The following is a 72,089-nucleotide window of genomic DNA, read 5'->3' on the forward strand; positions in this document are numbered from 1 at the left end:
AGGCTTCTGCCAACGCCAGCAGGATCTAAGATCAGCAGCAGCTTGAGTGCTGAGTGAAAGAATTAAAATTGTCCTTAAGTTTTATTCCAGTAAACCATAATTATGTTTTGATTATTCATTTGTATGATTCTTGCACTACTGTATGATAAGAAGGATGATATAAGTTAAGCCAATCTGAGCATGGAGGTATATTTACAAATTCTATATTCAATTCTCATACCTTCATCACTTCAAAAAACAGCAATCTACTTCAACATTTTCTACCTCTCAGTAAACAGTTGCCCAAAAATTTGAAAGTTCACCAACTTTGAAACTTAAAGCCCCGGGTAGTCGGCTGAATGTGAGAAAGGTTTTGTGTGAATAGTATTTTCATTTGCTTATGGTTCAGGAAATTTCCTCTTGTCCACTATTTAATTTGTATGTCTTTATATACTGTAACTTAGAAGTATGAATGATTGCCAAGGGAACTGCATTGATTTTTATAATTTTTGACTGAAGAAGAGGGCAAACAGAAGGATTCTGGGTAATCCAAGATGGAGAAAAGGAAAAGGACTGTAAGAGCTGCTTCGTTTTTGAGGTATCCTCAGTGGTGGAGCTGATTTCCTCGAATTCTAGGAGCAGTAATTACTTCTTTTAAGCCGTTGCTTTGCTTTGTTTTGGAACTTCAATGTAAAAAAAATCAAAACAATGGCAGTTTAAAAAGGAGGAATAGAGACAAAGGCAGTGACGTGGGAAATGAATCAAATGAAGAAATAAATCTACATAGCTGTGTGACTCGGCAGTAACGTGCACAGCTAACTGCTTCTGCTGTTTGGTTTCAAGTATCTCTGAACACTGGAGTTTGTCTAAGAAAAATTAACAAGCAGCAAAATTCACAGCTGACTTTGGAGAAACATGTATGAGGGAACTCACAGCAAGGGATCAGCTAAGTGGCTAGTTTTTAAGTGTAACCTTACTGTTTTTCTTTGTAAATCTACAATAGTGAGTAGAGTGGGTTCATTTGAGATTATGTACATTTATAGATCTGTATCTTAAGGAAGCTTTAAACATATAAAACCACAGGTACTAATTTAACCTGGAGCAATGTTTTCAGAACAGTAAGGCTGTGCTATTTTCTGTGTCTGGACATTGTTAAGGTGCAAAGATAGCCTTAAGAAGAGTGATGATTAGGGAGAAAATTATGGCTGTACTGAGGGAGGATATTCCTGGAAATGTGTCCGGAGAAGTTATTTGGGTGGAACTGAGAAATAAGAAAGGGATGATCGCTTTATTGGGATTACACTATAGACCCCACCCCTTCCAATAGTCAGCAGAAAATTGAGAAACAAATTTGAAAGGAGATTTCAGTTTTCTGTAAGAATATCAGGGTGGTAATGGTAGGGGATATTAACTTTCCAAATATAGACTGGGACTGCAATAGTATTAAGGGCTTGGATGGAGAGGAATTTGTTAAGTACGTGCAAGAAAATCTTCCAATTCACTATGTATATCCCTACTAGAGAAGGTGCAAAACCTGACCTACTCTTGGAAATAAGAATATGGGTGATTAGGGAGAGTTACTATGTTACTGATGATGATGTCTGCTGGAAGTGTGTTTGGTTGCGAATCATATCAGATTACAGTCAGTTCCAGTTCCCTCCGGGGAAGGTAGGAGAGGGAGGCATGTCATCCTGTGGCATTCCACATCACAAACAAAAATGCTGGTTTGGAAAATGTAGGATGTGATGGACTCTGAGGGGAATGTAGTACTGACAGCCAGGTTTCTGGTACCAAGACTGGCTCTAATGTAATGAAGGGTACTCCTGGTTCTAGGTGATCGATTATGATAGGGGACTGTCTAGTCAGAGGCACAGACGGATATTTCTGTGTCCAACAGAGAGGCCATCATAATGGTGTGCTGCCTCTCCAGTGTCAGGATCAAGGATATCTTGGAGAGGATGCAGAATATTCTCATCGGGGAGAAGGGCCAAAAGGAGGTTGTCATACACATTGGAATTAATGAAATAGGAGGAGAAAAGGATGAGGTTCTGAGGACAGACTATAACTAGTTGGGCAAGAATTTTATGAAGAGGTCCTCAAGGATAGTAGTATCTGGTTTACCCCCAGTGCCATGAGTTAGCGAGGGTAGGAATACATGGATCAGTTAAATGAAAGCATGGCTGAGGAGCTGGTGCAGGGGAGAAGGATTCACATTTTTGTAGCATTGGGATCACTTCTGGGGTAGAAGTGATCTGCATAAGAAGGATGGATTGTACTTGAATTGGAATGTGACTATTATACTGGTGGGGAGATTCACTAGAGCTGCTCAGGAGGAGTTAAACCAGTGGTTGGGGGAAGGGAGTGTGCGGGTAAGAGAGCATGGAAAGAAATAAGTCTGAGACTGGTACAGTTGGGAAAAGGAGCAAGTCAAACAGTCAGAGCAGGCAGGAACAAAGCAGAGAACGAGGTAGGACTGATAAATTAAATTGTATTTATTTCAATACAACAGGCCTAACAGGTAAGGCAGATAAAGTCAGTGCATGGTTGGGAACCAGGGACTGGGACATCATAGCTGTTACAGAAACGTGGCTCAGGGATGGACAGGATTGACAGCTAAATGTTCCAGGTTGTAGATGCTATAGGAAGGATAGAAAGTTGGACGGGATGTGGCAGAATAGTGGGCAAGAGAGGAAAGGGAGTGGAATTTTTTTATTAGGGATAACAGTGTGGCTGTACTTAAGGAGGATATTCCTGGACATACATCCAAAGACGTTATTTGGGTGGAACTGAGAAATAAGAAAGGGACAGTTACCTTATTGGGATTGTACTGTAGACCCTCCAATTGTCAGCAGGAAATTGAAAAACAAATTTGTAAGGAGATCTCAGATTCTGTAACAATAGTAGGTGGTTATGGTAGGGGATTTTAACTTTCCAAATATAGAGTGAGAATATAATAGTGTTAAGGGCTCAAATGGAGAGGGATTTGTTAAGTATGTATCAGAAAATTTTCTGATTCAGTATGTGGATGTACCTACTAGAGGAGGTGTAAAACCTGACCTACTCTTGGGAAATAAGGCAGGGCAGGTGACTGAGATGTCAGTTGGGGAGCACTTTAAGGCTGCTGACCATAATTCTATTAGTTTTAAAATAGTGATGGAAAAGGATATATTGGATCTCGAAGTTAAAGTTTTAATTGAAGGATGGCCAATTATGAGAATATAAGGCAAGAACTTTCAAAAGTTGATTGGGGGCAGATGTTTGCAAGTAAAGGGACAGCTGTAAAATGGAAAACCTTCAAAAATGTGATAATGAGAGACCGGAGACCGAATGTTCCTGTTAGGGTGAAGGGCAAGGCTGGTCGGTGTACGGAATGCTGGATGACTCCATTGAGGTTTTGGTCAAGAATAAAAAGGAAGCAAATGGCAGGTATAAACAGCAAGAGATCGAGTGTACCCCAATAAGAGTATAAAGGCAGTATATTTAAGAGGGAAATAAGGAGGGCAAAAAGGAGACATGAGATAACTTTGCCAAGTAGGGTTAAGGAGAATCCACAGGGATTCTACAAGTATTTTAAGGACAAAAGGAAAGAATAGGGTCCCTTAAAGATCAGCTAGCCTACCAATGTATGGAATCGCAGGAGATGAGGGAGATACTAAATGAGTATTTTGTATCAGAGTTTACTGTGGAGAAGGATATAGAAGATATAGAACGTGGGGAAATAAGTAGCAATGTCCTGAAAAATATCCATATTATAGAGGATGAGGTTCTGGATGTTTTAAAATGTATAAAGATGGATAAATCCCCTGGACCGGATCACGTGCACCCTAGAACACTGTGGGAAGCTAGGGAAGTGATTGTCAGACCCCTTGCTGAGATATTTGTAACATTGATAGCCACAGATGAAGTGCCAGAAGACTGGAGGTTAGCTAAAATTGTGCCACTACTTAAAAAAGGTGGTAAGGAAAAGCCAGGGAACAATAGATCAGTGAGCCTGACATCAGTGGTGGACAAGTTGTTGGAGGGAATCCTGAGGGACAGGATTTACATGTATTTGGAAAGGCAAGGACTGATTAGGGATAATCAACATGGCTTTGCACATAGGAAATCATGTCTCACTAACTTGATTGAGTTTGTTGATGTAACAAAGAGAATTGATGAGAGCAGAGCAATGGATGTGATTAGTACGGACTTCAGCAAGACATTTGACAAAGTTCCTCATGGTAGACTGTTAGCAAGGTTAGACAACTAGCCTTTTGGATACTGAACTGGCTCAAAGGCAGAAGACAGGGGATGGTGATGAAAGGTTATTTTTCAAACTGGAGGCCTGTGACCAGTGTTATTCCACAAGGATTGGTGCGGGGTCCACTGCTTCTTGTCATTTATATAAGTGATTTGTATTTGAACATAACAGGTATGGTTACAGCCGCTGACACCAAAATTGGGGTGTAGTGGTTGGCAAATGAGTAGATTTCAATAAGAACTTGATCAGATGGGCCAGTGAGCTGAGGAGTGGCAGATGGAGCTTAATTTAGATAAATGTGAGGTACTGCATTTTGGAAAGGCAAATCAGAGTAGGACTTATACGTTTAATGGTAAGGTCTTAGGGAACAAGAGACCTTGGAGTGCAAGTTCATTGTTCCTTGAAAGTGAAGTCTCAGGTGGATAGAGTAGTGAAGAAGGTGGTTGGTATGCTTGCCTTTATTGGTCAGTGCATTGAATTTAGGAGTTGGGAGGAAGTGTTGTAGCTGTCCAGGACATTGATGTGACTGCCTTTGGAATACTATGAAGTGCAGTTTTGGTCTTTCTGGTATAGGAAGGAAGTTGAGAAACTTGAAAGGGCTCAGAAAAGATTTACAAGGATGTTGCCAGAGTTGGAGGGTTTGTGCAACAGCAAAAGGCTTAATAGGCTGGGGCTATTTTCTCTGGAGCATCAGAAACTGAGGGATGACCTATTTGAGGCCACAGCTCTCTGGGATAGAGAATTATAGAATTTCAGGCGCTGAATATCTTCTGGGAGAAGATATTCCTTCACATCTCAGTTTTGAATGCATGTCCCCTTCTTTCGCATCTCCCATTCCCTAGAAATTTTCAATGTTTCAATAAGACCATCCCACCCTTTTTCTAAACATTGATGAATAAAGGCTTAATCTGTGTAGCCGTTCTTCATAGGACAACCCTTTCATTTTCAGGAGTCAGCCAAATAAAACTCTTTTAAACTGACTCCAATGCCATGACATCTTTGCTTATTTACAAGGAACAAAACAATATGCAGTACTCCAGGTACGAAATTGGGTAGAGTACTTGTGGATTAGAAGGCAGGAAGTTAGTATTTAGTGTTTGTAAATGCTGGGGGGAAGGGGGTGTGCGGTGAAAGCATTGCATGGTCCCTTTAAAAATGATCTGCTTTTACTATGCTTAGACATTTAAAAAGGATGTCCATGAGCAGCTTGAAAGAGCACAGAGAACATCCAAATTAAAACATTTGTATCAAAAGGCCATACTGTTAGCAGGCCAAGCAGAAGCTTTACCAAAAAAAGTTTTGAATTTAGCCAATCAATTTAAACCAGGAACTTAGATACCAAAAGACAATTAAATTTAAGTCTGTTGGAGATAGCAAGAACTCCAGATTCTGGAGTCAGAGGTATTACAGTGTGGAGCTGAAGAAACAGCAGGCCAGCCAGCATCAGTGGAACAGGAAAATTGACACTTCAGGTCATTCAAAGTGAAAAAGGAGCGGACAGTCGGACACAGACGGGGGAGATAACTGCCGTCTGCCAGAGTTATCATCTCTTAGCTTTCAAGAAAGAATCAATGGCTCCCACAGTTTTCTCTAATTCTTAGACAAAACACCATCCAAAGAACTAAGGTACCTCAGGCACAACTAGTTAATATTCCAGACAGAAGCATCAACAGAGAAGGCATGGAGTATTCTGGAAGACACATAACCTGGCTGTAATTTTGACAGATTAAATTCTGTTTTTTTGTATTTAATATATGTGGGACTTATATTTATTGGAACAGCACATCATTAGAATCTCATTTTATTTGGGAATAGTTAGTAGTTAGATGGGGTATATTTGGTTTGTTAATATTAATTTGTTTATTCTTAGAGTTAGATAATAAATTGTTACTTGTTGATTGTAAAGTGAGTGTCGGGGTTTTATTTTATTTAACCACTAGAAGTTGCTGAAAGGCAGGTAACAATTTTTCACACTCTTTTTGCGGTTTAAAGGGCAAGGTGCTTCTCTCTGGGTGTTTTGGTTTTAATTCTCAGAAGGGTCAAACTTTGCTTTATAACAACTATTGTGAGAGGTCGATGAGTGACATAGTGGCTGAGTGGATAGCACTGCTGCCTCACAGCACCACAGTCCCTGTGTTCAATTCTAGCTTCAGGCAATGGCCTCTGTGGAGCTTGAATGTGTCTGTGTGGATTTCTTTTGGGTGCTGTAGGTATCCTCCCAGATTCTAAACATGTGCAGGTTAAATGGAATGGCCATGCTAAATTGCCCACAGTGTCCGGGGGTTTGTAGGCTAGGTGGATTCGCCACTGTAGCTGTAGGGTTGTTTAGATGGGATATGTCAGAATGCAATGCTCTTCAGAGGGTCAGTGTGGATTCAATGGCCTGAATGGCCTGTTTCCACACTGTAGAGATTCTATTATCACCTACTTTTCAACTCCAATCCAGGGCAGTAGAGTGATTGGGGGATAAATGGACAGCAATCAATTTGCACCATTAATTTACTCAAGCTGCATATGTTTGGTGAGGTCCTTGTATCTCAATATGCCTGCAATGTTTCAGTAGATTGTTTTGGCCAGTGAGGGAAGATGTGATGTACAATGGTAAGCATGACAGATCATGGGCCTTGATGATAGATGGGTGCAGCCACGGAGATAGAAGGAGTGTTAGAAAGAGAAGAGAGAGCAGCACTTATCCTGGCAAAGTGGAATCAGCTATTGATCATCTTGCGGTAGCGCTGACTGTTCCTCGGCACCATGGAGACTACACTGAATGGAGCTTTGCCTCTAGATAGACCACTGCAGTCTGATGCCTAGGCCTGGGAAACAATGCCCTCTGTGCCATCTCCTCCAACAGGAGCTGCCTGTTGGTGAAGTGTGGTGTCACCTTCCCATTCTCTGACACCTTCTGACTGAATGTTCATCACTGAGCAGGAGAGATACAGAATACCATTGCCCATCTGGGTGCACAGCAGCTTTTCAAATATTGCATAAAGGCCAGGCATGCTGGTCTTTTGGCGGAATGCTGAGTTTTCCTGTGCATGGTACGATGAGTCTAGAATTGGTTGAGAAGGGTGCCGTGGGGCAGGACAGGAAGGTAATGAGGTGAGTCTTATAAGATACATTGAGAGATCTCACTAGGGCTCACAACACAAAATCCTCCAAAAAATATATCAACACAACTGACACCTAGCCAACAAAATAAAAAATTCAGCCCTATGTGATTGATGTACAGCTTGTGAAGGTCAGCTGTATGACTGTTGCATATTAGGACTATTAGCAACAAGATGGCTGACTGGATTCCATCAAATTTGAGATAATTCTCCAAGACAATGCCAAGAGCAATCTCTGAATACATAACCACTTAAAGTCGAACAAATATTTATTTCATGCAAAAGATTTCTTTACATTGTAAATTATTGTAAATTCTTTTTCTCAAATTTACTGCTGCTGCCATCAATGCTGTCAGCATATTATTGCTCGATCTGACAGAAAATAAACCCACTAAGCATGTGGAATGGAGTTTGTGGTTGACTGTGAAGACAATTGCTCTGTCTTCCTGATATTTAGTTGTCTGAAATTCTTACCCAGGTGGTATCGGGGATGGGCAAACAGTGTTTGCGTATCAGAGATAGAGAAGTCAAGATTTTACAGTGACTTTCATAAGGCACTTGATAAAATATCTCACAACAGGCATTTGTAGAGAATAACAACATGCTTGAATAGTACATTCTCTTCTAGTTATGGAAAGCAATGCATAAAGTCCTTTTTGATTTGATTTTATTTAATTTATTGCGATCACGTGTACTGAAGTGCAGTGAAAAGCTTTGTTTGTGAGCAGTATGGGCAGATGATTGTAAGCAAGCACATATGGATCATAGGGTGCTTAGACAGAATGAGGAAGACAGGCTACACTACACAGGAGGTGTGCAAAGTAAGATCAACATTAACAAGATCAACATTATTTGAAGTTAGAGAATCCATTTGTCTGTCTAATAATGACAGGGAAGAAACTTCTTGAACCTGTTGGTATGTGTTCAAGCTTCTGTACCTTCTGCCTGATGGAAGAAGTTGTATGAGAGCATTACTGGGTTTGGAGGGGTTTTTGATAACGCTGGCAGTTTTTCTGTGGCGATGAGCCATATAAATGGTGTCGATGGGAGGTTGGCTTCCGTGATAGTCTAGGCAGTGCATTTTGTAGATTCTTACGGTCCTGGGCAGAGCAGTTATCATACCAGGCCATTATTTACCCAGTCAGTACGCTTTCCATGGTGCATCTCTCAAAGTTGGAGACAGTCCACCAATTCCAAGCTGTCCAGAGATACTCTTGCACTGCCTCTGGCCAGCATTTTGTGAAGGATCCTCCCCTTTCAGCTTCTGCTTGTAGGCTGGAAGAAGGAACACAGTGCTGTGATCTGATCTACCAAAGTGTGGACAAGCTTTGGAGTGGTAGGTGTCTTTGATGGTTGTGTAGCCATGGTCCAGGGTGTTGGGTCCTCTAGTGTGAAGAGATGTGTTGGTGGTATTTTGGCTGCACCATCTTGAGTCGCTGATTATGATGAATAAGGCCTCAGGGAATTTTGTCTCCAGTGTGTTTTGTGGTGGTGTAAATCTACTCTCAGGCATTCTTCACTTCCTCATGGGGCTGGGACATAGACTGCTGTCAGGATGGCGGAGGTGAACTCATGCGGCAGTTAGGAGGGATGGCATTTCACTGGAAGTGTTCTACATGGGGCAGCAGTGGCTTCCCAGGGTCACCATGTCTGAGCACCAGGAGGTATTGATCAGGAAGTATACCTCTCTGCCCTTTGCCTTACCTGAGGACACCATGCAGCCCGTGAGATGTATGGAAAACCCCTCAGCTTGCAAGGCACAGTCAGATTTGGCAGGAGTGAGCCAAGTCTCCAGGAAATAGAGCACACAACAGTCTCTCAGTTCCCTCTGGAAGGTAAGTCTTGATCTGAGTTCATCCATTTTGTTTTGGATAGATTGGATATTTGCCAGGATTTTGCTGGGGTGAGGGGGGAGACTTGAAACCGCATTGTTTCAGTTTCACTAGCAGGCTAGCCCATTTTCCCCATTTTCTGGGAGGTTTCTAGCATCTGGGTAGAGCTGAATATATTTCAATGACAAGGGAGAAGTCTGCAGAAATGGCTGAAAGCATTGGACGCGACAAAGGCTATGACCCCACAACATCCTAGGGGTATCACTGAAAAGCTGTGGTTCAGGACTAGCTGTGGCCCTAGACAAGTTGTTGTAGAATTGCAACAAAGCATTAACACCTACCCGATAAAATGGAAAATTGTCCAGGTTTGTCCTGTCTACAAAAAGCATGGCAATTCCAATCAGACCAATTATCCGCTCCCAACCCTCAACACCCCTCAGCCTAATCTCAATTGTAAGTCAGTGCTGAAGGGTGTTCTTCACAGTGTTGCCAAGTTCATTTACTCAGCAAAAAACTTGTTTGTTGAAACAGTTTGAGTTCTATAGGGCTACTTCACTCCTATCTGCAAATTCCTCTTCAAGTCTCAAACTATCCTAACTTGCAACTATGTCACCTAACCTTCATTTTACCCAGGTCGAAATTTTGGAACTCCTTTTCGAGCAGCACTCTTAATGTAAGTAAAGTACTTGAAACCATAACCGTTGAAAGGTTACAGAATAGAAAAAGTTGCCCTTGTATGCTGTATCCAATCCCTTCAGTACTTTGCATACCAAAATCATAATCATAAATCATACCTCAGGCTCTTCAGTTTTCAGGAAAACAACTCTAGCCCATCTAATGTTTCTACAATGCTGTAATTTTCACATCCTGGCAACATTCTTACGGTGCTATTACATTGTTTGGTACAATCTGTAGTTCACTAACTCATGAGAAAAGTAAAAGGAAGCAATAGTATTCGACATGAAAGAGTATAGATTCATCAGCCATTGTGAGGGGCCATCAGCAGAGGATTCCCTTTCCATGTTGGACCTGATATCGTGCGACTTCATGGGGTTGGGAGTCAATGTTGAGGACTCCCAAGGAAGCGCACTCCTGATTGTATATGACAAATCTGCCAGCTCTGTTTGGTCTGTCCTATAGGTTACTGGAAATATCCAGGGACAGTGATAGGGTTATTTGTATGACATGATGCTCTAAGTTTGCCTGTCATGATTGGATTGAGGTTGGCCAGGTGGATCCATTGAGTATGAGTTGGGGCTGTTAACCCAGGCCCAGCAGGAAGTGCTGGCTGACAGATTTAAACAGGAGTCTCAGGGATTGCCCTTACTGTAGGGATTGACTCTGAGCTGGCCAGTCAGTATCCATGTACTGTGCACGTGTGAATAAACGGTGACTTGATGGATGAGATACTGGCCTCAGTGGATTATTTCAGTGCTTCTGTCAGCTTGCCACATGACTAGTTTGTGACACAGCTCTCCCAATGTTGGCACAAGTCCCCAATAAGGAGAACTTTGCAGAGGTGATAGGGCCATGTCTGCCATTATGATTTTCGATGGCTTAGGCAATGCCAAGTTCCATTCTTGTTTTAACTCTTTATAGCAGGCTGCTCCAACTAAGAGCCTTGCAGGGCCATTTCAGAGGGCAAGAAAAATAAAATACATTGCCGTGGGTCTGGAGTTACAAATTAGTCGCACCAGGCAAGGATAGCAGTTTTCTTTCCCTAAAGCACGTTAGTGAACCGAATGGATTTTTACAACAGCTCTCATCATCAGGCTTTTAACCGAAATAAAATTACACCAGTTGCCATGGTGAGATTTGAACCCAACTCCCCAGCACAATGCACGGGCCTCCAATCACTTGTCTAGTGACAATACCACTATGCCACGTGAAAGTGTGCTTAGTTCTGGACACCACACTATTGGAGAGATGTGAATGCATTGGAAAGGGTGTAGAAAAGGCTTGTGAGAATTGGTCCAGGAATGAGACACTTTAGGTGTGGCTTAGAAGTTTTCAAATAGTGAGAGGCCTGATCAGAGCAGTGGGGTGGTAACTATACCTGTTTGTAAAAGAATCGAGAATCAGTGGGCATAGTTTTGAAATGTTTCGCAAAAGAAGCAGATGCAAGGTGAGAATTCTTTTTCTCTATATAGCTGGAAGTCCTGATATAGAATGCATGTCAGGAGGCACTAAGCAAAATTTTTCGGAGAGCTGCTGTAGTAACAATAAGCCAAACAGCCTCCTTTTGCACTGTAACAATTCTATGATCAGTATGTTGCTAAAAGGCTGCATTGCCCATGGAAACCAGACTCAACAGTTAATTCAGTGCTTTCAAGAGAAAAAGTAAAACAATTTTGAACAAGATGAGATAAAAATTGCTATGATATTAAATTTAAAACAGCCTCTGAGAAATGAAGTATTTCTGCATCAGACTGACATATGCTCTTTAAAATGTCAATTTTGAAGATAGAGAGTTTTGAAGTGTTCTCACTTTATAGTTGTTGCTCATTGTCCTTATGTCTACACTGATTCATTGTATGTCCTTCACTCATTCTTATCCACAATCATTGTGCTACACATTTTCGCTCTGTAGGATTACTCACCCACCTAACTATGGAAAAAATTGAGTATTTATAAAAAGAGTTAGCCAGTAAATATAGTCATCACAGTGTAGAGCTGGAGGAACACAGCAGGCCATGCAGCATCAGAGCAGCAGGAAAGTTGACATTTTGGGTCAGGACCCTTCTTCAGAAATGGAGGAGGGGGAAGGGAGCTGGGAAATCCATAGAGAGAGGAGGGGTGGGGCTGTTGAGGGAAGGTGGGAAGGTGAGAGGTAAATGTAGGTAGGGGGTAGTAGGGACTGGTAAATGGGAAGGATGGGGCGGTTACTGGGGAAGAAGATGGACCAGTTGTGTCAAGTCAAGGAGGAGGGGATTAGAGGGTGGTTTGGACGTGGGATGAGGCCCAGTGTGGGGTGGATTTTAAGACTGGTGAATTCTATGTTCAGGCTATTGGGCTGAAGGCTTCTGAGGTGGAATATGAAGCATTGCTCCTCCAGTTTGCATGTGGCATCACTGTGGCACTGGAGGAGGCCCAGGATGGACATGTCACCCAGGGAGTGGGAGGGGGTGTTGAAATGGTTAGTGATCGGAGGGTGTTGTCAATTATTGTGTACAGAGCGCAGATGCTCCATGAAACAGTCCCTGAGCCTATGCTTGATCTCACTGATGTGGAGGAGACCACATCAGGAGCAATGGATACAGTAGACCAGGTTGGAGGATGTACAGGTTGGATATGGAAAGATTGTCTTGGGCATTGGATGGAAATGAGAGGGGAGGTGTAGGGAGGGATGTGACACCGTCCTGCGGATGCAGGGAAAGGCACCGGGGATGATGGAGCTAGTGGGGAGTGTGGAGCAGAAGAGAGAGCCACAGACTGAGCAGTCCCTATGAAAGGCATATGGGACCTGGGGTGGGAGGTAATATCTTTTTGGTTATGGGTTTGGATTGAGGGTGGCGGAAGTGGTGGATGATACACTGGATGCAGAGGTTTGGTAGGGTGGTATGTGAAGACCAGGGGACTCTATCTTTATTTTTGTTGGGGAGAGGAGGTTTTAGGGCAGAAGTGTGGGAAATGCATGAGAAGAGGTTCAGGGTTTTTTTTGACCACCAGAGGGGTTGTTGTGGTCCTTTTAATTAGAGGATATCCGGGTTTTCCAAGACTGGAACACTCCATCTTGGGAGCAGATGTGGCGGAGGCGGAGGAATTGGGAGTAAGGGATCGCATTGTTGCAGGAAGGTGGATGAGAGTAGGTGTTGTCCAGGTAGCTGTAGGTGTCGATGAGTTTGAAATAGATGTCGGCTCACTTCTGAGACAGTCTCCACTCCCACTTCCAGCTCTAGCTCAACACCCAACCCCAGCCCCAAGTCCTGCCGGGTCTTCACCATCACACCCCCAGACCTCCCCCTCACTGAGGACATATGGTCCATCGTCAACAAATGACTCACCTCTTTCCCTTTCGCCCACACATCAATGTATTCTGTTCACATTTGGTTGTCAAACTCTTTTTTTCCCTCTGCCTCCACCTCCACGCTTGTTTCTTTGACGGGGAATCTAAACCACCCTCTACCAACATTTCTCCTGCCTTTGACAGACCCCATCCTCCTGGATACCACCGCAAGGCCTCCTACCCTCCCTCGAACTCTTCATCTCCAACTGCTGTCGGGACACCAATCGCCTCAACCGCTCCACCCCACTCACTCACTCCAGCCTCTCCCCCACAGAACGTGCAGCCCTCTGCTCCCTCTGATCCGACCCTAACCTCACCATCAAACCCACGGATAAGTGGGGTGTGATGATGGTTAGGTGTACTGACTGTGATATTGTGAAGGTAGAGCCAACTTTCTGACACCTCCTCCCACCGACCCCTTGGTTATGACTTATCTCTGATCACCAAACCACCAAAAACCTCATTACCTCCCGCCAACTGCCTCCAACCTCATTGTTCCCCAAACCCACCCCATCCGTTTCTATCACCTTCCCAAATCCACAAACCTGACTATTCCGGCCGACCAATTGTTTCTGCTTACTCCTGCCCCACTGAACTCATCACCGCTTACTTTGGTTCTGTCTTTTTCCCCTGGTCCAGGAATCCCCTACCTACATTCGAGACACCACCCATGCCCTCCACCTCCTCCAAGACTTCCAATTCCCTGACCCCCAAAACCTCTATGAACATTCAATCCCTGAGCACCTGTATCACCCACGCAGATGACCTAAAAGCCTTCTGCCTCTTCCTCTCCCACAGGCCCAACCAATCCCTCTCTACCAACACCCTTATCTGTCTAACTAAACATGTCCTTACCCTGAACAACTTCTCCTTTAACTCGTCCCACTTCCTAAGGACTAAGGGAGAGGCTACGGGCACCTGCATGGGTCCGAGCTATGCCTGTCCCTTTGTAGGAAAAGTGGAACAGTCCCATTTCTGCTGTTGTACTGGTACCACCCCTCACCTCTTCCTCTGCTACACTGATGATTGTATCGGCTCTGCCTCATGCTCCCATGAGGAGCTTGAACAGTTCATTAACATTTATAAGATAATAAAATGTGAGGCTGGATGAACACAGCAGGCCAAACAGCATCTCAGGAGTACAAAAGCTGACATTTCGGGCCTAGACCCTTCATCAGAGAGGGGGATGGGGTGAGGGTTCTGGAATAAATAGGGAGAGAGGGGGAGATGGACCGAAGATGGAGAGTAAAGAAGATAGGTGGAGAGGAGAGTATAGGTGGGGAGGTAGGGAGGGGATAGGTCAGTCCAGGGAAGACGGACAGGTCAAGGAGGTGGGATGAGGTTAGTACGTAGGAGATGGGAGTGCGGCTTGGGGTGGGAGGAAGGGATGGGTGGGAGGAAGAACAGGTTAGGGAGGCAGAGACAGGTTGGACTGGTTTTGGGATGCAGTGGGTGGAGGGGAAGAGCTGGGCTGGTTGTGTGGTGCAGTGGGGGGAGTGGACAAACTGGGCTGGTTTAGGGATGCGGTGGGGGAAGGGGAGATTTTGAAGCTCGAGAAGTCCACATTGATACCATTAGGCTGCAGGGTTCCAGAGCGGAATATGAGTTGCTGTGCCTGCAACCTTCGGGTGGCATCATTGTGGCACTGCAGGAGGCCCATGATGGACATGTCATCTAAAGAATGGGAGGGGGAGTGGAAATGGTTTGCGACTGGGAGGTGCAGTTGTTTGTTGCGAACCGAGTGGAGGTATTCTGCAAAGCGGTCCCCAAGCCTCCGCTTGGTTTCCCCAATGTAGAGGAAGCCACACCGGGTACAGTGGATGCAGTATACCACATTGGCAGATGTGCAGGTGAACCTCTGCTTAATATGGAAAGTCATCTTGGGGCCTGGGATATGGGTGAGGGAGGAGGTGTGGGGGAAGTGTAGCATTTCCTGCGGTTGCAGGGGAAGGTGCCGGGTGTGGTGGGGTTAGAGGGCAGTGTGGAGTGAACAAGGGAGTCACGGAGAGAGTGGTCTCTCCGGAAAGCAGACAAGGGTGGGGATGGAAAAATGTCTTGGGTGGTGGGGTCGGATTGTAAATGGCGGAAGTGTCGGAGGATGATGCGTTGTATCCGGAGGTTGGTGGGGTGGTGTGTGAGAACGAGGGGGATCCTCTTTGGGCGGTTGTGGCGGGGGGGGGGTGTGAGGGATGTGTTGCGGGAAATACGGGAGACGCGGTCAAGGGCGTTCTCGATCACTGTGGGGGGCAAGTTGCGGTCCTTGAAGAACTTGGACATCTGGGATGTGCGGGAGTGGAATGTCTTATCGTGGGAGCAGAGGCGGCGGAGGCGGAGGTTCTCTCCAACCATAAATTCACCCGGACCATCTCCGATACCTCTCTCCCCTTCTTGGACCTCTGTGTCTCTATCTCAGGTAACCGCCTCAACACCAACATCTACTTCAAACCCCGCTGACTCCCATAGCTACCTGGACTACAAAATTTTATCCAACAAAAGTAAAGACAGAATGCCCCTGGTCCTCACATACCACCCCGCCGACCTCCATATTCAATGTATCTTCTTCAGCCACTGTCACCTCCTTGACCTGACACAACCTGTCCATCTTCTTCCCCACCTATCCACCCCACACCTCCCATCGGCCAATCTCCACTACCCCTTACTTGTGCTCACCTATCACCATTCCCCCTACCTTCCCCCAGCCCCACCCCTCCACTCTATTTATTTTCCATCTCCATTTCCCTTCCCCAGTTCTGAAGAAGGGTCCCTACTGGTAGCATTGACTTTTGTGCTCCTATGACCTGCTGTGTTCCTCCAGCTCCTAACTGTGTTGACTCTGACTCCAGCATCTGCAGTTCTTGGTATATTTTATATGGGCTGTCTTTTGCACTCACCTTTTATGAAATGAGCTTATTTATAGATTTTTTGGAGCTTTTTTATCTGTCTGTGATCAGCTTTTATTTTTATCTCTGTTTAAATGCAACATATTTGCTGATGCAAAAATGAGTGATCATAGCTTTGTATACATTGAAAATGTCAGTTATGGCCATGGGCATTATTTTGGTCATAGCCCTGTTACCCAGTTAGTGGGAATTTAGATAGTCAACATTTGGATAGCACAATAAAGTACAACTAACACAGTGTGGGGATGGTCACATTATAGTAATGTTACAGGATTAGTAATGCTAAAGACTGCACCTTAGAAATGTTAGTTCAAACACGCAAAGGAATGTACGAGAACTTGTATTCAATTAATTAATAAAAATCCAGGATGAAGGTTAATCCTGATTATGAAGCTGTCATTGTTTTGGAAAGCCCAACCATTTCGCCAGCTCCTGACAGAGGTTGACTCTAAAACCTGGCCTAACAAGCCACATCATTGCACCAGTGATAATGTTTGTAATTTTTATTAATGACTTGGATGAGGGGATTGAAGGATGGGTCAGCAAGTTTGCAGACGACACAAAGGTTGGAGGTGTCATTGACAGTATCGAGGGCTGTTGTAGGCTGCAGCGGGACATTGACAGGATGCAGAGATGGGCTGAGAGGTGGCAGATGGAGTTCAACCTGGATAAATGCGAGGTGATGCATTTTGGAAGGTCGAATTTGAAAGCTGAGTACAGGATTAAGGATAGGATTCTTGGCAGTGTGGAGGAACAGAGGGATCTTGGTGTGCAGATACATAGATCCCTTAAAATGGCCACCCAAGTGGACAGGGTTGTTAAGAAAGCATATGGTGTTTTGGCTTTCATTAACAGGGGGATTGAGTTTAAGAGTCGTGAGATCTTGTTGCAGCTCTATAAAACTTTGGTTAGACCGCACTTGGAATACTGCGTCCAGTTCTGGTTGCCCTATTATAGGAAAGATGTGGATGCTTTGGAGAGGGTTCAGAAGAGGTTTACCAGGATGCTGCCTGGACTGGAGGGCTTATCTTATGAAGAGAGGTTGACTGAGCTCGGACTTTTTTCATTGGAGAAAAGGAGGAGGAGAGGGGACCTAATTGAGGTATACAAAATAATGAGAGGCATAGATAGAGTTGATAGCCAGAGACTATTTCCCAGGGCGGAAATGGCTAACATGAGGGGTCATAGTTTTAAGCTGGTTGGAGGAAAGTATAGAGGGGATGTCAGAGGCGGGTTCTTTACACAGAGAGTTGTGAGAGCATGGAATGCGTTGCCAGCAGCAGTTGTGGAAGCAAGGTCATTGGGGTCATTTAAGAGACTGCTGGACATGCATATGGTCACAGAAATTTGAGGGTGCATACATGAGGATCAATGGTCGGCACAACATCATGGGCTGAAGGGCCTGTTCTGTGCTGTACTGTTCTATGTTCTATGTTCTGTGCCGATGCTGGAGAATCCAAGATAATAAAGTGTGAAGCTGGATGAACACAGCAGGCCAAGCAGCACCTCAGTAGCACAAAAGCTGACGTTTTGGGCCTAGACCCTTCATCAGAGAGGGGGATGGGGTGAGGGTTCTGGAATAAGTAGGGAGAGAGGGGGAGGCTGTTCTTCCTCTCACCCATCCCTTCCTCCCACCCCAAGCCGCACCTCCATTTCCTGCCTACTAACCTCATCCCACCTCCTTGACCTGCCCATCTTCCCTGGACTGACCTATCCCCTCCCTACCTCCCCACCTATCTTCTTTTCTCTACATCTTCGGTCCGCCTCCCCCTCTCTCCCTATTTATTCCAGAACCCTCACCCCATTCCCCTCTCTGATGAAGGGCCTAGGCCCGAAATGTCAGCTTTTGTGCTCCTGAGATGCTGCTTGGCCTGCTGTGTTCATCCAGCTTCACACATCATTGCACCAAACTGCTACAGAAACATTTAAAGCCTACAACTGAATGGCCACCTGATGTTGACCTAGACACCAGAAACAACAAAGTCACACCATGTCCAGTGAATCTTGCAAAGTCTTCCTCATTAACATTTGTGGAGTATTCTCCCACTAAAGACTCAACAACAGCCTCACATATTCATATTTAGAGAATGACACTTCAGAGTTAAATGTCCTAGCTTTCTCAGTCAAGAAGTGGTAGCATAATGGTATACAGTTGGATCTAAATGTGCCTAAGGGTCCTTACTGTTGATTCTGAACCTCAGAATGTCACAAGGCATCAAGTCAACCATTGTCAAAGAAACTTCCTGCTAGTTAACATCTACCACCCTCCTTCAGCTGATAACCAATACTCCTGAGCACAACATGGAAGTTTCTCTGATACTGGCCGGGACCAGGAATAAGGTGCTCTAGATTGACAACTTCATTTTTCAACACCAAGGGACCATGACATTGTTGTCCAAGGCTGCTGCAGGTGGTGGAAAAATCTACTTGGACTCCTGTTCAGGAATCTGCCTGTCACAGGTATATCTGTCTGTGACAGCATTTGTAGGAGTGACCACTGCACCATCCCTGTGGAGTTGAAATCCTGCCTTGAAACTCAGTAAATCCATCAAGCCATGAGCTAACATGCCAGACATGTTACTCTCAGAACAGTTCTCACAGCTGAAAACTGGATATGAGTCACTTTCATCATTAAAATAAGCAGAATTATGTGTAACTATAATCTGTCACCTCAAGGATCAAAACATCCCTCATGCTAATATTACAATCAAGCCAGAGGATGCAATCAAGCCAGGGAATTGTCATTGACCTAATGAGGAGAATAGGACAATATGTCATGAGCAGCAGAGGCATAATTCAGAAGCAATATGTTTGCTTCAAAGCAGGAGAAAGCAAAGCATTAAAAGCACCATACCATAGTAATTTTCAACCAACAGATTAAAGCAAAGCTCTGCAGTCTTGATCCAATTACTTATGAATACTGAAAGATGATTAAACAAGTAACCACTACTGTCCAAAAAGATCCTCATTCTCAAAGATGATGGAGCCCAGGATGTTGGTGCAAAAGAAAACAGAGTAGCACTTACGCCCAATCTCAGGCACAGTGCTGATCACTCATGTGACAAATAGTAAGTGACATGAGGAAGTGGATATGCCATAAGTAGGTAAGAGGCAGGAAATTCAATAGCAAGTAATTCAGTTTCTGATTCCTGATACCTATCTACGAAGCACAAGTCAGGAATGCAAGGAATATGCATCTGCATCTGCAGCTTCAGCAACAGACAAGAAGTTCAACACAATCTTCACCAAGTTGTTTGGAAGCGCATCCACCATTTTAACCATTCACTACCACATCCTGACATTGAACTATATCATTGTTCTTTCACTGTCACTGAGTCAAAATTTTAGAACTCTCTTCCAAACAACGTATGGCTATACCTATGCCACATAGGCAGCTGCTGTTTAAAAAGTTGACACATCACCTCTTGACTCAGAAAAATTAAGGATGAACAATAAGCGCTAGCTGTACCATGCAGTGATATTAATATTTCAGTAATGAATTCTTAGAAATCCTTCTCTGCATTGTTAAGTATTCAGCCATTCAAACATCATATAAGATCAATGCAGACTTGACTATTCAAATATGAAATGTAGAATATTAAAAAGCAAGATAATAAAATGTGAGGCTGGATGAACACAGCAGGCCAAGCAGCATCTCAGGAGCACAAAAGCTGACGTTTCGGGCCTAGACCCTTCATCAGAGAGGGGGATGGGGGGAGGGAACTGGAATAAATAGGGAGAGAGGGGGAGGCGGACCGAAGATGGAGAGTAAAGAAGATAGGTGGAGAAGGTGTGGGTGGGGAGGTAGGGAGGGGATAGGTCAGTCCAGGGAAGACGGACAGGTCAAGCAGGTGGGATGAGGTTAGTAGGTAGCTGGGGGTGCGGCTTGGGGTGGGAGGAAGGGATGGGTGAGAGGAAGAACTGGTTAGGGAGGCAGAGACAGGTTGGACTGGTTTTGGGATGCAGTGGGTGGGGGGGAAGAGCTGGGCTGGTTGTGTGGTGCGGTGGGGGGAGGGGATGAACTGGGCTGGTTTAGGGATGCAGTGGGGGAAGGGGAGATTTTGAAACTGGTGAAGTCCACATTGATACCATATGGCTGCAGGGTTCCCAGGCGGAATATGAGTTGCTGTTCCTGCAACCTTCGGGTGGCATCATTGTGGCAGTGCAGGAGGCCCATGATGGACATGTCATCAAGAGAATGGGAGGGGGAGTGGAAATGGTTTGCGACTGGGAGGTGCAGTTGTTTGTTGCGAACTGAGCGGAGGTGTTCTGCAAAGCGGTCCCCAAGCCTCCGCTTGGTTTCCCCAATGTAGAGAAAGCCGCACCGGGTACAGTGGATGCAGTATACCACATTGGCAGATGTGCAGGTGAACCTCTGCTTAATGTGGAATGTCATCTTGGGGCCTGGGATGGGGGTGAGGGAGGAGGTGTGGGGACAAGTGTAGCATTTCCTGCGGTTGCAGGGGAAGGTGCCGGGTGTGGTGGGGTTGGAGGGCAGTGTGGAGCGAACAAGGGAGTCACGGAGAGAGTGGTCTCTCCGGAAAGCAGACAGGGGTGGGGATGGAAAAATGTCTTGGGTGGTGGGGTCGGATTGTAAATGGCGGAAGTGTCGGAGGATAATGCGTTGTATCCGGAGGTTGGTAGGGTGGTGTGTGAGAACGAGGGGAATCCTCTTGGGGCGGTTGTGGCGGGGGCGGGGTGTGAGGGATGTGTCGCGGGAAATGCGGGAGACGCGGTCAAGGGCGTTCTCAATCACCGTGGGGGGGAAGTTGCGGTCCTTAAAGAACTTGGACATCTGGGATGTGCGGGAGTGGAATGTCTTATCGTGGGAGCAGATGCGGCGGAGGCGGAGGAATTGGGAATAGGGGATGGAATTTTTGCAGGAGGGTGGGTGGGAGGAGGTGTATTCTAGGTAGCTGTGGGAGTCGGTGGGCTTGAAATGGACATCAGTTACAAGCTGGTTGCCTGAGATGGAGACTGAGAGGTCCAGGAAGGTGAGCTTGTAACTGATGTCCATTTCAAGCCCACCGACTCCCACAGCTACCTAGAATACACCTCCTCCCACCCACCCTCCTGCAAAAATTCCATCCCCTATTCCCAATTCCTCCGCCTCCGCCGCATCTGCTCCCACGATAAGACATTCCACTCCCGCACATCCCAGATGTCCAAGTTCTTTAAGGACCGCAACTTCCCCCCCACGGTGATTGAGAACGCCCTTGACCGCGTCTCCCGCATTTCCCGCGACACATCCCTCACACCCCGCCCCCGCCACAACCGCCCCTAGAGGATCCCCCTCGTTCTCACACACCACCCTACCAACCTCCGGATACAACGCATTATCCTCCGACACTTCCGCCATTTACAATCCGACCCCACCACCCAAGACATTTTTCCATCCCCACCCCTGTCTGCTTTCCGGAGAGACCACTCTCTCCGTGACTCCCTTGTTCGCTCCACACTGCCCTCCAACCCCACCACACCCGGCACCTTCCCCTGCAACCGCAGGAAATGCTACACTTGTCCCCACACCTCCTCCCTCACCCCCATCCCAGGCCCCAAGATGACATTCCACATTAAGCAGAGGTTCACCTGCACATCTGCCAATGTGGTATACTGCATCCACTGTACCCGGTGCGGCTTTCTCTACATTGGGGAAACCAAGCGGAGGCTTGGGGACCGCTTTGCAGAACACCTCCGCTCAGTTCGCAACAAACAACTGCACCTCCCAGTCGCAAACCATTTCCACTCCCCCTCCCATTCTCTTGATGACATGTCCATCATGGGCCTCCTGCACTGCCACAATGATGCCACCCGAAGGTTGCAGGAACAGCAACTCATATTCCGCCTGGGAACCCTGCAGCCATATGGTATCAATGTGGACTTCACCAGTTTCAAAATCTCCCCTTCCCCCACTGCATCCCTAAACCAGCCCAGTTCATCCCCTCCCCCCACCGCACCACACAACCAGCCCAGCTCTTCCCCCCCACCCACTGCATCCCAAAACCAGTCCAACCTGTCTCTGCCTCCCTAACCGGTTCTTCCTCTCACCCATCCCTTCCTCCCACCCCAAGCCGCACCCCCAGCTACCTACTAACCTCATCCCACCTGCTTGACCTGTCCGTCTTCCCTGGACTGACCTATCCCCTCCCTACCTCCCCACCCACACCTTCTCCACCTATCTTCTTTACTCTCCATCTTCGGTCCGCCTCCCCCTCTCTCCCTATTTATTCCAGTTCCCTCCCCCCATCCCCCTCTCTGATGAAGGGTCTAGGCCCGAAACGTCAGCTTTTGTGCTCCTGAGATGCTGCTTGGCCTGCTGTGTTCATCCAGCCTCACATTTTATTATCTTGGAATCTCCAGCATCTGCAGTTCCCATTATCTCTGATATTAAAAAGCAATATGTGTTGTGGAATTGTTCTAAAGAGGACTCGCTGAATATTTTCATTTAAACAGTATATTCAAATGTATCAAACAGCACTCAGTTTCACTTGAGAGATTGTTCATTAATGGATCATTAGTGAGTCATAATGTTTTCCCATATCAATACACTTACTCGTTCTGTTGGGAACTTAAGTTTTTGATCTGTGAGTGCTGTGTCATTTTAAACAAGTAACAACTGAAAATCATAATGAAATTGTTTCACTTTTTTTTAGTTTAATACATTCCTCAGTTAATACCATAATCGTTCTCAAACTATTCTGCTTTGGGCTATTCTTTATGGAATATGTCAACAATATATCAGATCTTTGAGATTTCCTAGATCAACATGTTGATATGTTGACACATTGTTCCAAGATTCAGTGAAAGCTGTCAATTTTCAAACTGAGTCTTCTAACAGATGATTAGCTCCTATTTTCAGATGTATTTTTACCGAGAAATTCAGCTGAAGCCTGAGCTCCACACAAGTCAAATTGGATGCAGAGTGGTCCACATTGAAACTAGAACCTCTGTTTCATAGAAAAGAAGCAAAGTATAAAAATTGGTGTCAATGATATTAGTGATGAGAAGGAAATGTAATTTAATGTCTTTTGAGTTTCTGAACTTTGAAATAACCTTGTTTTTAAGCACTTGGACTATTCTGTACTAATACTTTAGGTAGACCTACAAAAGTGCAATATTCACTGAATATAAAAGGTTAGTCCTTTATGATTGGAGCAGAACTATGAGAGTAATCAGTGTATGATTCCACCAAATAATCTCCTAAGAAATGCAAATGATTGAAGAAATTTATGTGTGATTATGCTTCCATATAAAGTCAAAGTGAATCAGTAATGCACAAAATCCCATGGTCAAAAAGGAACACATTCTTACTCCTACATTGGCATTTTTCGGACGATTCTAGGTCATTGAACTTTAATTTATGGTAGGAATAGAAAAGAGATAAAGACTGATATGACTGTTCCATTGTGCATGCAATTACTTCATTAGGTATATTTTTGGGCAGTAGGATGCTTGGTGAGCAAGCCCCACATTTTCAGTGCACACTCTGGGAGGTTCCTATTGACTAGATTGAGGCTAATATAATCAATAATATTTTTTTAAAAAGTGTCAAGAAGAATTCTGGAAACTTGAGTAATATCTGATAAAAAAGAAAGGGAAGCTATTTGGGATGCAATGCGTAATTGTTTAAGTATATAGAATTATCATGGAAAGGAGGTCATGTCTCGCAAATTTAATTGTAAATGTTTAGAACTTTATGTAGATGCACGGATGAGGGAAGACAGTAGACTGCCAACTTAGACCTTTAATAATTTTTAATAATAAACCACACAAGAGATTTCTTGTCAGGATTAAAGCCTTTGATATTAGTGGTTGTTGTGGGAGCATGCAGCTCACTGCACTGTGTGAGTTGCTACTCATAATGAAGGTTACTGCTATCATCCTCTTTCAGACCTGAAAGTTCCAGGGTCTGCTTGGTTTATGGTGGTAAAGGAAAGCCCATCTTGTGATCTAACTAGATTTTCTTGCATAACAAGATAGTTTGTTGCATGTTAGCAATGATGAGTCAGTGGGACTTGGTGAGATTGGGAAGATGAGATGCTTGATGTTGAAATAAAAGGTTCAATTTTGCAATTAAACTTTTAACAACTAGACCAGAATCATGCTAGTGGGCAGCAAAGGGGCCTATTTGCATACCTTAATACCTCATTGTTATTTATTCTTGCCTCATTTATGTGTGCTTTGTTATTTTCCCAGGCCATAGAGAGAGACCAGATGGCCACAATCCCAACATGACCAGCAATCTGGTAGATACAGCTCTCCCTTCTCCAAGTATGCTCCTTAATTTCCGCAACATTTCAGGGCAGACACCATTGATAGCAACTGCCTCGACCTGTCATCGGCCAAGTGCCAACCTCACCATCTCATTGTGACATATTGCCAACTCATAACACAGTTCACCACTTCAAAACTGTACTTTGGAACTCACCAACACTTTTCATTGCAGTGCTGCTGCCAGGGCCCTTTGTGTGCATTGACAGACACTCACCTTATATCTTGGAACAGGATACATCTCAGGGCACTTAGCTTGTTTCTTAGCACTCACTCATTTTACACTTACTTGGATGCTCATAGCACCTCTGCCCTCCCTTAAATTACTTTTCATTTTCGTGCATCTTCATCTCACTCAGAAGTTGAAGGCTTTCATGTTTGCCAACAATGATTGGTCAGGGGGTGGACATCAGCTGAGTGGCAGTGTGCTACGTCAAGGTCACACCTGTACAACTGCAAACACACTGCATGCTTCAAATAAGCATGTTTCAAAGTTTGGGAGGTGTGCTTTAGTCAGTCAAGGGCATTGTCTGATCTCAGTCTATGGGCTTGGGCACAGCCAGTCAGCCACTCAGGACATTTAGAGTTGGGATCCATATAATTCCAGTCAATGCTGCACGCCTTGTACAAACTGTCTAAGAAATAGTGAGAAGTCGATTAGGGAGTTGCACATGTATCGGTCAAGGGTCTGGTCGCTCAGCAGTCAGGGCTGTGGTTAGTGGGGATTGATGCTGGGGAATAGGAGCATAAGAAATAGGTGCAGGAGTAGGCTTTCTGGCCCCTGGAGCCTTCTGCAACGTTCAATAAGATTGTGGCTGACCTTTTCATAGATTTAGCTCCTCTTGCCCGCATGTTCACGATACCTCTTAATTGCTTCACTGTTCAAAAATCTATCTTTGCCTTCAAAGCATTCAACGAGGCAGCCTCAACTGCTTCATTGAGCAGAGAATTCCATAGATTCACAACCTTTTTTCTGAACAAGGTCCTCTTCAACTAAGTGCTAAATTTTAAGGCTATTCCCCCTAGTTCACTAGTTTCCACCAATGGAAACAACCTGCCTGTTTCTATTTTATCCTTTCCCTTCATAAATTTATATATTTCTATAAGATACCCCTTCATCTTTCTAAATTCCAATGAGTATAGTCCCAGCCTACTCAGTTGCCTCATAAGCCAACAGTCTCAACTCTAGAATTAACCTAATAAACCTCCTCTGTACTCCTTCCACAGCCAATTTGTCCTTTCTCAAACAATGAGTCCCACAAGGCCTGTTCACTGAGAGTCACGGGAATTTATCAAGGGCTACTGCTGTGGTGTGGAATTTGGGGATGTCAGTTTTGGAGATGATAGAACACAAAGACAGCATGGATAAGTGAGGCAGTGGTAGATCGATGATGACCACCCAACAAGCTGTCTTCAATGTGGTGGGACGGTGCACAATAACATGTTGCTCAGAGGATGAGGTCGGGAGTTGAAGAGTTCAATGAAATGTTGGGTGGAAATGTGGGGTAGATCAAACCTGATGTGGTCAGTAGAAAGGGCGAGACAGAAAACAAGGGGGGCCTCAGCTGGATTGACAGGTAGGACTTACAATTCACATAATCAAGTGCCACTTATGTTGCCCTTCATTTTCATCCAAATCCCAAGTATAAAATGAAAACAAAAAATGCTGCCACCACACTTGGAGTGGACAGAGTCAGTTTTTTTTAATCTCTGTGTGAACAGGTTCAATTTATGAATTATGAGAGGCTCTTCAAGGGGACAATTGCATTAATCAGGCTCTCACATGAAACAGGTTAAAGACATTATCGCAGAATTCTGCATGTAAACATTATGCATTGATGAACTATGTTGACTGAAATCTTAGCCGGAAGCAATCTTGACCCTGTCATTAAACATTATAAGCTAATCCTAGAAATTGCAGTGAAAGAGAAGTTATGTGATTTTTTTTAATCAAAGTTCCATAATTCACAAACCTTTTGCAGGGTTATATGGCCTGCAAAAGGGCCAGGAGTTGCTCACCTCACACCTTGGACTATAGAATGTGCACACCAATACTCGACAAGCATTGCTGCCTTTCCAGGGTAATGTGAGGGGTGAAGGGATGGTCAAAATCTTCCACACACACTTCCAATCTCCTACTGTATGTGTGCCAAATGACTTATGCTGCATGCGTCTGAATCAGATCTCTGATGTTAGAGGCCCACATAGATGCATCTCTTTGCCCTCCTTATAAGAGTTCTTGAGGTCCCAGAACTGTGTGCAATGTCAGTATTGACTGAGCACATTATTGAAGAGATGCTCTGCTTTCTAATAGTGCCCTGAAAGGCACCAATGGCACCATGACCAATGATCCATTGTTAGAAGAAGTTGTTATATCTGTGGACACTTGCATAGAACAGCCTTCCAATGTGGAGTTTCCAACAAAAGGTGCCGTCATGACTCAGTAAAAATACAGGAGACACATATTCATTCATCTTCTATGGAATATCATGCAGATGAGAAACAGGCAATGGTGCTATTTTCTGTATACAAGTACAGGTCAGAATGCTTTGCCACCAGGCCCAGCATATCTGAAATGCAATGTCTTCTTCCTCTGGTGCAAACAAGGTCTATAAGTTCCTCAGCATGAAATTCCCTTACAGGTCATGTCTGGAGGTGTACATTGGGAGACAGTAAAGCGCAAGGTCTTTACTTAATCATTAGAATCTTTTCACTGGGCAACTGAAGGATACAACAAGGGTGCATGATGAACAGTGAGAACATGTGAGAGTGGCAGCATTGTACCAAGTGTTTAAATCAGGATGTTCGTCAGGAGGACCATCATCTTCACAGTAAAGAGCACAGCATCATCAGCCACAGCAAGCCATGCTGGACTAGTTTGGCAACCATTCTCAATGGAATTGAATAACGTAACTTCATCTTTCACCGATTGAAAATGCTTTGGTGCTGCAGACTCCAAAGTTCTCAGTTTAACTCCACTACAAATGTAGTGTGGGTTCTCTCTTTGCTTTTCCTGTTGTTTAATAGAAGTTAAAGTTACAAGGTGATGGGAGCCTTCACAACTTCTGATGCTCTCTTTCATAAATAATACCAAAATGATTTGGATAGTGGAGGTCAACGTGCAAAAGGTTACGATTGAGATCTGCCTATCATCCAGACAGGACAACTGATGCTGCTGCAGAAGGCATATCTTGGGAATTTGACACAATCCTTTTTTTATGACAATTGCAGATCTGTGGATTAACTGTACAGATGGAATGCATGTGGCAGGTGTAGCTAGTTGTACATATGCTGTAACAGTGGCACACTTCCCCAGCGTTATGCTTGAATGTTAAGTTGATGTCTGGCAGCTGGTTATTAAATTGATAGCACTGCTAGTAGTTTTCATTAATCCTACATTACGAAGCAAGCCTGGTATATTGTTTTCACTCCAGGGTTCAAACTGCCTTTGTTAACTCAAATCACAGAACAGTAAATTTCCTTGTCACTTTGCCAAGTGTTTCTTTTCTGTTACTCGTGATGGTTGGAAGATTTTTTAAGGAGTCCTTTTTAATTAATAATGTTGATCTTGCTTCTACTGCCTTCTGAAGACAATTACTAATTCTGTAATACTTTCCTATTTTAACATCAATTTGTTCATGGATGTGGTATAACGTAAAGTGTACTATTAAATTGGCGCCCTACTGTGATTAATTATATAGCTTGTCAGTACACAGAAAAATAATGGTTGACAAGTACAAAATTACACAGTTGTTAAAATGAGCCCATGATGTGAGGGACTCTGAGCAGCTGGATTGACCAAGAGCAAAGCTTTTTTTGAGCAGCAAGTGATTATAAAAATGTCACTACAAGAAAACAAAATGCCAAACTAATTTGTCATCTGCATTTCACAGAGAAAGTTACTAATTTTTGTTAATTTTTCTCAAAACAAACTTCCAGTTTGTGTGTTTTAAAGATACAAATCGGAAGGAATGAATGCGTCTGTAAATGCAAAGCTTTTTCCTTCAAATGTTTGCTGCAAATTTCAATCATTATCTTCCATCTATTCAATTGTGCGAAAAGATCTGGAGAAAGCATGCTTACTATGTTTTCCTCCCACACCCCATCGTAGAGAACCAAGGAAGTCAATCTGAGAATTTGTTGATATTTTCAAGTCAACCTGTTGAGAAATTTTACAATTCTCTCTGGAACGGGTTAGATTTGAACCTATGTCTCTTGGCTCAGGGAAGGACACTGCTATTTTACCAGTAGAGCCCTGTTAGCATAGAAATTATTCATTTACTGCATAGCTCAGGGCGAAAGCAAGTCAAAACATTTTCAGGGATTTTGACTGTACAATCAAATTTATTGATCTATGTTAATGATTCTACTCTGCTGTACAGTTCACCATGGGATTACAGACAAGTGGTCAACTGCCCTCCTAGGATGCCATGATTACTGAAAAGGGAAACTTGTCTTAGAATTTGAGGTGTACAGCAAACCCAAAAGCATAAACAGTTGTACTTTCAATTCAGTTACTATTTCAGAGCGAGGACTGCCATTATAATGGTTGAATTTAATGGTCAGTTCGTCAATAAGCTGGAAAAACAGATTGCAGCACTGCAGCAGACATTTTCTGCATGCTAGACAGGATTAAAACCCCTCTCATTGTCAAACTTCCAAGCTTCTGTTTGGGAATTTCCACCTGGAAATTTTGGGTGGCCGGAATGTGCATACCCAAGAGCTGCCAGTTAATTAGTCCCCAGTAGCCACAGTGAGGTGAGTGTGAGGCAGGTTCCCTAGACCCAGATGAGGAGGTTCCAGTGAGGGACCTCAGTTTGAAGATTAGACAAGGGTTATCCTTCAGGTCCCTGCTTTCCTACCAGCTTGTTGGGCATTGAGCAAAAGGGTTACTCTACCAGATTCTAAGCCTCCCCACCTCTCAGTCTGCCTCTGAGCAGAGTGCCTTTCTGTCAATGGAGCCTGAAGTACTCATGAGGGGAGACCCTGCTGATAAAACTGGAATTGGAATATTGTGAAAATTCTGAATACTTAATTATTTCTTTTAATTTACCAAATCCCAGCATCTATATCTCAAACACAACTGAAACCTCATCAAGAAAGCAGTCTTGCCTTTTCAGGTAAAATGTTTTGATAACAGCAGCAAAGTAAGAGTGCACTTTACATAAAGCTGCAAATCAAATCCATGCAGTCTAATGCAAGTCACATTTCAGGAGATAATCCTTGAGTTTATAACATTATTTATGGGAAAACTTTTGTCAATTTTAAGAATTGCTGTTCAATTTATTTACATGTAGCTGAATGCAAAATATTCTATGAACCAACCTGAGCAAGCAGGGTTTACGCATTGCTTAGTATAGTTTACATTTTAAGCAGATATACTAACATAACTAAAAATGGGTGATTCACAAAAACATACACATTTAAAAATATCACGTTGACATTATGAGTAACCCAATTTTAAACATGAAAAATAATTTTTAAAACTTTATAATCATTTACTTGTTTATTTTGTGTAAAGCAGACAGTTTTCTTGCAAATATAAAACATTCCTTCAAGATTCCCTGACACGAAACTCTCAATTTTAAGTATTTTTTATTCTCAGACTCTGGATTTGAAGCCAGTCCAGGCTCTCTGCTTTGAATCTAAGAATCCTCTGCTGATAGTGGATAGTTTCAGCTGGTTTTGAGAAGATTTGTAGCTCAGGTTGAGGTTCTGGATGTGAGTTTGCTCGCTGAGCTGGAAGGTTAGTTTTCAGATGTATCGTCACCTTTTTTTTATTTGAAAAAATATACTTTATTCATAAGATGTACAAAAAATAAAACATATTTACACACCTACCCAGTCATGCAAGCTGCTCCGGGTTACCCAGGGGGTACGTACACCAACTAAAGGAAAAAAACAAAGAAGGAGAAAAAAATCAAAGCAAAGAAAACACCCCGGCAGTCGTCACCCCGCACAGTCCCCGTTGGCCCCCTGACCAGTTGGGGAAGGCACCAGCTGGGCCCAGTTACCAGATAGGGTTCTCTTTTCTATTCTGGACGAGGGGTTTCATACGGTGGTCTTTCCCCACCGCGCCTTGGCGGCGGCTGCCCCAAGCCTTAGCGCGTCCCTCAGCACGTAGTCCTGGACCTTGGAGTGCGCCAGTCTGCAACACTCGGTCGGGGTCAGTTCTTTCAGCTGGCAGACCAAAGAGCGTCTTTCACCGCATTGATGGTCCTCCAAGCGCAGTTGATGTTGGTCTCGGTGTGCATCCCCGGAAACAGCCCGTAGAGCACGGAGTCCCGCGTCACGGAGCTGCTCGGGACGAACCTCGACAAATACCACTGCATACCCCCTCCAGACCTCCTGCGCATAGGCACACTCCAGAAGGAGGTGATCGACAGTCTCGTCCCGCCCGCAGCCACCTCGAGGGCAGCGTGCGGTGGCGCAGAGATTCCGGGCATGCATAAAGGATCTCACTGGCAGAGCCCCTCTCACCGCCAGCCAAGCAATGTCCTTGTGCTTGTTTGAAAGTTCTGGCGATGAGGCATTCTGCCAAACGACTTTGGCAGTCTGCGTGGGGAACCACACGACGGGATCCACCCTCTCCTTTTCTGTAAGGGTCCCGAGGATACTACGTGCTGACCACTGCCTGATGGCCTTGTGGTCAAAGGTGTTTCCTTTCAAAAATTTCTCCACGAAGGACAGGTGGTATGGAACGGTCCAACTACTCGGAGCGTTCCGCGGCAACGAGGCCAGGCCCATCCTTCGCAACACCGGGGACAGGTAGAACCTCAGTAAGTAGTGACACTTGGTGTTTGCGTACTGAGGATCTACGCACAGCTTGATGCAGCCGCACACAAAGGTAGCCGTCAGGGCGAGGGTGGCGTTCGGTACGCCCTTTCCCCCATTTTCCAGGTCTTTGTACATGGTGTCCCTGCGGACCTGGTCCATCCTTGACCCCCAAATGAAGTGGACGATGGCCCGGGTGACTGCAGCGGCGCAGGCCCAGGGAATAGGCCAGGCCTGTGCCACATACAACAGTACTGAAAGCCCCTCGCACCTGACAACCAGGTTCTTACCCGCGATGGAGAGGGATCGGAGCGTCCACCTGCCCAGCTTCTGCTTCAATTTGGTGGTACGCTCCTCCCAAGTGTTAGTGCCTGCCCCAGCTCCACCAAACCAAACACCCAGCACCTTCAGGTAGTCTGTCCTGACGGTGAAGGGGATGAAGGAGCGGGCGTCCCAGTTCCCGAAGAACATGACCTCGCTCTTACCCCTATTGACTTTGGCACCCGAGGCCAGTTCAGACTGGCCGCAGATGTCCAATAGTCTACTCACCGACCGACGATCGGTGCAGAAGACGGCGACATTGTCCATGTACATGGAGGTCTTGACCTGAAGGCCTCCGCTCCCTGGGATAGTCACGCCCTTCAGGCTCACGTCTTTCCTGATGGATGCGGCGAAGGGCTCCACACAGCACACGAACAAGGCAGGAGAGAGCGGGCAGCCCTGCCTGACTCCAGATCTGACAGGAAAACTGTCCGATTCCCACCCGTTGATCGAGACTGCGCCAACGATGTTGGCGTAGAGCAGCCGCATCCAATTGCGGATGCCCTCCCCGAACCCCAATTTGGAGAGGACATCCCTCATGTAAGCATGAGAGACCCTGTCGAAGGCCTTCTCCTGGTCCAGGCTGACGAGGCAGGTGTCCACCCGCCTGTCCTGTACGTAGGCGATCGTATCCCTGATGAGCGCGAGGCTGTCAGCGATCTTCCTGCCCGGCACAGCACAGGTTTGGTCAGGGTGAATCACCGACTCCAGGACAGACCTGACCCGGTTGGCTATGACCTTGGCCAGGATTTTGTAGTCCACGTTCAATAGTGAAATGGGATGCCAATTCTTAATTTCTTCCCTCTCCCACTTCCTCTTGTAAATGAGGGTGATGATGCCCTTCCTCATGGACTTGCACATTTCCCCTGCCCGAACCGCACTATGGTACACCTCCAGCAGGTCCTGGCCGACCAGGTCCCACAGAGCGGAATACAGCTCGACCGGTAAGCCGTCGCTTCCGGGAGTCCTATTCCTCTCCAAGGACTTGAGGGGTTTGGTCAGCTCGTCCAGGGATATTGGCCGGTCCAGCCACTCCCTCGTGCCGTCGTCTAAGGCCTCCGTGATAGACGACAGGAACGACTCGGAGGCCGTGCTGTCCGTGGGCTTCGTGTCGTACGGTCCGGCATAGAAGGATCTGCTGATCCTCAAAATGTCGGGCCGAGACGACGTCACCGAGCCATCGTCCTCCTTCAGCTGGCTAAGCACAGAGCTCTCTTTGTGCACCTCCTGAAAGAAGAAATGCGAGCACGTCTCGTCCTGCTCCACGGAGCGGACCCTGGACCGGAAGATTATCCTGGAGGCCTCCGCGGCTAAGAGGTCCTCCGTGACATCGACCCCCATCAACTGCAGAAGGAGCAGGTTCTGCACCCTTTTCTGGAGTTGCGACAGCTTTCCCCGCCTCTCTCTCTCCTTCCAAACACCCTTGAGGTCAAAGAACCTCTTGATGTTCTCCTTCACCGTCTCCCACCAGTCGCCCAGAGACTCAAAGAGGGGTTTCACGGTTCTCCAACCGACGTACTCCCTCTTAAGCTCCTCGACGTTCTCTGGGTTCAACAGAGTCGTGTTGAGCTTCCACGTCCCCTTGCCGGCCGGCTGGTCGTCCTGTAAGTGACAGTCGGCCAGCAGGAGGCAGTGGTCAGAGAAGAACACCGGCTCGACGCTGGTAGACCTGACCGAGAACGCCCATGACACAAACAGGAAATCTATCCTTGAGCGGATAGACCCGTCTGGCCGCGACCAGGTGTACCTCTGCTGCGCTCCGTCTGCAGGGGTGCTGAAGACGTCGAGCAGCTTGGCATCCTTCACCATGCCCATCAGGAATCTGGACGTGACGTCCAGTTGACTCCCCCCACCCGCTGTCCCCACGCCGGTTTTTCCATCTGCATCAATGATGCAGTTGAAGTCTCCGCCTAGGATGACCGGCCTGGACGTAGCCAGCAGGGGTGGAAGCCGCTGCAGGACGGCCAACCGCTCATTCCGTACCACTGGGGCGTACACGTTGATCAGCCTCAGGGGAGCGTTCCTGTAGGTGACGTCAGCCACTAGGAGGCGCCCCCCCCACCACCTCCTGAACTTGAGAGATGGTGAAGTTGTGCCCCCGCAGCAGAATAGCCAGGCCCGAGGAGCGACAGTCGTTACCCCCCGACCAGATTGAAGGCCCACAGGTCCAGGCGCCGGACCATTTCCCGTACCTGCCGAGGTGCGGTATCCCGCACTCCTGCAGAAACAGGAGGTCCGCCTTGATGGTGGTCAGGTAGGCCAACGTGGATACACATCTCGCAGTTGACTTGACACTGTGCAAATTAATGCTCGCAACTCGTACCCCCATTGTGGGCAGTGACCGCAGCACCCGCCCCAAGTCCAAGGTCCAGCCCCTCCATCTGTCCCTGCATGCCCATTCCCCGGGCTAACTGCTGGACACTCTCTGGGCTGAGGAAACCGTCCATGCTGCCTTCCGGGTGGCATCCCCCCGTCAGGGGTGCGGAGGCAGGAGGGTCCGGCTCTGGGTCAGGCTGGGGACGCGCTGTTTCCTCCTTCCCGCCTGGAAGTTCCGGGGGGCCCTCCGGTGCTCCAGCGGCACTTGACTGGGTGTTGGAGGGAGCCTCAGGACGCCTCCCGTCACCTGGAAGCGGGGTGCTGCTTTCCTTCTCCCTCGAGATCTTTAACTTCTGCTTCGGGCGGGCCCTCTCCGAATCCCCCTCGTCAGAGGAGCTCTTATACCCCCCCTGTAGCTGTCTCTTCCCGCCTGATGGTTGCGGTTCCTGGGCCCGTCGACGCACCTTCCTCCTCGCTTTCCGGACCGTCGTCCACTCCCCTGGGTCGCCTGTTGCCTCCTCCATCGACTCCGGGTTGTCGGGGGTGGGGAGCAGAGCCTGCAGGGGCGCTTTGCTGGCCTCGGGCCCATCCTGCGGGGCTGGGCCCTCCTGCACGACCTGGCCCTCATGCACATTAGTGGGGTCCTTGCCGAGTCCTGGTGCCTTCCTCTCCTCTGGGGGGGCTGGTCCCGCATTGCCCCTGCCGGTGACCTGGACATAGGTGGTCCCCCGCTGCGGGCATGTCCTATAGAGGTGGCCCGCTGCCCCGCAAAGGTTGCAGCGTTTCTCTTGTGGGCAATCCTTTGCAAGGTGTCCCTCCTCCCTGCAGTTCCTGCAGATGGTGGCTTTGCAGTCGGCCGCCACGTGACCTGACCTACCACAGGCATGGCAGACTTTAGGTTGCCCTGCATAGGTCAGGTAGCCCCTGCTCCCGTCGATCGCGAAGCTGGACGGTGGGTGTACGACATTCCTGTCCGCGCCCATCCTCAGCGTCACCTTGACCTGCCTCTTACTGGTCCAGATGCCAAAGGGGTCCACGATGTCAGTTAGGTCCCCTTCCACCTTCACATACCTTCCAAGGAAGGTCAGGACATCAACTGCTGGCACATGCGTGTTGTACATGTGTACAGTCACCATACGGCTCCTCTGCGCTGGCATCACAAACAGCGGGACGGCGGTCAATACAGAGAGGGGGCCCTCACCTCCTTTCTCCTTGAAAACCTCCAGGAAGCGCTCGCAAAGCTTGGCACTCCGAAAGGTCACGTCGTAAAAACCTCTCTCCGGGGAATCCTGCAGGCAGTAAATGTCCGCAGCAGCGAACCCACAACAGTCCAACAGGACCCTCTTCACGAAGAAGGTGCGGTCCACAGGTGCACCTTCATCCACCTTCTTTACAGAAACACGGATGGTGTTCCGGACCCCCTGACCTGGGGCACGAGCACTTGCCGCAGCCATCGTTGCAGGTTGGCTGCTCCCCTGAACCAGCGTTAGGCCGATGCCAGCATTAAGATCCACTGTTGCGAGGGTGCACAGCCAACCCGACGTCCTCCTTTCACCTCCAACACAGCACTCTCGTCCTCTCGGTCCACAAGAGAGTGGGTCTTTATTTTGTTCCAGATGTAAGCTGGTTCACTGAGCTTGCCGGTTTGTTCCCAGATGTTTTGTCACCATTCTAGGTAACATCAACAGTGAACCTCCGATGAAGCGCTGGTGTTATGTCCCGCTTTCTATTTATCTGTTTAGGTTTCCTTGGATTGGTGATGTCATTTCTTGCATTGGTGATGTCATTTCCTGCGTTGGTGATATCATTTCCTGTTCTTTTTCTCAGAGGATGGTAGATTGGCTCCAAATCAATGTGTTTGTTGATGGAGTTCCGGTTGGAATGCCATGCTTCTAGGAATTCTCGTGCATGTCTCTGTTTGGCTTGTCCTAGGATGGATGTGTTGTCCCAATCAAAGTGGTGTCCTTCCTCATCTGTATGTAGGGATACGAGTGATAGTGGGTCATGTCGTTTTGTGGCTAGTTGATGTTCATGTATCCTGGTGGCTAGCTTTCTGCTAGGACAACACATCCATCCTAGGGCAAGCCAAACAGATACACGCACAAGAATTCCTAGAAGCATGGCATTCCAACCGGAACTTCATCAACAAACACATTGGCTCCAAATCAATCTACCATCCGCTGAGAAAAAGAACAGGAAATGACATCACCAATGCAGGAAATGACATCACCAACCCAAGGAAACCTAACCAGATAAATAGAAAGCGGGACATTACACCAGCGCTTTGTCGGAGGCTCACTGATGATGTTACCTAGACTGGTGACGAAACGTCTGGGGACAAACCTTACAGCTCAGTGAACCAGCTTACATCTCGAACACAATAAAGACCCACTCTCTTGTGGACCGAGAGGACGAGAGTGCTGTCTTGGAGGTGAAAGGAGGACGTCGGGTTGGCTGTGCACCCTTGTGACCAGTGGATCTTAATGCTGGCTTCGGCCTAACGCTGGTTCAGGGGAGCAGCCAACCTGCAACGATGGCTGCGGCAAGTGCTCGTGCCCCAGGTCAGGGGGTCCGGAGCACCATCCGTGTTTCTGTAAAAAAGGTGGATGAAGGTGCACCTGTGGACCGCACCTTCTTCGTGAAGAGGGTCCTGTTGGACTGTTGTGGGTTTGCTGCTGCGGACATTTACTGCCTGCAGGATTTCCCCGGAGGAGGTTTTTACGACGTAACCTTCAGGAGTGCCAAGCTTTGCGAGCGCTTCCTGGAGGTTTTCAAGGAGAAAGGAGGTGAGGGCCCCCTCTCTGTATTGACCGCTGTCCCACTGTTTGTGATGCCAGCACAGAGGAGCCGTATGGTGACTGTACACATGTACAACCCGCATGTGCCAGCAGTTGATGTCCTGACCTTCCTCGGAAGGTATGTGAAGGTGGAAGGGGACCTAACTGACATCGTGGACCCCTTTGGCATCTGGACGAGTAAGAGGCAGGTCAAGGTGACGCTGAGGATGGGCGCAGACGGGAATGTCGCACACCCACCGTCCAGCTTCGCGATCGGCGGGAGCAGGGGCTACCTGACCTATGCAGGGCAACCTAAAGTCTGCCATGCCAGTGGTAGGTCAGGTCACATGGCGGCCGACTGCAAAGTCACCATCTGCAGGAACTGCAGGGAGGAGGGACACCTTGCAAAGGATTGCCCACGAGAGAGAAGCTGCAACCTTTGCGGGGAAGCGGGCCACTTCTATAGGGCATGCCCGCGGCGGGGTACCACCTACGCCCAGGTCGCCGGCAGGGGAAATGCGGGGCCAGCCCCCCCGGAGGAGAGGAAGGCACCAGGGCCCAGCAAGGACCCCACTAATGTGCAGGAGGGCCAGGCCGTGCAGGAGGGCCCAGCCCTGCAGGATGGGCCCGAGGCCAGCAAAGCACCCCTGCAGGCTCCGATCCCCCCCGACAACCCGGAGCCAATGGAGGCGGCGGCAGGCAACCCAGGGGAGTGGACAACAGTCCGGAAAGCGAGGAGGAAGGTGCGTCGACGGGCCCAGGAACCGCAACCATCAGGCGGGAAGAGGCAGCTACAGGGGGGCTATAAGAGCTCCTCTGACGAGGAGGATTCGGAGAGGGCCCACCCGAAGCAGAAGTTAAAGGTCTCGAGGGGGAAGGAAAGCAGCACCCCGCTTCCAGGTGACGGGAGGCGTCCTGAGGCTCACTCCGACACCCAGTCAAGTGCCGCTGGAGCACTGGAGGGCCCCCCGGAACTTCCAGGCGGGAAGGAGGAAACAGCACGTCCCCAGCCTGATCCGGAGCCGGACCCTCCTGCCTCCGCACCCCTGGTGGGGGGATGCCACCCGGAAGGCAGCACAGACGGTTTCCTTAGCCCAGAGAGCGTCCAGCAGTTAGCCCGGGCAATGGGCATGAAGGGACAGATGGAGGGGCTGGACCTTGGACCTGGGGAGGGTACTGCGGTCACTGCCCACAATGGGGGTACGAATTGCGAGCATTAATGTGCGCAGCGTCAAGTCAACCGCGAGATGTGTGTCCACGTTGGCCTACCTGACCACCATCAAGGCGGACCTCCTGTTTCTGCAGGAGTGCGGGATACCGCACCTCGGCAGGTACGGGAAATGGTCCGGCGCCTGGACCTGTGGGCCTTCAATCTGGTCGGGGGGTAACGACTGTCGCTCCTCGGGCCTGGCTATTCTGCTGCGGGGACACAACTTCACCATCTCTCAAGTTCAGGAGGTCGTGGGGGGGCGCCTCCTAGTGGCTGACATCACCTACAGGAATGCTCCCCTGAGGCTGATCAACGTGTACGCCCCAGTGGTACGGAGTGAGCGGTTGGACGTCCTGCAGCGGCTTCCACCCCTGCTGGCTACGTCCAGGCCGGTCATCCTAGGCGGAGACTTCAACTGCATCATTGATGCAGATGGAAGATCCGGCGTGGGGACAGCGGGTGGGGGGATTCAACTGGACGTCACGTCCAGATTCCTGATGGGCACGGTGAAGGACGCCAAGCTGCTCGACGTCTTCAGCACCCCTGCAGACGGAGCGCAGCAGAGGTACACCTGGTCGCGGCCAGACGGGTCTATCCGCTCAAGGATAGACTTCCTGTTTGTGTCACGGACGTTCTCGGTCAGATCCACTGGTGTCGAGCCAGTGTTCTTCCCTGACCACTGCCTCCTGTTGGCCGACTGTCACTTACAAGACGACCAGCCGGCCGGCAAGGGGACGTGGAAGCTCAACACGACTCTGTTGACCCCAGAGAACGTCGAGGAGCTTAAGAGGGAGTACACCGGTTGGAGAACCGTGAAACCCCTCTTTGAGTCTCCAGGCGACTGGTGGGAGACGGTGAAGGAGAACATCAAGAGGTTCTTTGTCCTCAAGGGTGTTCAGAAGGCAAGAGAGAGGCGGGGAAAGCTGTCGCGACTCCAGAAAAGGGTGCAGAACCTGCTCCTTCTGCAGTTGATGGGGGTCGATGTCACGGAGGACCTCCGCGAGGTGAGGGGCCAGCAAGCCTCGCTCTTCGCCGCGGAGGCCTCCAGGATAATCTTCCGGTCCAGGGTCCGCTCCGTGGAGCAGGACGAGACGTGCTCGCGTTTTTTCTTTCAGAAGGTGCACAAAGAGAGCTCTGTGCTTAGCCGGCTGAAGGAGGACGACGGCTCGGTGACGTCGTCTCGGCCCGACGTTTTGAGGATCAGCAGATCCTTCTATGCCGGACTGTACGACACGAAGCCCACGGACAGCACGGCCTCCGAGTCATTCCTGTCGTCTATCACGGAGGTCTTAGACGACGGCACGAGGGAGTGGCTGGACCGGCCGATATCCCTGGACGAGCTGGCCAGAGCCCTCAAGTCCTTGCAGAGGAATAGGACTCCCGGAAGTGATGGCTTACCGGTCGAGCTGTATTCTGCTCTGTGGGGCCTGGTCGGCCAGGACCTGCTGGAGGTGTACGATAGTGCGCTTCGGGCAGGGGAAATGTGCAAGTCCATGAGGAAGGGCATCATCACCCTCATTTACAAGAAGAAGGGGGAGAGGGAAGAAATTAAGAATTGGCGTCCCATTTCACTTTTGAACGTGGGCTACAAAATCCTGGCCAAGGTCATTGCCAACCGGGTCAGGTCTGTCCTGGAGTCGGTGATTCACCCTGACCAAACCTGTGCTGTGCCGGGCAGGAAGATCGCTGAGAGCCTCGCGCTCATCAGGGATACGATCGCCTACGTACAGGACAGGCGGGTGGACACCTGCCTCGTCAGCCTGGACCAGGAGAAGGCCTTCGACACGGTCTCTCATGCTTACATGAGGGACGTCCTCTCCAAATTGGGGTTCGGGGAGGGCATCCGCAATTGGATCCGGCTGCTCTACGCCAACATCGTTAGCGCAGTCTCGATCAACGGGTGGGAATCAGACAGTTTTCCTGTTAGATCTGGAGTCAGGCAGGGCTGCCCGCTCTCTCCTGCCTTGTTCGTGTGCTGTGTGGAGCCCTTCGCTGCCTCCATCATGAAGGACGTGAGCCTGAAGGGCGTGACTATCCCACGCAGCGGAGGCCTTCAGGTCAAGACCTCCCTGTACATGGATGATGTCGCCGTCTTCTGCACCGATCGTCGGTCGGTGAGTAGGCTGTTGGACATCTGCGGCCAGTTTGAACTGGCCTCGGGTGCCAAAGTCAATAGGGGTAAGAGCGAGGTCATGTTCTTCGGGAACTGGGACGACCGCTCCTTCATCCCCTTCACCGTCAGGACAGACTACCTGAAGGTGCTGGGTGTTTGGTTTGGTGGAGCTGGGGCATGCACTAAGAGTTGGGAGGAGCGTATCTCCAAATTTAAGCAGAAGCTGGGCAGGTGGACGCTCCGGTCCCTCTCCATCGCGGGTAAGAACCTGGTTGTCAGGTGCGAGGGGCTTTCGGTACTGTTGTATGTGGCGCAGGCCTGGCCTATTACCTGGACCTGCGCCGCTGCGGTCACCCGGGCCATCTTCCACTTCATTTGGGGGTCGAGGATGGACCGGGTCCGCAGAGATACCATGTACAAAGACCTGGGAAATGGGGGAAAGGGCGTACCGAACGCCACCCTCGCCCTGACGGCTACCTTTGTGTGTGGCTGCATCAAGCTGTGCGTAGATCCTCAGTATGCAAACACCAAGTGTCACTACTTACTGAGGTTCTACCTGTCCCCGGTGTTGCGAAGGATGGGCCTGGCCTCGTTGCTGCGGAACGCTCCGAGTAGTTGGACCGTTCCGTACCACCTGTCCTTCGTGGAGAAATTTTTGAAAGGAAACACCTTTGACCACAAGGCCGTCAGGCAGTGGTCAGCACGTAGTATCCTCAGGACCCTTCGGGAAAAGGAGAGGGTGGATCCCATCGTGTGGTTCCCCACGCAGACTGCCAAAGTCGTTTGGCAGAATGCCTCATCGCCAGAACTTTCAAACAAGCACAAGGACATTGCTTGGCTGGCGGTGAGAGGGGCTCTGCCAGTGAGATCCTTTATGCATGCCCGGAATCTCTGCACCACCGCACGCTGCCCTCGAGGTGGCTGCGGGCGGGACGAGACTGTTGATCACCTCCTTCTGGAGTGTGCCTATGCGCAGGAGGTCTGGAGGGGGATGCAGTGGTATTTGTCGAGGTTCGTCCCGAGCAGCTCCGTGACGCGGGACTCCGTGCTCTACGGGCTGTTTCCGGGGACGCACACCGAGACCAACATCAACTGCGCCTGGAGGACCATCAATGCGGTGAAAGACACTCTTTGGTCTGCCCGCAACTTGCTGGTCTGCCAGCTGAAAGAACTGACCCCGACCGAGTGTTGCAGACTGGCGCACTCCAAGGTCCAGGGCTACGTGCTGAGGGACACGCTAAAGCTTGGGGCAGCCGCCGCCAAGGCGCGGTGGGGAAAGACCACCGTATGAGCCCCCTCGTCCAGAAAAGGGAAAAGAATCCTATCTGGTAACTGGGCCCAGCTGGCGCCTTCCCCAACTGGTCAGGGGGCCAACTGGGACTGTGCGGGGTGACGACTGCCGGGGCGGCTTCTTTGCTTTGTTTTTTTTTCTCTGTTTTGTTTTTTTTTCCCTTTAGTTGGTGTACGTACCCCCGGGTAACCTGGAGTGGCTTGCATGACTGGGTCGGTGTATAAATGTTTTATTTTTTGTACATTCTATGAATAAAGTATATTTTTTCAAATAAAAAAAAAGTGACGAAACGTCTGAAAACTAACCTTCCAGGTCAGCGAGCAAACTCACATTCAGTTTTAGTTGGGTTTAGGACACTTGGGCCACATGGCAAAATCACGTTCAGAGAGATGTATTCCAACAAAGCCCACCTTAAAACAACAGATAATGTGGCTGTCAGTTCAGTTGGCACGAAGAAGATAGGTACTGTTCGCTATTCATGGTAACATTGCAAATGGGTCCATTATTTGAACATTGATGTGTGAAAACTGGTGTGGTAGGATTTGTTTCAGGACAATAAACAACTGCACCTCACAGTCGCGAACCATTTTTACTCCCCCTCCCATTCCTCAGACAACATGTCCATCATGGGCCTCCTGCAGTGCCACAATGATGCCACCCGAAGGTTGCAGGAACAGCAACTCATATTCCGCTTGGGAACCCTGCAGCCCAATGGTATCAATGTGGACTTCACAAGCTTCAAAATATCCCCTCCCCCACTGCATCCCAAAACCAGCCCAGCTCATCCTCTCCCCCCACTGCATCCCAAAACCAGCCCAGCCTGTCCCCGCCTCCCTAACCTGTTCTTCCTCTCACCTATCCCCTCCTCCCACCTGAAGCCGCACCTCCATTTCCTACCTACTAACCTCATCCCACCTCCCTGGGCTGACCTATCCCCCCCCTACCTCCCCACCTATACTCTCCTCTCCACCTATCTTCTTTTCTCTCCATCTTCGGTCCCCATCCCCCTCTCTGATGAAGGGTCCAGGCCTGAAACGTCAGCTTTTGCGCTCCTGAGATGCTGCTTGGCCTGCTGTGTTCATCCAGCTTCACACTTTGTTATCTTGGTAGGATTTGTTTAAGCTTTTGAAGCAGATATGCGGATTTGAGTGGTCACCATGCATACTTGTCCAGCTCAGGTCAAAGATGTCTCCAACAACTGGTAGAGTTGGTCGAGCGCTTACAAGAATGGCCCAGCACTAACCATATTTGTGCATGTCAAACTCATTTTGTATTTTTTAAGGTGGTTATTGATGGAATTTGTATCTCAGAGTGATGATATCTATATATGATACAAGATAGTTTAAACCCATGTGACTACCTAAATTTGAGGCAATTGGTGTGCAGAATTGTGAAATGATATTTTGGAGTTAAGCTAAAGGATGAATGTGTCTCTACATTGACTGAGTTTCTTACAAACTGTTGCTCCATCATGTTTAGTTTTGACAGAAATTGGAAATTCCCAGTTGGGACACAGAGGAGACCAGCAAATATTGGCCAGCACTTGCATAATTGAAGGATATCATGCTGCCAGTAAGTTCCATCTGGTACAATTCTCCACACAGATACACAGTGGTTACAAGTGGTTTTAAGGGCCTGATCACATCAGACAAGGTAAGAGAAATGAGCCACTCCTTCTAAGAGGTCATGGAACAAAACACATTCACCACTTGCAACCACCTTCCCTTCATGGTCCCTGAAGCTTTTAATTAACAGTCTCCACTTGTAAGTGTTCTTTCCATCAGAGTCTCAGTGACTGATCCTATTAAAAGCCTGATATGGGATGAAATTGCTTACTTCGTTCTCCTCACGTCATCTCCATTATAACCAGACAGCTGACACCTGGGTGTGACAGCTTCCCATGACAATGAGAACAAAACACTTTTTGCGTTCTAATTAAAGGAGAAGTCAGCCCACAGTTCAAGGGAGATTGGCCATGGGTGAAGTTTCTAAAGCTCAGTCATATTTCATGTTCTCGGAAATAGCTGAAGACCTGCTTCTATCTAGTCCAAATGTCATGGCAATAAAACACTGTGTTGCTTTTATATATCATATTTTTGCAATGGTGTAAAAAATTTTGACAATTTCAGTCTGGCAGCTAAGTGCCAAGAAGGTATATAAATACATGCTAATAGTTTCCATTAGACATCCTTAAAAAGATTTATGAATATATTAAAGAAACGTAGTTCTGAGTGGCTGCAGAATCTTCACTGTGAGAGCATGAGTTTCTGAAAGGAAAAATAGCCATTAAGTGTAAGAGGCCCTCAAAAGAATGGATAATGTAATTAAACACACTTCTCTCCCAGAGGAGCTCGAACAGTTCATCCACTTCACCAACACCTTCCACCCCAACCTTCAGTTCACCTGGGCCATCTCCAGCACATCCCTCACCTTCCTGGACCTCTCAGTCTCCATCTCAGGCAACCAGCTTGTAACTGATGTCCATTTCAAGCCCACCGACTCCCACAGCTACCTAGAATACACCTCCTCCCACCCACCCTCCTGCAAAAATTCCATCCCCTATTCCCAATTCCTCCGCCTCCGCCGCATCTGCTCCCACGATAAGACATTCCACTCCCGCACATCCCAGATGTCCAAGTTCTTTAAGGACCGCAACTTCCCCCCCACGGTGATTGAGAACGCCCTTGACCGCGTCTCCCGCATTTCCCGCGACACATCCCTCACACCCCGCCCCCGCCACAACCGCCCCAAGAGGATCCCCCTCGTTCTCACACACCACCCTACCAACCTCCGGATACAACGCATTATCCTCCGACACTTCCGCCATTTACAATCCGACCCCACCACCCAAGACATTTTTCCATCCCCACCCCTGTCTGCTTTCCGGAGAGACCACTCTCTCCGTGACTCCCTTGTTCGCTCCACACTGCCCTCCAACCACACCACACCCGGCACCTTCCCCTGCAACCGCAGGAAATGCTACACTTGTCCCCACACCTCCTCCCTCACCCCCATCCCAGGCCCCAAGACGACATTCCACATTAAGCAGAGGTTCACCTGCACATCTGCCAATGTGGTATACTGCATCCACTGTACCCGGTGCGGCTTTCTCTACATTGGGGAAACCAAGCGGAGGCTTGGGGACCGCTTTGCAGAACACCTCCGCTCAGTTCGCAACAAACAACTGCACCTCCCAGTCGCAAACCATTTCCACTCCCCCTCCCATTCTCTTGATGACATGTCCATCATGGGCCTCCTGCACTGCCACAATGATGCCACCCGAAGGTTGCAGGAACAGCAACTCATATTCCGCCTGGGAACCCTGCAGCCATATGGTATCAATGTGGACTTCACCAGTTTCAAAATCTCCCCTTCCCCCACTGCATCCCTAAACCAGCCCAGTTCATCCCCTCCCCCCACTGCACCACACAACCAGCCCAGCTCTTCCCCCTCACCCACTGCATCCCAAAACCAGTCCAACCTGTCTCTGCCTCCCTAACCGGTTCTTCCTCTCACCCATCCCTTCCTCCCACCCCAAGCCGCACCCCCAGCTACCTACTAACCTCATCCCACCTCCTTGACCTGTCCGTCTTCCCTGGACTGACCTATCCCCTCCCTACCTCCCCACCTACACCCTCTCCACCTATCTTCTTTACTCTCCATCTTCGGTCCGCCTCCCCCTCTCTCCCTATTTATTCCAGTTCCCTCCCCCCATCCCCCTCTCTGATGAAGGGTCTAGGCCCGAAACGTCAGCTTTTGTGCTCCTGAGATGCTGCTTGGCCTGCTGTGTTCATCCAGCCTCACATTTTATTATCTCTCATAGAATGTTAGTTTTTCTGTGTGTTGTTTCATGAGAGACAGGTGGGACTATTAAATGTGCTGCTCAGAGGACTGCAATGCTTTTTACAAGCAAGGTTCAAAGGTAACACCAGCAATAGGCCACGGAAAGCTGCAGTTCTCAAAAGGTTAATTGCCTCTACTATTGCTCAAAGTGAAACATATGGAGATACTTATTATGAGCTGGTTTTTAATTGCTGTGACAAATTACATTTAATACTATACACTTTTTAAAAAAGTCACTTTCAGATTTCCATTCAGTTTGTAATCTTATTTCATGTGCTTACTTAGGCAAAGCCATATGTGAAGGATTACAAGATTTTGCGCTTAAAGCAAAGGACTTTCAGGCACAATATATGGAATAAATAGAAGCTTTTCAAAATCTTACAAGAAACCATTGGGCTGGTAAATCAACTGTGTTACTAAACTAAGTACTGCTTCCTTTAAATACATATTGTAAAGGTATTTCAATAATTTTCAGACTGAGTGTGCTGCCACGAAACAACATGCTGGACTGTTTTGTGGAGTTCAAACTCAAGCCGTACAGGGTGCATTATACAAATACTTCGAAGATGATATCGGACATACACTAGCAGTTTAGTTGAAGATGAGCAGTGGTACAGATCACTCTAAATTACACCCCTTTTCAGTGTTATTCTGGTTTGAGGAGAACTTGATGAGCAAGGGCTAGGTTTGGATTGAGTGCGCCCTAAGAATGGTGGGCTAAGCTGGCAGATTTACATTTCCAGTGAGTAAAGATAGAGATAGAATCACCATAGTCCTGACTAGTCTCTCATTAGAGAAAGACAGATGACTGATGATCATTTAATCTGTGGGCCAGCATGCCTCAGGCAAGGGTTGAGAAAGAGAATCCTTCATGGTAATCTCAACCAGCACAGGAATTGAACTTGTGCTATTGACACCACTTTGCCTTGCAAACCAACCATGCAGCAGGCTGAACAGTTGTGTTATGTTCACTGCCACACTCTATTTGAATATTGAACACAGTGCTGCTTTATTTAGCGATTGATACTTGAATTCCCCTAAAAATTTGGAAAATGAATGGTTCTGACAAAATGCTTGAGAAATTTGCATACTTTAGTGCATTCGGGCATCTCATATCAGTGTGGTGGAACATATGCAGTTGTGCACTGGGTATTGGAGTACACATTCAGTGCGTGTTCTGCTCAGTGGGTTAATTTGACTGTGCAACCTATCATATGTGTGAGTACTCACACAAATAACAGGCTGTTTGGTAAAGCATCGCTGTTTTGTGTGAATCTGGCTACTGCCACAAAAGTGTTTGATGGATGCTGAGAAGACATGAACTGTGAAAATACTTTTGCGGGAGCTGTCTATCAGCATCGCAGCAGAGTTGCAGCTCATTACTTACAGATGACAAGCGTAACATCATTAGGAAGTGCTTTTAAACTCAACTAATTCCCAAGTGTCTGTGCTGCAGCTTCTTGTTAAAGCTGACAAAAGGGCAAGTATTAGACTGGCAGCTGTTTTGTTCCACAGTTGCACATCTTGCTGCATACCCAAGTAATATTCATGATGGCATATCAGCCTAAAGTGCTATCTGCAATGTTATGGGAAACAATCTGGTATTCTGTTGGCTGCCATTAGTTTGATTTGTCTGGTAGAATTCTGCTTTATCCATTACACAAACATTGAAGCAAATAAAACAGAATCACGAGCATATGCGTATGCTATTAGCACCCTGATTTTGTCATGTGAAAAAAACACAGGTGTTTGGAGAATTTTTATGCCACTGTGGCTTCCTTTAAATCCCTAAGGGCCATTCCCTTCTGCTGTTGCTGCACATGCCACTGTTTCCTGAATTTAAGTGGATTTTCAAACTGCTTTTAAAAGAAGAACGTCCATCATATACATAAATACTCGAGAGTTATTGAAGACTATCTTGCAGCAAGCATTGTTTTTACTCAATGGAGATTAACCACCTTCTTCCCACTACACATTAATGTTCATTCTGCTTTTTGACTAACATGCAAATGGTAATTTTGTGGACACATTTTTTTTGCCAATTTGAACTTGCTAAATTCAGGTTTACAATTAAGAACAGTCTATTCCTCCTCCTGCCTTATATAAGTTAATCAGGTTTACTTGGTTTTCATGTTGGAAGTCATGATATGGAGCTTAAAATCTTCTCCTGATGCAGGTTCAGAGGCAGGGTAAGGCAATTGATCAGGCTGGGAAATGTTAGATGGACCCAATCGCCAGGTCGAAGAGAGGGAAGTGAGCAAGGATGGTTCCCACAATGTGCAACGATGAGATGGTGAAGTAACTGTTGCCCTCGCAGTGATCGATTTTGCTCTTGTATAAGGTGACACATGCTTTGAGTCACACATCATTTCTTCCAGCAGAGAGACAAAAGTTCACTGAGTTGCTGTAGCGTTCCACTTTTCATGATTTCAAGTGGAATGCCATCATTTCCTGGCTCTTTAGCCCTGGCAAAATCGTCAATGATCTGTGGAGTTCTACAATGACAATCTTGCTGTCTGACTCCTCCTTTACGGGGAAGTCTGGATCAGCATGGGGATAGTCTTTGGGGACAACATTCTCCAGTTGTTTGGGGTGCTCCACCCACATTTCCATCTGCCTGCTAAGTTCAGCATTGATCATCCATGTCTTTGTCTTCGAGGGATCTGGCCTGTTGCTATTTGGAATGTTGCTTTCATGATTCTTTCACATATCTCTGGATTCTGCAGCAGATTGCACTTGTTGCAGAAGTTCAAGCAACAGCAATCTGGCAGCTCTGAGACCTCCTTCGCTGTGTTTCTTGGACAATCTCTTGAGAGCCTTGTCCTGCCACTGTAGTGAGAGTGTGATTCACCAGTGGCAGCACAGCGCCAGGGACCCAGTTCAGATTCCAGCCTCGGGTGTCTGTCTGAGTGGAGTTTGCACATTGTCCGTGTGTCTGTTTGGGTTTCCACCTGGTGTTCAGGTTTCCTCCCACAGTCCAAAGCTGCGCAGGTTAGGTGGACTGTTCATGCTGAATTCACCGTAGTGTCCAGGAATGTGGACAGGCTAGGTGGATTAGCCATGGAAAATGCAGGGTTACAGGGAAAGGGTTGGGGGTGGGGTCTGAAAGGGATGCTGTTCAGAGGGTCAGTGTGGACAGACTGGGCCGAATGGCCTGCTTCCAAAGATATAGGGATTCTATGATTCTATGAACAGAACCCTGTTTTTATGTACAAGTGAGGTATCTCGATCTCTGGCACCCAAAGAATCATCACATCAGAAAGGCAGCAGCTGCCAAAAGCCCCGGCCCTTGCTGCCAACATGCTATCCTCTTTCCAAGATTCCCCCTCCATCTTATGGTCCACATCCTGTCTTCACTCGTCCATGTTCCTCAGTCCTTCCCTGTTTCTGAATCTCTGGTGAACATAGCACCACTCTCCTTGGTGCTGTCTAAAATACACAACTGCCAGCTTCTGACTGGTAATTCTTAAGGTTATTGGCCTTCTGCCTCTTTGACCCTTGATCACAGGGAAAGCCTCCTGGCTAGGAAGGACCTTTTGCAAAATGCTATAGTGGGCTTGCCAACCAGTCAGTGAGACCCCCATCACCTGCATTAAATATTGGCACAATGACTAAAATGTAAGAACAGAAAATACCTTTCAGCCCACTGACACTATTCCTTGCTGTATAAATTATTACACATTATTCTATAGTGCTTAATTGCATTTCCCCAAGATTAATATCATTCATTAATCTCATGCAGCCTCGCACTGACTCAATTTGTAGTACATTAACAGTTGGTGCTTGACATGACAAGCGTTTGTAAAATCAGCACTGATCTGGGCCTGTTTATGTTGTCAGTTATTTGGAGGTCTATTTATGGTATTTGGGATTGTTGATGTTTAGAAAATTGTCATGTCTATCGTCTACTGGGTACAGTAAATTAAATATGCACTGAAACTGAAGGAAATGAATATGCACTTGACATAGTGTGGTAATATCTACACTTGTTTAAGCAGTTAATTTTGATCAGTCTGTTCAGACTTGTTATGATGTACAGTTGGGGCTTGAACCCAAGTCTTACTGGCTCAAAGAGTAGGAAACACTTACCACTGCACCATAAGAATATGTGGGAAGAACTTAACTCAACCCTCACTTACAATCCTGTTATCTACTTTCAGAATGGAGCGGCACAGTGGCTCAGTGGTTAGCACTGCTGCCAGCCACGTGGGTTCGATTCCACCCTTGGGTGAATTTCTGTGTAGAGTTTGCACATTCTCACCATGTCTGCACAGGTTTCCTTCGGGTGCTCTAGTTTCCTCCCACAATCCAAAGATGTGCAGGCTAGGTGGATTGGCCATGCCAAATTGCCCGTAGTGTTCAGAGATGGGTAGATTAAGTGGGTTATGGGGGGATGGGTCTGGGTGGGATGCTCTGAGGTTCAGTGTAGATTGATTGGGCTGAAGGACCTATTTCCACACTGTAGGGATTAGATGATGATGAGAATTGTCTGTTTTTTTTCTCTTGCCCCTGCATTTCCATTTCATTTTCCCTTCATTACTGATTGACAAGACTTTGTTTATCATTTCCTTTACCTTAGAAAATAGTTGCAAAGACTGGGAATTGATTGGCCTGCCATTTAAAATGATGTCCCCTAGAGAGCATTGGCTTTTTTTTAAATGATTCTTTTATAGTCACACAAGTACTTCCCATCCAGGAAATGCTGAAGGCACTGTGCTGCAAACATTATGGGTCCTGACAACACAAGGGTATTGAAGACCTGTGCTTCAAAAATAGCCATCCTGCTATTCCAAGCTGTCCCATGCAGCTACAACACTGTCATCTACCTGACAATATGGAAAATGGCTCGGATATGTCCCATATACAAAAAGCAAGACATATCTAATCTAACAATTACTATCCCATGAATATCCTCTTGATTTTGATCAAACGTTGATCAATCATCTAAAAGTTGAAAAGTGCCATCAGCCGTGCTATCAAAGTCACTTGTATGACAATATGTTTTCTCCCTGATGTTGAATATCGGTTCTGCCAAGGCTGTTTGGTTCTAGATCTCAATGCAACACTGGCCTAAACATGGACAAAAATAATTGAATTCTAGATGTGAGGTGAGAGTGACTACAGTTGACATCAAGATAGCATTTGCCAAAATGTGCCATCAAGGAACCCTAACAAAACTGGAGTGATCAGGGATTGGGGTAAAACTCTTCTCTATCATAACTATCACACAAAAGGATGGGAGTGATTTTTGGAGGTTGGTCTTCTCAATCCCAGGACAACTCTGCAGTAGTTCCTCAGGGTAGAGTCCTAGTCCAGGCATGCTTCAGGAATGACATTCCATCTATCATGAGGTCAGAAGTGGGAATGTGCCATTGTTAGCCAACAACATGCAGCACCATTCATAACCCCTTGGATACTGAAGCAAACTTGGGATGAAAATAGCAATAAACTTTCATGCCACTCAAGTGCTAACTAATGACCACCTCCAACAAGGGCAAATCTAACCATCACCCTTGCCATTTGATGGATTCAATGAAAGCCCACTATCAATGTCCTGAGATTACCATTGACCAGCCAAATAAATACTGTGATTACAACAGGAAGTCAGAGGCTTGAAGGTTAGGGATCATCTCATGTCACCTCAGATTCTACCATCTACAATACACAATAAAGGAGTGCCATGAAATACTGTCACTTGTCTGGATGAGTGCAGCTCCAACAGGATTCAAGAAACTTAATGCCGTCCAGGACAAAATAGTTTGCTTGCTTGTTTCCCCTATGCACCAATTCAAATATTCAGTCCTTCCATCACCGATCCTTGGTTGTGTCAATGTACACCATAGACAAGATGCATTTTAATAATTCATGAAGGCACATTCAAAAGGTTCTTTCAAATCCCTTTCTCACCCAGAAGCGTTAAGAGCAGCACGCCACACTACATTGTGACGTGGAACTATAATGTGATTCCTTTACTGTCAAGGGATCAAAATCATAGAACTCCCTTGCTGACTGCATTGTGGGTGTTCTAACATCACACAGGCAGTAGCAGTTCAGAAATGCACCTCACCACCACCTTCTGCAGGATGGGCAATTAAAGATAGACAATAAATATTTGTCTTGCTAGCAATGTTCACAAAATAGCTAAAACAAAAACTCTTTGAATAAGTGCCCCTAAGTGTTGCTGCCTCATTCTATAAATGGCCTTCCTCTCACAGCTGCCTTTTTCAGTATATTTTGTCTCATATTTTGTAACTGTTGTTTCCAGAAGACATTGTATTGCCTTTTGAATGAACATACTTCCACAATTTGTTCATTTAGGACCATTTCTTTTCCATCCAGCTAGCCTTTAGCATCTTTTATGAAACATGACATCAGTTTCTGGTTCTTAGTTTCTGGACAATGCAACATCTCATATTCACACCTTCACAGTGGGTGTACTAAAGCATTTGACAGGTTCATCATCATGACAACATTTCTTCATTCTTCAAAATCTTCCATTATTTTAAGAATTGGATTTTCACAGACTGTACATTTTAGCATTTATTTTTGAAGAAATAGGTACATGGAGAGTCTAACCCAACTGCTTTCTGCACGTTTTTGGAAGTGGTGCTGGTTCAAAGAGGGGAAAAATATTGATGCTTCCTCTCTTTAAATATCTGCAGTTTAGATTTGTTATTAGTCTGAACTACATCAAGCATTTTAGATGAGTGTGCTTCAGCCAGATGATCAATATTATCAGCATGCCTCAAAGCTGTTTAAAGTACCTCCCATGGACACTCATACCTATTTAAATTTCATTGACAAACTTCTTCATTATACACTTCAGGCTGATATTGTTGAACATTGCCAGGATGCAGTCTGTTCATGCATGTTAAACAAGCCATAATGCCAACTGTTGATGAGTACTTTCTCAAAGCCAATAAAGACATCCTAGCCCTTTGCCCTTGTGAAGCTGCTGACAAATGTAGCCTCAAAAAAATAAGTCTCTATCTTACCCTAAAGCTCAGTCATACTCAAAAAGATGTTCTGCCTGATTATCTTCTGCAGATATTTTCAAGCTATCACCAATCTACATCTGCATGGTATCTTTTTATTATGGGGAGTCAATTCAAAAGAATAAATTGCATTAATATGACAACTCTCAGATTTCAGGACACCTCAGAATGCTTGACAGTCAGTTTAGTACTTCCTGAAGTATAGTCACTATTGTATAGTTTGGATTATGGTTATAAAATCGCACACATCTTCACAATCAGCAAAGTGATGATGACCAGATCATCTTTAGTTACTGATATTGGTGAGGGACATGTATTGGCTGGGAACTGGGGAAAAATTCTCATTTTTCATTACAAAAAGAGTCCTGAGGGTTTTTTAGAACCAGACGAGAAGCCAGCTAGGACCTTGGTTTAATGTCATGCACAGGGTGACCAACTTTCACAACTTGTGTTAAGAGATGCTTTGGTTTCCCAACAAGTGGTGAGGTGGTGTTCTGCCAGAATTCTAACAGCAGGGGCTTAGGGGTGTGTATCCAAAGCTCTAAGAGCAGAAATGAGGTGCCAGCCAGTGTGAGATCAGACCACTGAAAATAAGCAGAATGCACAGTATGTGAAATTTGATGATTGAGAACACGTAGCAAGCAGCATTAGTCATGCACAGGAGATGTTACACCTGACAGAGTGACACTTGCTTAGTGTGGCATGAAGTCCCAGCCATGATTGATAAAATTTCTCCAGTGACACCACCTTAGCACTGTTTCATTTCCTCAGCAGCCTCTCCAGTTCCTTTAAGGAACATTAACATAATTACTACAAAATTAAGGTGATATTTGTGCTGTCAACTCAGGACCTGATTTGCTGCTGTTGCAACTTATATCAAATAAGATTGTACAACAGGCAGACATAAATGATCAGAACTTTAAGGAAAAAGATGCAACAACCTGTGAACATCCACAAAAAAGTTTGCTTAGACTCAGAGTCAATAACTTAAGAATGCCCCAATTATAAGCCTGTGAAAGCAAGTAATTAAATGGGTTTTTTAATTTAAAGAGAGTTGAATATGCCAGCACCTTGATGTGTATTGAAGGATGAAACCATGTGTACATGAAAATTGAAATAATTACAAATGTTGAAAGAGTAAACCCTATTTTCAGATGGATGTTTGGAAGCGCACACCTCCATTGTTTGGAGAAATACATTTGAAAATTGTGTAGTAGCCTGCTTGATGTAGTTTTCTGGCCTCTAAGTGTTTTTGATTTAGTTGGCGGCAGCCAATAAACATAGTAAAAGGAAACTGGGTCTGAATTTTACCAGGAATCATCTAAGTGCCAATTTTGGCACATTTGGAAGGGGGAGGGAAGTTTGGTCTATGAAGCCTACTGAGTTTTCTCATGTTACCTTCCCAAAGCTTGCCTTATTTATTACATACTATGCCCACAAGGCACCATGCTTGCAGTATTTTCCTCCTTACCCCAGGTGGAAATACTGCCCACTATTCCAGCATAAACTTTAAAGCTCAGCTCTGGCAGTCCACTGTTGCCCCGTATGGTTCTGCTAACTGCCCCAGTCATGTGGAGAGGGGGAATCTGGTGACAGGGGACCTGGAAGTCCTCGTGGACAGGATCTGTGTGTAGTCCATGTGACCTTATATATTGGTGGTTGGTGTTCAAGCTGGAGGTCTGGAGGAGGAAGTGGTGAGCTGGAGCTTCCAGATAATTGCTCTGACTTTTAGGTTGGGAATTGTTGCATCTAGTTTCTGTCTGGTGGGATTGAAAGGGAAACTATATATGGGTGAGGCAATATTAATTGATAATGAGGATGTTAATGCCAATGTGTACAGATAGTTCTCTCAGTATTCACTTGTGCAATTCTCATCTAATTATCAAACACTTGGTTGGAAGATGAGACCATTTGCTCTCAAAATTGGAATCTCCTTCATGTTGATTCCTCTTAGTTCTCCCCATTTTCTTGCGAATGCCTCTTTGTTCAGAAACTGGGAAAATTCATCCCGTAAGAGGTCATCATTTTAGGATGATGGGTAGCATGTATAAAAGGTCTCTCAAAGGGTTATGAATCTGTGGAATTTACTGCCGTAGGGCATGGTGCACGTTGGGACACTGAGTAAATTAAAGCAGGAGATCAACAGTCTTTCAATTAGCAATGGGTTGAAGAGTAATGGGCAGCAGGCAAAAAAAGTGGTGTTGAGACCAAGATGCAATCAGCGATGATCATATCAAATATTGGAGCAGCTCGAGGGGCAGAATTGCCTATTTCTGCACTTAGTTCTTATGTTCTTATGGTTGAGTAATTATTCAGATGAATTTGAGTGAATTTTCAGCGCTATAAGAGAATTAAAGGTGAGTCAAATGGGTGCATATTTTCCATTCATCGCTCCTCTGAAAATGAAAGATCATATGAGACAGAATTATACCTTTCCATGCCAGGTGGGAAAAATATGTAACAGCTACAGAATTAAATAAAGATACTGAACAAATCAGAGTAGCAAGCCTGCATTTGAGAAAGTGTGCTACAAACCGTTTTGAAGTCTAGGCTTCACAGAAGGACAGATAACTCAGACAGAAGAGATTTTGAAGGTTCTGAAGACATACTTTGAACTCATATTAATGTTAGTTATAGTGGTATGCATTTCACATCAGAACTCAGGAGGAAGGGATACTCGTGGTCAGTTTGTATTGGCAGTGAAAACTCAGTGAAAAAAACTTGTGAATTTGATCAACTGGAAGATGATTCAATCAGAAGTTATAGTATTTAGCCATAGGAAATTCTGCCTTGAGAGCATGTCTGCTAAGGAAGGAAAAACGTTGACATTCACAGAAACTCTGAGGTTGCCAATTGTCAGCTACAGCATATTAAAGGAAGAACACTTAAGATGCTTTGCATTACAATATGAGCCATTTCTGGCTGAACAGGCATAACATGTTAGGAAAATAGAATAATGTTTGTAGAAGAAGCAGCAGAATAATCAGGGATGTAGCATAGAATGTAAACATTGCAGAGAGCACCACACAAAAGGAAATATAACATGTCTAGCATGGGAAAGCAGTGCCTTCAGCAATACTACAAAGAAGCTAATTAGGTAGTAAGAACTGCCGATGCTGGAGTCAGAGATAACACAGTGTAGAGCTGGAGGAATGCAGCAGGTCAGGCAGCATCAGAGGAGCAGGAAAGCTGATGTTTCGGGTCAGACCCTTGTTCACACTTAGAAGCTAATTAACTTTACCTACAAGCATTTAGCAAAAAAGAGCAAAGCAAACCTATAAAAGTGGATGCTGGAGAGAAACCAACTGATGATTCCAATGTATCATTCAATCCCACGCAACAGACTGGCATTGTCAGGTGTAAAAGTGATAAATGGTTTGTAGCTTTTTGAATGATAACAGCAGAAAGACAGCATCAAATAATTCTAAGTTGTAAGATAGACAGCAGTATCTCATACTGTTATGACTATTTGCTTGGTGAGATTGTCCAAATTTTATGGTTCCAGATGAGACATGGCTCCTTTCTTTATTCACCCATTCTTTTGGTTGATTGCAACAAGGATAATTTTTTAAAAATCCCATTTTTGTGGATATGTTTAATAAGAGTAGCACAACAAACATGCAAGTAGATTAGAAATAAGAAGTATGTCTAAAAATGGACAACAGTTAAAATAAAAAAAGGATCAGTCTCTGATCATTCATAAAATGGAAGATACTAGAACTTTTTTTAAAGGATGGGACCAGAAACGTTGATAGTGGAGTTGAGTAGTTTAGATCCATGGAGATCCTTAGCTTATTGTGGGTTGACTGAATTTTTATTTTGGTTCCTTCAGATAGTAGCTGGCTGTCAGCACTGAGAGTGAGATTGTCTTTTCTCTTTTACCTGCAGCGCAGGGGTGTTTAACAGCTGTTCTCAAAACTCAACTAACACTGCACACTCATCCACACACTAGTGCCTCAAGCCAATAATGAGGGAAGCAACGGACTCGTGGTATTATTGCTGGACTGTTAATCCAGAGACACAGATAACATTGTGGGACCTGGGTTCAAATCCCACCACAGCAGATGTTGGAATTTGAATTCTATAAATATCTGGAATTAACAGTCTAATGATGACTGTGAATCAATTGTCAGGAAAAACCATCTGGTTCACTAATGTCCTTTAGGGAAGGAAACTGCCATCCTTATCTGGTCTGGCCTACATGTGACTCCAGACCCACCGTAATGTGGTTGACTCTTAACTGCCCTATGGGCAATTACAGATGGGTAATAAATGCTGCCCAGCCAGTAATGCCCTCATCTTGTGAATGAATAAAGGTAAAAAAAACACAAACTTGGGATTGCAGTCAGTTTTTAACTCTTTTTCTTTTGTATGTTGCTGAAAGGGTATGTTTATAAGAAATGGCTTCCTGCTGAAAGGGGTTTGGTATTTACTCAATCCTTTTCCATTTGTTCTGTTTGACATTTCATTGACTTTATACAGGAGTGACATTCTGTTGGTCCATATAGGACAATACTGGACAGTTACTAAATTTACATCTGCAATAGCAATCTTTTTGTGAAAATGCATGTTGACATTAAAAGTTTGATATGCCCACAAGTAGCTCAGAGATTTGATTCACAGACATGACAATACAACATTATCAACATCATTGTCCTTTGTAAAGTGGCTCTAAGTAGTGACCTGAAATTGAAGCCCCCAGAGGTAGTGTTGAGGATACATGATGGAACCATGCTCTTCCCAAGAACACAATGAAGCTGAAAGCCCAACGAAATGGGAAGAATGAAGATTTGGAGTTCCAGATTAGGCAAGTTCCACTCATCTCAGCTGAAGCAAGTCTGAAGCTTGGATTGTTAATATGACATGAACCAGAAGAGATTTGGCACATTTCACCAAGCCACACAGGCTTTGACTGCGGGACAGATCCTGGAAGATTACAGAGATGCTCTTATAGGTTTTGAATGCCTGGCTAATGAACATTTTTTTTTCAAAAGAGATGAGATTGTGAGACCCAGTTAGCACCTTGTGTGAAGAATTCCAGTTGCCATCAAGAAGCGCCTGAAAGACAAGATGGAGGTACTGGTGGCCTCATTAACAAAGAAAACCCTAAAAAGTGCAAGAAAAAGTAAGGATGTCAAGAAATTGTGCTTTACAAAGAGCTGGAAATAGTGATAATCAGATGAAGGCAGACAAGACTGTCATCATCGGCCATCTGAAGAAAAAGTGAGACATGGGAAAAGAACAGGGCAAGAAAAAATTCAAATGATGATGCCAGAAGTCAAGCATATAGGTCATGTATTATGTGATGAATCTTTCTTTCTGTAAGCATAACTTTGTACATGCAAGCCAGCAGTCTATGACTGGTAGCATTCATGGAACTGACAAGAATTGCGAGTTGGCTACATTCAATTCTGCCCAGTAATGGAGGCAGTTTGCATTGCATAGGTTTTATTTTGTCACTCTAGATTGTTCAGGGGTCACAGAGAGGAGTTCCAATGTTACAGGCAATGGAGAAGTTTGTATGTATTTGAGAGGGACAACCTGATGTAGACTCCATGTTTGACAGTACAGCAGGAAAGTTGATGTTTCGGGTTGAAACCCTTCTTCTTCTGAAGATCCTTCTTCCCAACCCAAAACGTCAACTTTCCTGCTTCTCTGATGCTGTCTGGCCTGCTGTGTGCTTCTCCAGTTCCCTACTGTATTATGTCTGACTCCAACATCAGCAGTTCTTACTATTCTCCATGCCAGACAGTGTTGCTTTTAGCTGTATTGCTGGGAAGGCAAGCGAGCTGCTCAGGTTCAGTGTAAACAACTCAGTGGGAAATCGAGAACAGGTATATGGTTCTCTGCTGTGATAACTTAGGAGGAAGTTCTAGAAATTAAAAAAGAACTATGCATTGGAGTCTGGTCTCAGGAAATGTCCTGGAAAATCTACAAGTTCAGAAGAAGACAAATCCCACTATTGGTTCAGGGCGGCTGACAGAGGAGTTTCAGAAGCTCACAAGCAGAATTAGCTTGATATAATAGAGCAAGAGTAGAAATCAAGTAAAGTCATGGAGTAGTTGAGGCTGGTTGAGGTGAGCTGTCAGTGAAAAGCTGAGTGTGTGCCTGTAAGTGATTACTGGGATGCAGTTTTGGAGCTCTGTGGATCATAGACCCAGAAGAATGGTTGACCAGAACAGGAGAAGTTTTTCAGCCAGCCCAAGATAGAATGAAAAATTTGATTAGGGATAGTCAGCATCATTTTGTGCAAAGAAAGTTGTATCTCACAAACTTGAGTTTTTTGAGGATGTTACCGAAATGATTGACGATGGCAGTGCAGTGGACATTGTTTATATGGATTTTAGTAAAGCCTTTGACAAGGCTCTGCATGGTGGACTAATTAGTAAAGTTAGGCCACATGCGATTCAGGGTGAGCTTGCCAATTGGGTACATAATTGGCTTAATGACAGGAGACAGAGAGTACTGGTGGAAGTAACACAGTGTGGAGCTGGAGGAACACAGCAGGCCAGGCAGCATCAGGGGAACAGGAAAGTTGACGTTTTGGTTTGGGACACTTTTGCAGAAATGGGGTAGGGGGAAAGGAGCTCCGAATTAAATAGAGAGAGGAGGGATGGTGTGGGAAAGGTAGGTGGGATGGTGATAGGTGAGTGCAGGTAGGCAGTGGTAGGGATTGGTCAGTGAGGTGGGAGGAGCAGCTAGGTGGGAGAGCAGGTGGACAGTTTGTGTCAGGTCAAGGAGGCGGGGATGTGTACAATGTGGACTTTACTGGTTTCAAAATCTCCCGACACCTGGCCTCATCCCATGTCCAATCCTCCCTCTCATCCCCGCCTCCTTGAGAGCTCCCTTACCCCTCCCCCATTTCTGAAGAAGGGTGCTGACCCAAAACATCAGCTTTCCTGCTCCTCTGATGCTGCCTGGCCTGCTGTGTTCCTCCAGCTCCACACTGCGTTATTTCTGACTCCAGCATCGGCAGTTCTTACTATCTCTGAGTAATGGTTGAGGGTTGTTTTGTAGATTGGATGCCTGTGGCCAGCTATGTTTGACAGGGATTTGTTCCAGGTCCCCTTTTGTTTGCTGTTTATATAAATGATTTGGATAGGAATGCAGAAGTCATGGTTAGTAAGTTTGTGGATGACTCTAAAATTGGTGGCATTCCAGACAGTAAAGAGGGTTTTCTAAGATTATGGAGAGATCTTGATCAAATGTGCCTAAGGGCTGAAAAATGGCAGGCGGAGTTCAATCTGGATAAATGAGAGGCATTGCATTTTGATACAACAAATGAGGGTAGGGCTGATACAATTAATGATAAGGCCTTGGGCAGTGTTGTGGAATAGAGGGACTTGTGGATGCAGGTACATAATTCTTTGTAGTTTGTGTCACATGTAGACAGGATAGTTAAAAAGGCGTTTGGCACGCTTGTCTTTATTGCTCAGCCCTTTGAGCAGAGGAGTTGATAAGTCATGTTGAGGTTGTACAGGACATTGGTGAGGTCTCTTCTGGAGTACCGTGTTCGTTCTGGTTGCCCAGTTATTGGAAGGACATTATCAAGCTGTAGAGGGTTCAGAAGAGATGTTGCAGGTATGGAAGGTTTGTGTTATAAGGAAAGGCTGGATAGGCTGGGACTTTTTTCACTGGAACGTAGGAGCCTGAGGGGTGACCTCACAGATGTTTATTAAATTATGGGAGGTATAGATAGAGTTGATAGTATTTGTCTTTTCCCTGAGAAGGGGAATTTCAAAAGACTAGAGGACACATTTTTAAGGGCAGAGGAGAACCATTTAAAAAAAGACATTAGAGGCAAATTTTTTACACAGAGGGCAGTTTGCACGTGGAATGGACTTCCTGAGGAAGTGGTTGATGCTGGAAAAACTACAATAGTTAAAAGTTATTTGGATAAATACATGAATTGAAAAGGTTTGGAGGTATGTGGGCCAGGAGCAGGAAGGTGGGACTAGTTTAGTTTGGTACTATGTTTGGCATAGACTGGTTGGACCGAAAGGTCTGTTTTCGTGCTGTGTGACCGTGTGACTCTTATGAAGAAATTTCAAGGTCAGAATTTCAATTTCAGAAAAATGAAGAAATGAATTCTTGTGAAGGTTAATGGAGATTTGATGACCTATGTCATTAATGCCTTGGGAGAGTTGCTGTTGTAATCATATTTGCTATTTGATGTATACTGTAGCGAATTCAATTACAGTCTGTTACCCATATTTACCACATATACATTCTGGATGTCAAAATATAGAGTGGATTTGATTTCTAGGTTGTATGAGTATCCTAAAATGGAATAATAAAATATATTCTTATTTCTTCAGAACAGTGGAATCTGGTGGTTTTAATCTTCTAACTGCTATGGATCTCGCATTTTGCTTTCTCTAAAAGGAGAAGTTATTGGTTTGTAGCTAAATTGTAACATAAATTTTGCAATCTGGTCTAGGGTCAGCTTAGCTCACTGCCAAGGGACATTGGCTCGATCCTGACGAGGTGAGGGCTGCAGCAGGGATGTGATGACCAGCTGATGTGAAAGCAGCACATTGCCTTATTGGTTTTATGAACTATCTAACAAAGATCCTGTGAACATCAATGTGAGATCCCTGCCAGGAATGAGCGGTGATAATAAAACTTGGAGCTTTCACTCACATCAAGATAAAAAGTTACAACAACAGCTTGACAGACATCGGAAAGGCATGATCTTTGCACTGATCAAACAACCGCCATGGGAACAAAGCCAGGGCATGGGGAGCCATCCCAGGAATAAGGAGCTATCAGACAAACTGATAATAACAACTCGCATGCATGTTATTAGTAAGTTTAAATGCTTTAGAGATAATGGTTGAAATGCATGCTCAGAGACTGATATGAGTAGGAGAGATTGGTTTTGTTAATGAGTGGTAATTTTCCTCATTGATTGCAAATACTGGGTAACTTGTAACAGCATATGGTAGGGCTTCATTTTTATTATGTAAAGTAGGATATTTGGAGAAATACAATTGTACACATTGTGCTGGCTACAATTATGAGACTTTTACCTCGATTGTAAGAGCTTTCAGTTTAGTTTGTGACAGACAATAAATATGATCAACATTCATCACAGATCTAGATAAAATCATGGAATCATAGAATCCCTACAGTGTGGAAGCAGGTCATTCGGCCAATTGAGTCCACACTGACCCCCTGTAGAGCATCCCACCCAGACCCACACACTCTACCGCTGAATTAACAAAGTGTAGAGCTGGATGAACACAGCAGGCCAAGCAGCATCTTAAGAGCAGAAAAGCTGACGTTTCGGGCCGAGACCCTTCATCAGAAATGGGGGAGGGGGAGAGGGTTCTGAAATAAATAGGGAGAGAGGGGGAGGCAGATCGAAGATAGATAGAGGAGAGGATAGAATGAGAGGAGACAGACAAGTTAATGAGGCTGGGATGGAGCCAGTAGAGGTGAGTGTAGGTGAGGAGGTAGGAGGGGATAGGCAAGTCTGAGGAGGACCGTCAGGTCCAGGGGGCGGGATGAGGTTAGTAGGTGAGAAATTGCGTGCAGCTTGAAATGGGAGGAGGGGATTGGTGAGAGGAAGGACTGGTTAGGAGGCGGGGATGAGCTGTGCTGGTTTTGGGATGTAGTTGGGACAGTGGAGATTTTGAAGCTTGTGAATCTCACTCTACCACTGTATTTCCAATGGCTAATCTAACTAGACTGCACTCTATGGGTAACTTAGCATGGCCAATCTAATGAACCTGCACATCTTTGGACTGTGTGAGGGCAACCAGAGCAACTGGAGCAACCCCATGCAGACCCGTGAGAATGTGCAAACTCCACACAGACAGTCGCCCAAGGGTAGAATCAAACCTGGATCCCTGACACTGAGAGGCAGCAGTGCTGACCCAAAACGCTGGCCTTGTCAGCCATAGCAATATCCCATGAAGCAATAACGAACTAAAACAAAGTTTGTGCTTTGTAGCTTGCAGCAGAATTCTTGGCATTCCTTGCTTGATATCAGATTAATTATAAAATAATTTCCCCTGCACTAAATTTCATTGAAACATTGCTTTCTACCTGTCATTTGAGAATGGATGATTTTGCATGTTTACAAGTCTACCTCCAAGAGCAACACAAATAATATTAACAGGAGAGAAAAAAAAATTGACTTCCTGTTTTAAAGGGGGAAAATAATTATTGATAGTAAATGAAGAATGCAAGGCTAAGCCCCAGTTGATCATTGAACAATTTGGGACAAATTTAGAATGAGGCTTGTATTTGCGAAATAACTGGTCTCTCCTCTGTTTATGCAAATGTGTGCTGAGCTCATGGTCATGGGCTCTTGAGAACAAGGCTCATGCGAAGTGATGCTCTTTGGCCTATTTCAAATCATTTTATGTGTTACATTTCATACATATTTCACCTTGACAAAAGGCAGAAAGAAATTGACACTGAAGTCTTCAACAGAGCCATGTTGCCAAAAGGCACCCTAACCATATTCACAGAGGTATTTCCTCTCCTCCAGTCTCAGGCTATGTTTTTCCAGCTTTCCACTGTTTCTGAAAACACTTTCTCCTGTTTCATATGTCCCAGGTCATTCTGGCGATCTGCTAATTCTCCCTGTCTTGTTCAATCTGGCACACACTTACCCCTCCAACCAAATGGTGCAACAAATCTTGAACTATACTATGGCCAGCACAGGATAGATTCATTCCTCCCCTTCTTTTTAAATTGGCATTCTTTATGTTATGGCAGTGAGCAGCATTAAACATTCAATTAATAAATTTGGTATCTGTAAAGAAAAAGCTTGTCTCAGTGACAAAGACCATGGAATCATGGTTGATAGTTAGAATTATAGACTCCCTACAGTGTGGAAGCAAGCCCATTTGGCCCATCAAGTCCACATCAACCCTCTGAACAGCATCCCAACACAGAACCTGCCACCTACCCTGTCCCAGTAACCCTGTGTTTCCCATGGCTAACCCACCTAGCCTGCACATCCCTGGGCACAATGGGCAATTTCCCATGACCAATCCACCCTAACCTGCACATCTTTGGATTGTGGGAGTAAACAGGAGCAGCCAGAGGAAACCCACACAGACACAAGGAGAACGTGCAAACTTCACAACAGACTGTTGCCCAATGCCAGAGTCAAACCTAGGTCCCTGTTGCTGTGAGGCAGCAGTGCTAACCATCGAGCCACCTTGTAAATACCTACCTGCTAATGTACTTTAGGGAAAGGAATCTGACCTGGTCTGACCGCTATGCAACTCCAGACACACAATGTGGTTGATTCTTAACTGCCCTGTGAAATGGCTTAGTAAGCCATTCAAATTAAGGGCAAATAGGATGGGCAACAAATGTTGGCCTTGTCATGTGCCATGACCCATGATTTTTTTTTAAAAAAGCTTTCTGTTATGTTGGCATTCTCCAACACATGTCACCTTTTTCTGCTAAAATCTTTATTTTCCTGTAAAATTAAGCCTCTTACATCCCAGCTGTCCCAGGTACCGTCCCAATGGAATCCCTTGACTTTAACCGTACATCTCCATTCCAGTTGCAATATGTCCCAAACAAATGGGATTTCCCATTTAGGGCAGAGAAGTGGAAGAATTTCTTCTTGTAGAGAGTGGTGAATCTGTGGAATTTTTACCTCAGAGGGTTGTAGATGTTCAGTCATTAGAGGCCCAGACAGACAGGCTTGGAATCATTAAGGGAGTCATGGATAATGGGGAAAAGGCAGAAAAGTGGAGTCAGCCATGATATCCTCGAATGACAGAGCAGACCCAATAAGCTGAATAGCTTACTTCTGCTTGGTACGTCTATGGAGTAACCCTGCAAATTGTAACTCAGAGTTAGAGACTTTTTTCAAAGGCAGCTGCCTATTAGCTGTTCAAACCTCATGGACAGAGACAGCGTACTGGGACTTCTAAGGGGTCCCACAGTGCATCATTCAGTGTGTATTCAACTGCAATAATTATCGGAAAACCAAAGATATTGAACAATCCGCGCCATTGGTGTCTTGAAATATAATAAAAAAGATAATATTTCTTAACTGTGCAAAATAGCAAGAAATATGTAGATTGTGCCCTACGTTGTTCCTAATTTAATTTGATTATATGAAGCTTGGTCATTTCAAAGTGCAGTACCTTTATGTTTTTTTGCATGGCTACACACAGACATTAAATTATGCAGAATAATTGGTGAGTGACCTGAGCTGTATCCTCCACGTTGTTGCACATCTGTGCATGCGTTCAGTCCACAGGGAGCAGTAGTTGTGTTTTTTACTTAAAAAAGAAGGGGCACTGTCACAATAACCTTTCCACATTTTGATTATTTCATACAATTCATCTTTAACCTTCTTATGACCACATGTACAATTGAAATTGGGAGGGTCTATGAGACACAGGTGATTTTTAACTTAAATCTCCAGATCTGCATGGGAATTTCTATTTCCCATCCACATCAGACAAAATATTACCTGTCTACAATTTTTGGATCTAAATTCCAAAGCAGGATCCACCCCAATAGCAGTTGTTCACTTTTTGGAAGCATGCTGCTCTGTTGCAAGCTAACAGCTAATTATTAGCTCAGGTATTTATGTGCCTGAGAGATGTAATGTTGGAATATAATAGCTACTTAGTATAAATTTCTCTGCGCCCATTTTCTTACATTATGGGAAATAACTTGTTGGAGGCAAACCATGCCAGCGAGTCATAGAGTTATAGAGCTATACTGCATGGAAACAGACCCTTTGGTCTAACTCATCCACGGTGGTTGGGTGATGGTGGGTTGGTGTAAGGACTGGGAGTGGAGAATGCAGCTGGAGAGGTTGGATTGCGCGCTACAGGTGTAGGTATCTGTAAGTGGTGGGAATCAGGGAGCCTGTTGCTGGGTTTTCCAGGTCGTAGAGGGCTCAGGTTTTCAGCATTTGTGTTTGGGGGTTAGTTGTACACTCAATTACAAGTTACAGCAACCTTAAGTCCTCTAACTTTTCATGGGTTACAATCCAGGTAACTTTCCAAAGCCTCCAGCTCTAACCCGGAATTCTTGGAGAATTGCAGACACTGAGTAATTCCCAAAAGAAGTTTAAATTTCTGAAGCAGTTCTTGTATTGTCAGCGCATTGGGACTTCTGATGGTTCACGGCATGCATCTGTCTTCCTGACTCCCAGTCTCAAACTATCCAGAAACTGGATTTGAGGGACTCATTAGGAAGTGTTAAGAATTTGTGTGGCTAACAATTCATTGTTGGTTTTCTTGATTGTGTTATTGTTATACTGTTATAATAGTTTCCACTAGTCTAAAACCAGATAATGAAGGTGTAATACCAGATTCATTATGGTTGAAACTACATTTACTTTCAGCAACCAAACTTTGCTTCCAATCTCTATGTTAAAGACTGACCAACCTCTCCAGTCTTATACCAACCATGCAAGAAGAGCTGAACTTTCATCGGCAAGTGGACGTAAGAGCATTTACTGTTGTTAAGGCAGCATCTACAATTTATCATCCTTGAATGGGGAATATCTCTTTCCAATTTTAGAGAAACGTTTCGACCAGTCTATCAAGTAGATACTAACAGAAATTGATCTCAGTTGTCTATTAGCGACATGTTGTGTCCCATTTAAGTTATAAGCTTACAACCACATCCCATACTAGCCTTGAACAAGGTAGTCACCTATGACATCAGAGATAATAGGAACTGCAAATGCTGGAGAATCCGAGATAGCAAAGTGTGGAGCTGGATGAACACAGCAGGCCAAGCAGCGTCTTAGGAGCACAAAAGCTGACATTTCGGGCCTAGACCCTTCATCAGAAAAGGGGGATGGGGAGAGAGTTCTGAAATAAATACGGAGAGAAGGGGAGGCGGATCGAAGGTGGATAGAGGAGAAGATAGGTGGAGAGGCAGTGGGAGAGAGATCCCCTGAGGTTTATCCAGAGGGAGGAGAGTAACTTTTTCAGCTTCAGCATCCCTGGAAGAGGCTTCGCAGTGAGGTTAAAATTATATCAGAGATAATGGGAACTGCAGATGCTGGAGAATCTGAGATAACAAAGTGTGGGGCTAGATGAACACAGCAGGCCAAGCAGCATGTTACGAGCACAAAAGCTGACATTTCGGGCCTAGACCCTTCATCAGAAAAGAGGCATGGGGAGAGAGTTCTGATCCTCCTCCCTCCGGACAAATCCAGGGGATCTCTCTCCCACTGCCTCTCCACCTATCTTCTCCTCTATCCACCTTTGTGCTACACTTGCCCCCACACCTCCTCTGTCACCCCAATCCCAGGCCCCAAGATGACTTTCCATATTAAGCAGTTGTTCACCTGCACATCTGCCAATGTGGTATACTGTATCCACTGTACCCGGTGTGGCTTCCTCTACATTGGGGAAACCAAGCAGAGGCTTGGGGACCGCTTTGCAGAACACCTCCACTCGGTTTGCAATAAACAACTGCACCTCCCAGTCGCAAACCATTTCCACTCCCCCTCCCATTCTTTAGATGACATGTCCATCATGGGCCTCCTGCAGTGCCACGATGATGCCACCCGAAGGTTGCGAGAAAAGCAACTCATATTCCACTTGGGAACCCTCTAGCCCAATGGTATCAATGTGGACTTCAAAGCTTCAAAATCTCCCCTTCCCCCACTGCATCCCAAAACCAGCCCAGTTTTTCCCCTCCCCCCACTGCATCACAAAACCAGCCCAGCTTGTCCCCCACCCCAACCCGTTTTTCCTCTCACCCGTCCCCTCCTCCCACCTCAAGCTGCACCTCCATTTCCCACCTACCAACCTCGTCCCGCCTCCTTGACCTGTCCGTCCTCCCCAGGCTGACCTATCACCTCCCAACCTATACTCTCCTCTCTACCTATCTTCTCCTCTATCCGTCTTCGGTCCACCTCCCCCCTGTCCCTATTTATTTCAGAACCCTCTCCCCATCCCCCTCTCTGATGAAGGGTCTAGGCCAGAAACGTCAGGTTTTGTGCTCCTGAGATGCTGCTTAGCCTGCTGTGTTCATCCAGCTTCACACTTTATTATCTTGGATTCTCCAGCAGCTGCAGTTCTCATTATGTCTGATAAGGAACCCTGTTCTCCATTTTGACATTATTTTGTCTGGTTTTTTGTTTTATGGACCATAAGAACAAGAGATTTGCGAACAGAATTAGGCCATTAAAGCCATTGAGTCTGCTTCACTATTTCGTCAGGGCTGATATATTTCTCAACCCCAATCTCCAGCCTTGTCTCAATAAGCCTTGATCCTTCATGATATTGCATATCTACTCCTCTATTAACACCTACTCTGGATCTTTGTTGCTCTCTACAACAAATAGCACTGTGTTTAGTACTAATGTTCTGTGACACACTGGGACTCTATTCTTCAAGTAGTCTTATTATTTTCTGAAGAATACCAACCGAAAGTTTCATTGCTTAGTTTTTATCGAAGGTCGCTAGTCTGAAACTTTAATGCTGTCTCTTTCTCTCTCCCCTCATGCGCTGCCTGGTCTGAGTATTTCCAACAGTTGCTGTGATTATTTCAATTGTCATGCTTTGCTTAAGATATTCTTATATATTTCTTGAGGTTTATAATAGATTAGCAGGAAACATTTAAAATGCAACTGCTTTTTTAAGTGTTTTCCATGAATATAGAAAAATAATTAAAAGAGCAGCTTAATTTCAGACCTACGAACAGGGTTTCGTTTGTCAGTCCATGAATATGTAAGAAAAGTGAAGGTTGAGGTATCATCTTAAAAATTTTTGTCCAACATTTTTTAATGAATTAAATAGGATTTATTTTCTGTAAACATATATAATAAATTACAATAATTCAACTCCAAGACACCAAAATAGATACTGATGTTAACTGATGCTGCAGACATGTGTGGAATACATCCAGAGTATTTAAAATCACAGAAAAGTGTTATCGATGATTTGGCTAATGTCTGTCTATAAATAGCTGAACTAACACATTTGCAGAGAATCCAGCCATCGTGACAGGGAAGAATCATGTCATTTGTTGCTCTGAGTTTTATAATACACATTACAAAGGGGGTTAAGTTTGCTTACCAGATGCTCCATTTTCAGATCTGATTAAAGTTATTTCAGGAAGTCGACAAAAAGACAAGGCTTCTCCTGTTGTACCCTTTCTATCAGTTAGAGTCCTCACAAAGCCCCTTTTGAAAATGATGGGTTTTTTTAAGCATTGATAAAATAACATTTCTACTACTTATTAAGTTATCCAAGTATTTCAACAAATCTTCAGTTTCACAAACTACACTAACTGTTCTGTCTGATAATATCGCTTTAATGTTCATTATAAGAAATATTAATATTGTGGCTCTGCCTTTCTTATTTTATAATGTCTGATAGCTTTTGAATCTACGTTGATTTTATCTCTCCTTCTGATTTCATCTCCTGAAGATGGTGGCTCATGTCAGCGTCTGGATTTTCAGGCCCCCTGATATAATTTATCAGTGATTTATGTTCAGTGTGAAACCGCACAGTGAGTGTTGGCAGAGATAATGGGAACTGCAGATGCTGGAGAATCCAAGATAATAAAATGTGAGGCTGGATGAACACAGCAGGCCCAGCAGCGTCTCAGGAGCACAAAAGCTTACATTTCGGGCCTAGACCCTTCATCAGTGTTGGCAGACTATTTGACTCTGGATTAGGAGTATTTTACGTCAGTCCTATCCTATTCTAGTCTGATTTACATCTTTTCCAATGAGAAAGAAATGGTTAGAAGCAAGAAGACTGGCTGTTCATAGTATAAACTAATGTTAAGCATGTACAGATGGGGGTCATTTATTAGTTAATTACTCATGCTCATTAAAGAGATGTTGTGGCTGAATCTTGCAGAAATCAGCTAAGTGTAAGTTTTCATACAGGGAATTCTCTCCACGAGAACTAGCAAGTTTTCTCATACTATCGTCTCAATCTCTCCTCATTAACTATATACCATGTCCCTTTGGAGCCTGTCTCATCTGATGCTAGCCTGATTCTAAGCCATTATGTCTGTACACTCGCAGGAAGGTTCTGCATTCCTTAATGAATTAGATTCAGCCACAACTTGAGGTTATGACAAAAGGACATTTTTTCCCTAATGACAATAACAAATTAAATGATATTTGGGTATGTTTCCTGTTATCAAACCCCAATTGGTCCATCAGAATATGTGTCGATATAACACAACTCAACAAGGCAGTAAAACCCACTCCCTGACTGTAATAGCCAATAGTTTGGATAAATTGTCTAAAAGTAGAGTTTTAGTGTCCCTGATAACATAATGGTTTCTAACTGGTGTCATTAAATGAGCAATCAAGATTTTTTGCTATCGTTATTATATAATTTGGGGGCCTTAACTTCAACACACTGTCATGCAGATTGCCTCAATTCCAGAGATTTCTTTTTAACACACTTTGTCCAATATTTACAGGGTTTTGTAAATTCCATTTGCCACACGGATGCCACATTGATACACAGGTAGATGGTTGAGCAACACAATCGCAGAGTTTCCATGCAGTTTTTAAAAACCAGCTCTCATCATGAGATCTTACATGCCAAATATTACCATTAGGTAAGATCACAACATCAGACTCACACCAAACAAAGTTTGTTAAAGAGTTTTGAACACCATAATTGGTTTGTTACATGCAACAATTTCAAGGGATGGTAAAATGGTTAGCAAACCCTGCTTGCGGACTATGACTATGTCCTTAAGGAAATTCCATAAGATGATGCAAGGATGGTACTGGGATTCTCAACAGGAGGTTTCAAAAGCTCAAGTTCATGCTGATGTCTACAGATGTCCTGGTCAAGTGCAATCCATCCTTTCTAGCCATCATAGCTGTGGATGCTTCAGCTACAGGCTTGGGAGCAGTGTTCTTTTTGGAACAACCAAATGGACATCAGAAACCAGTGTATTATGCCTCCAGAGCATTATTAGATGTGAAGACATATTACACAGTTATAGAGAAGGAAGATTCCTTGGATACATGGGCGCGCAAGAGATTTTCACTTGGTATGCTTGCCCAAAAGAGAAAGACCACAAACAATTGCTCTCACTATTAGTAGAAGAGGAGTTGGCAAAGATGAAGAGATTGTGACTCCACCTTTATGTATGAGATGAAATGTGTGCAAGGGAAGCTACAAATAATAGCAGATATGCTCTGTAATGCAACAGTTCACAATATTACAGTGAATGACAACAGTTTGATGGTGAAATTGAATTGCATATTCAATCCATGGTGACATAATGGCCAGCAAACACACTTCATCAGGATTAAAAGAAGAAAGTGTGTCACCGTTCATCGATATTATGTTGAAGGCTGACTAGAACAAAGGGCCAATGGATTTGCTCCAAGAACTTACTTGGCAATCAACAACATTTTCCAATGGCTGACGACTTGCTCGTGTTAGATAAAAGGTTGACTTTAGCAACATATTCTAGAAAGATATATCAGGGCCATTTGGGGATTACCAAGTGCAGATCCAGGGTTTGGCCTGTGTGAAGACCAAGAATCACAAAGGAGATTGAAGACTCAGAGCTCACTGCATTATTCATAAGCCTGAACAGCGAGAGCCACTGATCCTAATATTTCCCCCATCAGACCAAAGGAATTAATAGGAAGTGATTCACTAATGTTTGATGATGATCTTATTTTAACGCTGCCCACTATAATATTCTCTGTGGCTGTATAGGTGAAAAGATTATTTATCACCACTATGGAGGCAGATCTCACAACCCTGTGATCCCTGATGTATTCATGTCAGATAACTGGCAACAAGTTGCTAATGAATATTTCAGCTAGTTTGCACATGTTACATGTTCAACAAAGTGATTGGTCAAATAGAGCAGCTGAGATTCGGACCAAACTGGTTAAATCCATTTTGAAGGAAGATGTTAGCTTTTTAATGGTCTGGTTAAATAATTGTTCCACCCTATTGGATGTATACTTGCTTTATGCAAGTTTATATTTAAGGAATCTACATGCTGTGTGTATATGATGTTACGACCTGGCCTAACAGTTTGTCTGCTGTGAGTTTGCAAACTGTACATCCAGAAACCTGGTGCCTCGTTGTAACATCTGCTTCATACCTTAATTGCTGTTTTAAATAACTAACTAATGAAGTTAAACAATTCTTGACAAGCAATTGATTAAGAGACCTTCATCATTGAGATGATGTGGTGGGTAGTTGGGAAAGATATGCAGATGAAGCATATTGTGTTTGAACAGTCAATAAACAAATTAGTCTGCAGGCAAAATATATGGTTGACAGTTTTATATCTTGTCAAAATTCAAGAGACAAACTGTTGATGTGTTTTTTTTTGTTAAAACATTGGAGCACGATGAAAACAAATCCCTATCATGTGGCCATTTTAACTCTTCAGAAAAGCAGTGTGTGATCAGATTAGTAGGAACCAGGGACGCTCAAAGGCATATTATCAAAATGTCCACAAAATTACCTAGTTTAAATTAGGATAATGTAGACCACTGACTGAATTTAAATATTCAAACCATAGTTAGTCACAGCTACCGTTTTAGATTTGGGTATTTTCATTGTAGAAAAACAAATCATTTTTCATTAACCAATGAGCTAGACAATCCTGAAAACATATGGACCATATTAGAAGACCAACGCAAAGTTAGATTAAAACTTCCACATTCATCAACTAGAATTCATGCCAATTAGACAGAAACCTACAAAATCTATAGGTAAGTTCATTAACAGATGCAGGAAAAAAATGTTATTTTGTGATTTTTATCAAATGGAGAGCTAGCAAACATAGGTATTGAATGGGTGACAATGTTCACTCCGATGGAAGCATTCCAGAAAGATTTGCGAGATTTAGCAGATACTTATAGCTTTGGAGAGCTACTGAAGGATAGACACAAGCGATCCTCACAAGTTAATGAAGCTTATTTGACTTAGGTACAAACTCAATGATTGGCACAATCACTTTTACACTCAAATGTAATTAAACATGTGGAAGGCATGGTATTTTTCATACACCCACAGTAAATGCCTAGTTTTTAATTAACTTTTGCAAGGCAAGTGGCTGATAAGGCCATTGGCAGAAGCAGTGAACTAGAGCAAGGTTGATGCAGCTAGAAAGCCCTGTGCACCAACAAAACACAC

The sequence above is a fragment of the Stegostoma tigrinum genome, chromosome 27, assembly GCF_030684315.1.
Source record: "Stegostoma tigrinum isolate sSteTig4 chromosome 27, sSteTig4.hap1, whole genome shotgun sequence".
Classification (NCBI taxonomy): Eukaryota; Metazoa; Chordata; class Chondrichthyes; order Orectolobiformes; family Stegostomatidae; genus Stegostoma; species Stegostoma tigrinum.